Source organism: Onychostruthus taczanowskii, unplaced genomic scaffold, assembly GCF_017590055.1.
Source record: "Onychostruthus taczanowskii isolate IOZ18803 unplaced genomic scaffold, ASM1759005v1 scaffold197, whole genome shotgun sequence".
Taxonomy (NCBI): Eukaryota; Metazoa; Chordata; class Aves; order Passeriformes; family Passeridae; genus Onychostruthus; species Onychostruthus taczanowskii.
The window spans coordinates 392,099-456,805 of record NW_024499206.1 but is presented as its reverse complement, the minus strand read 5'-3'; the positions used below and the strand labels follow the sequence as shown (position 1 = coordinate 456,805).

At 48.7% G+C, this 64,707-nt stretch overlaps 3 protein-coding genes across 5 annotated transcripts in view; all 3 read left to right on the top strand.

Moving 5' to 3' along the window:
- The window catches only part of NPEPPS (aminopeptidase puromycin sensitive), a 39,429-nt gene extending 17,729 nt beyond the window's left edge, over positions 1-21,700 (top strand). The window contains 19 exon segments of the mRNA XM_041402331.1: positions 1,662-1,873; positions 3,876-4,076; positions 5,806-5,902; positions 6,018-6,051; positions 7,251-7,365; positions 7,950-8,114; positions 8,742-8,846; positions 10,038-10,098; positions 10,752-10,861; positions 12,221-12,284; positions 12,937-13,076; positions 15,661-15,795; positions 16,103-16,322; positions 16,995-17,137; positions 17,465-17,521; positions 17,801-17,908; positions 18,797-18,952; positions 19,043-19,090; positions 21,485-21,700. Coding sequence (XP_041258265.1) covers positions 1,662-1,873; positions 3,876-4,076; positions 5,806-5,902; positions 6,018-6,051; positions 7,251-7,365; positions 7,950-8,114; positions 8,742-8,846; positions 10,038-10,098; positions 10,752-10,861; positions 12,221-12,284; positions 12,937-13,076; positions 15,661-15,795; positions 16,103-16,322; positions 16,995-17,137; positions 17,465-17,521; positions 17,801-17,908; positions 18,797-18,952; positions 19,043-19,090; positions 21,485-21,631 — 2,318 coding nt within the window. The 3' untranslated portion in view covers positions 21,632-21,700.
- A 4,140-nt stretch (positions 21,701-25,840) lies between these two features.
- On the top strand, positions 25,841-55,416 carry KPNB1 (karyopherin subunit beta 1). 3 transcript variants are annotated; one of them, XM_041402317.1, is made up of 21 exons: positions 25,842-26,032; positions 30,001-30,183; positions 33,374-33,574; positions 37,066-37,218; positions 37,757-37,816; positions 37,918-38,007; positions 39,810-39,920; positions 42,547-42,648; positions 43,275-43,499; positions 44,106-44,297; positions 45,407-45,537; positions 46,868-47,015; positions 47,281-47,352; positions 49,556-49,700; positions 50,316-50,398; positions 51,481-51,588; positions 52,244-52,387; positions 52,895-53,000; positions 53,738-53,852; positions 54,463-54,624; positions 55,353-55,416. In XM_041402317.1, coding segments are annotated over exons 3-21 (2,265 nt in total). In that variant the 5' UTR covers positions 25,842-26,032; positions 30,001-30,183; positions 33,374-33,457; the 3' UTR covers positions 55,354-55,416. The 3 variants fall into 3 exon arrangements, with proteins under 3 accessions (XP_041258250.1, XP_041258251.1, XP_041258252.1); XM_041402316.1 differs by lacking the exon at positions 55,353-55,416 and having other exon boundaries at positions 25,841-26,032; positions 54,463-54,628; XM_041402318.1 differs by lacking the exons at positions 25,842-26,032; positions 30,001-30,183; positions 55,353-55,416 and adding an exon at positions 30,970-31,204 and having other exon boundaries at positions 54,463-54,628.
- Positions 55,417-60,929: 5,513 nt separating this feature from the next.
- Positions 60,930-64,707, top strand: part of TBKBP1 (TBK1 binding protein 1) — a 13,999-nt gene continuing 10,221 nt past the window's right edge. Inside the window, exon 1 of the mRNA XM_041402350.1 lies at positions 60,930-60,997. The gene's annotated coding sequence lies outside the window, so the exon portion shown is untranslated. The remainder of the gene's footprint in view (positions 60,998-64,707) is intronic.

Sequence of the window (64,707 nt, the reverse complement as noted above, 5' to 3'; positions counted from 1 at the left end):
TCCCTCCCTCCCTCCCTCCCTCCCTCTGGGGCCTTGCAATTCCTTCCTGGAATTCCCCACTCGGCTGTGGAGCCTCTGGAATTGCAGATTTGGGCTGATTTGTGCTGAAATTTGCCCCCAGCCCCCTGAGCAATGGAGCTTTCCCTGCTGCTGGGAGGCAGCAGCAGCTCCTGCCTCTGCTCTGGGCACGGGGAACTTTGGGATTAGTGCAGGATTTTCCTGGGACGGGTGGGGCCCCAAAAAGACTCGATGCTCCAGCTCTGAGCAGCCCCTTGGTTGTCAAAACTCCACTCCTTGCTTTGGATAAAGCTTCATTTCATCTGGAAATGTACTTTTTTTTTAATAATTTCACCTGGATGAGCACTAATAAGAGACTGTGTGATGATGACGATGATGATGAAGCTGGAGTGTTTGATCCTGTGGATCCTGGCCAGCTCAGCTTTCCCTTTATTTGCACTGAGACACCCAGGGCAGATCTGGATTTATTTATTTATTAATAATTTTATCAGGACAAACAGCACTAAGAGGTTGTGGGATGATGATGATGATGATGATGATGATGATGATGATGATGATAGCAGGCTGAGGGATGATGATGATGGTGATGATGGTGGTGATGAAGCTGGAGTGTTTGATCCCGTGGATCCTGGCCAGCTCAGATTCTGCACAGGACGAATCCTGAGCCTGACTCAGGGCTCTGAAGGGGCTGAGCTCCATCTTGCCTTTCAGCACCCCATCATTAACCTCCCACATCCCCAAAGGCCGGGGTTTTGCAGCCTTTGCCCCACGTTCTCTGGGAAGCTGAGCCGTGGGTCCCGCTGTGCTGGGAGCAATCCAAACCCCCGGGGCTCCTGCCCATGGGGTCCCGCTGTGTTGGGAGCAATCCAAACCCCCGGGGCTCCTGCCCATGGGGTCCCGCTGTGTTGGGAGCAATCCCAGCCCCGGGGCTCCTGCCCATGGGGTCCCGCTGTGTTGGGAGCAATCCCAGCCCCGGGGCTCCTGCCCGTGGGGTCCCGCTGTGTTGGGAGCAATCTTTTCATTTTTATTTTTGTTTTTTTTTTAATTTTATTTTTATTTTATTTTTATTTTCATTTCCTTTTATTTTCTTTTTATTTTAATTTCATTTTTATTTTCATTTTCATTTTTACTTTTATTTTCATTTTCTTTTCTTTTCATTTTCATTTTAGTTTCCTTTTATTTTAATTTCATTTTTATTTTTATTTTTATTTTTATTTTCATTTTCTTTTCATTTTCATTTTCATTTTAATTTCCTTTTATTTTCTCCTTCTTTTCTTTTTATTTTAATTTCATTTTTATTTTTATTTCCATTTTCATTTCTGACCAGGATTTATGCTGGTAACAGCAAAGACACCTTTTCTCACCTTCACCCATCCTCTCTGGGTGGACATCAAAAGCTCCCCTTGTTGTCCCTCCTGGTGAAGGGCTCAGGGCTGGGCTGCACTCCCCGGGGCTCTGCCCAGCACAAACAGATTTTTGGGGTTCTTGTGGCCGAGTTCCTGGTGCTGTGCACTCCTGCCATGGCTCTGCTAAACTTTTTAAACTTTTATTTAAAACCAGGAGGTTTTAACTTTTTAAACTTATTTAAAACCAGGAGTGAACGGAGAGCAAAAAGCTGATTCAGAGGTCAGGAGTGCAGGGAGGAAAGCAGGCCACGCTCCTCCCTCTTTTGCTGGAAATAAATTGAATTTCTGTGGTTTTTGCCACGATCTGCTGCGATTTATTCATTTCATTCTCTTTTTTCCAGGCCACTGATGCTCGCAGAGCTTTCCCTTGCTGGGATGAGCCTGCAATTAAAGCAACGTTTGATATTTCTTTGGTGGTTCCCAAAGACAGAGTAGCTTTGTCAAATATGGTAAGTTTTTAAATATTTTAATTAAATGTGCTGTTGATAATTAATAATTTGCCTTGATAACAGCCGGGAATGAAACCTGCCATAAATGGGGAGAGAAACACAAAATCTGGTGGTTTTAAAAAACTAGAATTGATTTTATGAGCTGCTTGATGAAGAGGGACTGGGGAAAAATCCTTTGTGAGTTTTCCTCTCTGGGTTTCTGTCCAGAGCTGGGATAAAAGGTGGAAGCAGAATAAACACAAACAAACACAAATGAGCATTTTTCATTTGCTGCCTGCACGTGGTTTTAGGTGATGGTACTGGAGAAGAATTGGCTTTATTTAAAAATAGGCTTTATTTATTTGTAAATAAATTATAAATAAATTTATTTCTAAATTAATAAAGCCTGGCCCTGCCACAAAGTTTTTGTGTCTGGGTTTATATCAATAATATGCTAATGTAATAAACAGAAATATAATATGAAAATAATATATCATATGCATTACATAATAATTATAATTTTATTCTCTATAAACATAGTAATATTTATAATTACACTATAACCACATTATAATTAATATTAATATTATTTATGAATATTTTATGGTAATAAAATCACACCTCCAGCTGGGATGGGGCACTTCAGCCATGAGAGAACTCCTTGAAAACCCCAAATCCCTTGAATTTTAACCACAAGGAGGGAATGGTTTCTCCAGCATGTTGGGAATTCCCACTTTGGAGCAGGCACGGTGCACCTGAGGGGTTTTATCCAAACAATGCCAGTCCTGGAGCTGGAAAGTTGCTCCTGATGGTAATTCAGGAGTTATTTTGGAGCAACTCCTGGAATGGTTTGGGATTTAACTCGTTTAGTGAGGACAAAGACATCAGCAGCAGGAGTGAAACCCATCCAGAAATCCCACGTAGAAATTCCATTTCTGGGCGTTCTTTTCAAGCCTCTCTTTCCAAAACCCTTTGTGTCATAAAAAATACAACACTGGGGTAAGAAATCCCCCTTTTGGAGCCCCAAACCCCGAATTTACAACACTGGGGTAAGAAATCCCCCTTTTGGAGCCCCAAACCCCAAATTTACAACACTGGGGTAAGAAATCCCCCTTTGGAGCCCGAACCCCGTTACTGTGCACATCAAACCCCAAATTTACAACACTGGGGTAAGAAATCCCCCTTTGGAGGCCCAAACCCCAAATTTACAACACTGGGGTAACAAATCCCCTTTTGGAGGCCCAAACCCCAAATTTACAACACTGGGATAACAAATCCCCTTTGGGAGCCCCAAACCCCATTTCTCTGTGTGTCAAACCCCAAATTTACAACCCTCGGGTAAGACAACCCCCTTTTGGAGTCCCAAACCCCAAATTTACAACACTGGGGTAAGAAATCCCCCTTTTGGAGCCCCAAACCCCGAATTTATAACACTGGGGTAACAAATCCCCTTTTGGAGGCCCAAACCCCAAATTTACAACACTGGGATAACAAATCCCCTTTGGGAGCCCCAAACCCCATTTCTCTGTGTGTCAAACCCCAAATTTACAACCCTCGGGTAAGAAAACCCCCTTTTGGAGCCCCAAACCCCAAATTTACAACACTGGGGTAAGAAATCCCCCTTTTGGAGCCCCAAACCCCGAATTTATAACACTGGGGTAACAAATCCCCTTTTGGAGCCCCAAACCCCATTTCTCTGCACCTCACACCCCAAATTTACAACCCTGGGGTAACAAATCCCCTTTTGGAGGCCCAAACCCCAAATTTACAACACTGGGATAACAAATCCCCTTTGGGAGCCCCAAACCCCATTTCTCTGTGTGTCAAACCCCAAATTTACAACCCTCGGGTAAGACAACCCCCTTTTGGAGTCCCAAACCCCAAATTTACAACACTGGGGTAAGAAATCCCCCTTTTGGAGCCCCAAACCCCGAATTTATAACACTGGGGTAACAAATCCCCTTTTGGAGCCCCAAGCCCGTTTCTCTGCACCTCACACCCCACGTCCCCTGCTGTTGCCCAGAACGTGGTGGAGCGGCGGCCGTACCCCGACGACGAGAGCCTGGTGGAGGTGAAGTTCGCGCGCTCGCCGGTCATGTCCACGTACCTGGTGGCCTTCGTGGTGGGCGAGTACGACTTCGTGGAAGCGCGCTCACAGGACGGCGTGCTGGTGCGCGTCTACACGCCCGTGGGCAAGGCCGAGCAGGGCAGGGTCGCCCTGGAGGTAAATCTGGGACGGGTTTGGGGTCTGGGCACTGCTGAAATCAGCCAGTTTTTGGGGTTTTTGGTGGGTTGTAGACATGCACAGTATCCTGGTACGCGTCTACACGCCCGTGGGCAAGGCCAAGCAGGGCAGGTTCGCCCTGGAGGTAAATCTGGGACGGGTTTGGGGTCTGGGCACTGCTGAAATCAGTGAGTTTTGGGGTTTTTTTGTGGTGTTTTGTGGTTCTTTTGGGTTTTTTTTGGGTTTCTGGTGGGTTGTAGACGCGTGCCGTGCTGGTGCGCATCTACACGCCCGTGGGCAAGGCCGAGCAGGGCAAGTTCACCCTGGAGGTAAATCTGGATCAGGTCTAGGGGATTTGGGGTCTGGGCACTGCTGAAATCAGTGAGTTTTGGGGGTTTTATGGGGTGTTTTGTGGTTCTTTTGGGTTTTTTTGGGGTTCTTTTGGGGTTTTTGGTGGGTTGTAGACACACACGGTATCCTGGTGCGCGTCTACACGCCCGTGGGCAAGGCCGAGCAGGGCAGGTTTGCCCTGGAGGTAAGGCTGGGGGTGTGGGGTCTGGGCAGTACTGAAATCAGTTAGTTTTGGGGGTTTTATGGGGTGTTTTGTGGTTCTTTTGGGTTTTTTTTGGGTTTCTGGTGGGTTGTAGATGCGTGCCGTGCTGGTGTGTGTCTACACGCCTGTGGGCAAGGTCGAGCAGGGCAGGTTCGCCCTGGAGGTAAGTCTGGGACGGGTTTGGGGTCTGGTCACCACTGAAATCAGTGAGTTTTGGGGTTTTTTTGTGGTGTTTTGTGGTTCTTTTGGGTTTTTTTGGGGTTCTTTTGGGGTTTTTGGTGGGTTGTAGACACGCGCGGTGTCCTGGTGCGCATCTACACGCCCGTGGGCAAGGCCGAGCAGGGCAAGTTCACCCTGGAGGTAAATCTGGATCAGGTCTAGGGGATTTGGGGTCTGGGCACTGCTGAAATCAGTGAGTTTTGGGGGTTTTATGGGGTGTTTTGTGGTTCTTTTGGGTTTTTTTGGGGTTCTTTTGGGGTTTTTGGTGGGTTTTAGACACGCGCATTGTCCTGGTGCGCGTCTACACGCCCGTGGGCAAGGCCGAGCAGGGCAAGTTTGCCGTGGAGGTAAATCTGGAGCAGGTCTGGGGGGTTTGGGGTCTGGTCACTACTGAAATCAGCCAGTTTGGGGTTTTTTATGTTTTTTTGAGTTTTTATGTTGGTTGTATTCCTGGTTTTTGGGTTTTTTTTTGCCAAGCAGGGCAAGTTCACCCTGGAGGTAAATCTGGGAAAGGTTTGGGGGGTTTGGGGTCTGGGCACTACTGAAATCAGCCGTTTGGGATTTTTTGTGGTTTTTTGGGTTTTTATGTTGGTTGTATTCCTGCTTTTTGGGTTTTTTTTTGCCAAGCAGTGCAAGTTCACCCCGGAGGTAAATCTGGGTCAAGCCTGGGGGGTTTGGGGTCTGGTCATTCACTGAAATCTGGCAGTTTTGATGTTTCTTTCCTAGTTTCAGTCATAAATTCTTAGTTTCATTTATAATTTTCTAAATTCAACCATAATTTCTTCGTTTCAGTCATAATTCCTTAGTTTCAATCCTAATTTCTTAACTGCAGTCACAATTTCTTTGTTTCAGTCAGAATTTCCTAGTTTCAACCATAATTCCTTAGTTTCAGTCACAATTTCCCAAGTGTTGCCCAGTTCCAGGTTAACAGAAGATTTCTTTTCTCGTTTCTTACAGGTTGCTGCTAAAACTCTGCCTTTTTATAAGGACTACTTCAATGTTCCTTACCCTCTTCCTAAAATTGATCTCATAGCTATTGCAGACTTTGCTGCTGGTAAAGTAACTCGTTTTATTGCTGAAATTGTGTTTTGTTTGAATTTTTGTATTAAAATACCTTTAGGAAGAGGTGTGGATCAATATCAATAAACCTTTGTATTTATTTTATAAAGGTGCCATGGAGAACTGGGGCCTTGTTACTTATAGGTATGATGTTAAAATACTGTCTTTCCCCCTCTTTGTTCATTAATTCTTGGAGTTAATTGGATTCATTTGAGGCAGCTCTAATTGCTGGGTGTCATCCCAAATCAGACAGAGCCAATCCTTTCGATTTTTAGTTTGGTTTGGATGATTTTGGTGGTGTTGTGGCAGCTCAGGAAGGCAAAAATCAGCCACTGGCTGAGGGTTTGAAATTGAAAAAACCTTCTTGGCCCCTTTTTTTCCCCCATAAAATCTCCTGACACAGCTGGGAGAGTTTATTTTATCTCATAGGTAAATTTGGCAGCCACAGAGTAAAGGCGTGGAGATGGGAAAATCAAAAATATTAACTCACCTTCCTTTGCAGTTTGAGTTTTTTTACTTCTTCTGATCAAGCTTTTGCACTTTTGCTTGATATTAATTTGTTTTCTGTGCTGGTGGTCAGGAGGATTTCCCTGAATTTTGAACAACTTGTAAGCTTTGGACTTTGAACCCTGAAATCATTTGGGATTTCTTCTGCTCAGCTTTGAATTTGGCCTTAAAAAAAACCAAAACAAATTCGAGCCCAGGTTTTAAATTTTTCTCTCATTATTGCAATTCTGATGAAATCTGATATTTTATTCCTAGTGGGGAAAAAACTGTAAATATATTTATCCTGGATGAGGAGAATTTTTGGGATGGAGCTGTGAAATTTTGCCCCTTTGTGCTGAGTTTGCTCTGCCCCTTTTGGGGACCTGCAGGCACCATCCTTGGGGAGCTTCTTCCCTGGAATTTCAGCATTCCAGAGCTCCCTCAGCAGGGCTGGGAGGAGAAATTGCTGTTGGCACCTCTTGGAAGAGCCAGAATTCCTTTGGGAATGCTGAGGGGGGCAGGATCTGCGCCCACCCCGGAGCACAGGGGGAGCTGAGCTTCCAAAAGTTCCCTAGGGGAGCATTTTGATAAATAAAAACTACATTTTCCTCCTTCTGCCTGGGCTTTTTTTTCCTCCACTTCTTGCATGCCATAAAATATCTCCTGCTCCAAAGCACTCCAGCAGCTCTGGAACTCACTGAGAATTTCATGGCTACAGCTACATTGAAATAGATTTTGGGTTGGTTTTTTGGGCTTTTTTTTCCTCTCTTAGGTAATTTCACCTCCTGTGGGTTGTGGTTTTTTGTCCCCCCGGGGCCGTCCCCTCCTGCTGAGCTGTGCTTTTCTCTCCACCACAGGGAGACCGCGTTGCTCATCGACCCCAAGAATTCCTGCTCCTCGTCCCGCCAGTGGGTGGCTCTGGTGGTGGGGCACGAGCTGGCCCACCAGTGGTTTGGGAACCTCGTCACCATGGTACCTCAGCCCCCCAAATCCCCCTCTTTATTTCAGTCTGCCCCCAAGGTCCCTAAACAGCAGCACCTTGTGATAGCATCATTAATTTAATATTAGGTTTATGGTAGCTAACCCTTCAAAATCCCATTTTTTATTTAAATCTGCCTCCTGTCCTGCCCAAAATCTGGGTTTCCATGCCCCTAAACAGCAGCACTGTGATAGCATAATTAACTTAATATTTAAATGGTGGTTTATGGTAGCTAACCCTTCAAAATCCCATTTTTTATTTCAATCTGCCTCCTGTCCTGCCCAAAGTCTGCGTTTGCATGCCCCTAAACAGCAGCACTGTGATAGCATCATTAATTTAATATTTAAATGGTGGTTTATGATACCTAGACCCTCCAAAATCCCTTTTTTGATTTAAAATCGCTCCGTCTTGTGCCCAAATGTGTGTCTGGGTGCCCCTGAGCAGCAGCACGCTGCGTTGCAAGGGTGGATTTTGTCCTCTATTGCCCAAATGTGTGTCTGGGTGCCCCCGAGCAGCAGCACGCTGCGTTGCAAGGGTGGATTTTGTGCTCCATCCCTGTTTTTCCGTGTCCCTGCAGGAGTGGTGGACCCACCTGTGGCTGAACGAGGGCTTTGCCTCGTGGATCGAGTACCTGTGCGTGGATCACTGCTTCCCCGAGTACGACATCTGGACCCAGTTCGTGTCTGCCGACTACACGCGAGCCCAGGAGCTCGATGCCTTAGACAACAGCCACCCCATCGAGGTCAGTCCTGCTTTTCCAGCCTTTTTCCCCCCCGTTCCCTGCGATGGAAAAGGGAATTTTGTGGTGGTGGCCGAGCCAAGCGCGGTCCGGAGCCGCTCTGCGGGTTCCGCTCTGCCTGTGCCCCAAAAAACTCCCTTGCAACCCCTAGACATCTAATTCCTGTGGATTCTAATGTTTTACAGAATATTTGGTGAAATAAGTTTTGGGAAATTACCTTATCCAGCAGGGCATTTTAATGATTTGCTCCCTGTCTTGCCCGCTGTCCCTGGATTTAATAATTGTAACAATCTTAATCCTGATTTAACAAAAGATTCGCTGTTTTTGGGAAGCCAAGGATTGAAGGAAGATCCCAAATTTATCTGTTCCAGCACCAAAACATAACTTAAACCATGCTTCACTTCCAAACCAGCCCTGACCCAGCCATATCTGGGGGATTTTCCTTGCCTGGGGGCAGAGATTCCTCTCAGACAATCCAGCAGTGGGAGAGGAGAGAAAGAATCCCTCAGACTTTCACCTCTAAAACCGACATTTCCCCTCAGATTTCCACCTCTAGAGCACTGCCGTGAGCAAAATGCCTTTTTTGGCTGCTCAGAGCCTTCTCACTGGGGGCTGTGGTGCTTCCCACAGGTCAGCGTGGGCCATCCCTCCGAGGTGGATGAAATATTTGATGCCATTTCCTACAGCAAGGGAGCCTCTGTGATCCGCATGCTGCACGACTACATTGGGGACGAGGTACAGCCATGGGAACTGGGGCTTTCCAGGGCGTTTTTTACACCTAAACTTGCTCAGGTGGAGATTTTCAGGGCGGTTTTTGCAGCTAAACTTGCTCAAGTGGAGATTTTCTGGGCATTTTTTGCAGCTAAACTTGCTCAGGTGGAGATTTCCAGGGCGTTTTTTGCAGCTAAACTTGCTCAGGTGGAGATTTCCAGGGCGTTTTTTGCAGCTAAACTTGCTCAGGTGGAGATTTTCAGGGCATTTTTTACAGCTAAACTTGCTCAGGTGGAGAGTTTCAGGGCGTTTTTTACAGCTAAAATTGCTCAGGTGGAGATTTTCAGGGCATTTTTTGCAGCTAAACTTGCTCAGGTGGAGATTTTCAGGGCGTTTTTTGCAGCTAAACTTGCTCAGGTGGAGATTTCCAGGGCGATTTTTGCAGCTAAACTTGCTCAGGTGGAGATTTCCAGGGTGTTTTTTACAGCTAAAATTGCTCAGGTGGAGATTTCCAGGGCATTTTTTACAGCTAAACTTGCTCAGGTGGAGATTTTGGGGGCTGTGGTGCTTCCCACAGGTCAGCGTGGGCCATCCCTCCGAGGTGGATGAAATATTTGATGCCATTTCCTACAGCAAGGGAGCCTCTGTGATCCGCATGCTGCACGACTACATTGGGGACGAGGTACAGCCATGGGAACTGGGGCTTTCCAGGGCGATTTTTGCAGCTAAACTTGCTCAGGTGGAGATTTTCAGGGCGTTTTTTACACCTAAACTTGCTCAGGTGGAGATTTTCAGGGCGGTTTTTGCAGCTAAACTTGCTCAAGTGGAGATTTTCTGGGCATTTTTTGCAGCTAAACTTGCTCAGGTGGAGATTTTCAGGGCATTTTTTGCAGCTAAACTTGCTCAGGTGGAGATTTTCAGGGTGTTTTTTACACCTAAACTTGCTCAAGTGGAGATTTTCAGGGCGTTTTTTGCAGCTAAACTTGCTCAGGTGGAGATTTCCAGGGCATTTTTTACAGCTAAAATTACTGGGGTTTAAAAAAAAAAAAGAAGTCTTTCTGTGTTTTGAAAATTTCTCCACTTCGAGAAACGAGATAATGGGAAATAGAGAAGGAATTCCTGATTTTAAAGATTCCTTGCCTGATCCCTGGGGATGAAAGCAGAGCAGGAGGGGGATGGGAAATCCCTGTGACATCTGCACTTGTGTGTTCCCAGGATTTCCGGAAAGGAATGAACCTGTACCTGACCAAGTTCCAGCAGAGGAATGCTGCCACAGGTAACTGGGTCACTGGGATGGCCACAAAAGGTATTTTTGGACTCAAAACTGCTGGTTTTCCACCTGAAATAATTGAAATTCCAGGAAATTCCTGCCTTGTTCCCAGTTTCATGCCCTGCATGGGAAGGATGGAGCATGCCTGGGGATTTTCTGATTTTTTCAAGGGCTGAGTTACCACTGAAAAATATCTTACAAATATTCCTTGGTTTGCCAGGAGAGCCTTCTGCAGTATTGATCCTGTGATTAAACAGGTCAAAGTCTGAGATTTTTGCTTTTAAACCTTCTATTTTTGGGTATCAGGCACAAATGTGGAGGTGGGGACATCAAAGCCCAATCAGCCAAATCCAATCTGTGGTGTTTGATCAGTGATTTTTAACATAATACATTAAAAAGCTAAAGGGAAATGTTCTCTTTTAATATTTAATGTTAATTTTGGCATCACAATGTGTATTGATTGGGCTTTTTTAGCAGTAAAGAAGCTGCTTTCCCCCTCTGTCCTTCCTGAGGAGGTTTAAATTATTTTCTTTTTTTTTTTTTTTTTTTTTTTTTGCCTGTCATCTGTTAAATTCCAACAAAACACAAGGTGGAGTAAGAACCCAACTTTCCCTGTGCTGTCCCTGATAAAACCTGATTCAAATCCTTCTCTCCTGCAGAGGATCTCTGGGAAAGCCTGGAAAAAGCCAGTGGCAAACCCATTGCTGCTGTGATGAACACGTGGACCAAACAAATGGGATTTCCCCTCATTTACGTGGAGGCTGAACAGGTGAAAGTGGAGCTGGGCCTTAATTTCAGATCAGATCTAACAATAGTCTCTGGTTTCGGGCATTGCCTTGGGTCAGGGATTATAAAATGGAATTGTGCCTTAATTTTGGATCAGACTGAACACTATTCCCTGGTCCAGGTGATTCCCGTGGCTCAGGGATTATAAAATGGAATTGTGCCTTAATTTTGGATCAGACTGAACACTATTCCCTGGTCCAGGTGATTCCCGTGGCTCAGGGATTATAAAATGGAATTGTGCCTTAATTTTGGATCAGACTGAACACTATTCCCTGGTCCAGGTGATTCCCGTGGCTCAGGGATTATAAAATGGAATTGTGCCTTAATTTTGGATCAGACTGAACACTATTCCCTGGTCCAGGTGATTCCCGTGGCTCAGGGATTATAAAATGGAATTGTGCCTTAATTTTCGATCAAATGGAACCATATTCCCTGATTTAGGGCATTGCCTTGGATCAGGAGTGATAAAATGGAATTGTACCTTAATTTTGGATCAGACTGAACACTATTCCCTGGTCCAGGTCATTCCCGTGGGTCAGGGATGATAAAATGGAATTGTACCTTAATTTTGGATCAGACTGAACACTATTCCCTGGTCCAGGTCATTCCCGTGGGTCAGGGATGATAAAATGGAATTGTACCTTAATTTTGGATCAGACTGAACACTATTCCCTGGTCCAGGTCATTCCCGTGGGTCAGGGATGATAAAATGGAATTGTGCCTTGGTTTGGACCAGCTTTAACACTATTCCCTGGTCCAGGTCATTCCCGTGGGTCAGGGATTATAAAATGGAATTGTGCCTTAATTTTGGATCAAATGGAACCATATTCCCTGATTTTGGGCATTCCCTTGGATCAGGAGTGGTAAAAATGAAATTGTGCCTTAATTTTGGATCAAATGGAACCATATTCCCTGATTTTGGGCATTCCCTTGGATCAGACATTATAAAATGGAACTGTGCCTTGGTTTTGGACCAGCTTTAACACTATTCCCTGATTTTGGGCATTCCCGTGGGTCAGGGAAGCCCCCCGTGGGCACAGCTCTGCTTCTGAGGGGCAGGAGGTGCCAAATCCCTGTGGCTTCATCCCAAAACTGCCCGCATCCCTGGAGTTTGCTGACTTTGGGAAATGTTTGTGGGGGGAGGGAATCATTCTGCTGCAATTGTGCTTATTCCACAACTGCAGGATGGGGGAGGCTCCAGGCGTTTTCTGAGGGGAAAAACCCAAATTATGCCATGGAACAGGGGGCAGTGACACACAGGGACTGCAGTTAAACGTGCTAATCGTCCCCTTTTCTCATTTTCTTGCCTTTTTACATTTTTTTAAACATTTTTTTCCCTCAGCAAGAAGATGACAAAGTGTTGAAGTTGGTCCAGAAGAAATTCTGTGCCAGTGGACCATATACTGGTAAGAGGAGAGCTGGAGAAGGAATGGCTGGGCACAGAACCACAAAACCTCCCCATTCTGAAGAGATATTCTTGGTTTTTGTTGTTTTTCATCCAAAAGCACCAATTTTGGGAGCTGATGCAGCCCCAGGCCTGTGCTCTGCCTGGATCCAGGTGGGAAAATCTGAGGAAATCCAAGTTTGGGCCTTTCCCACTTGTGGTTCCCATATCCTGCCATGGAGAGCAGCATTCCTTGGCTCAAAATTCTTCCAGAAATGTCAATTTTAGGGCCAGGGCTCTCTGAGGGGCTGGGGAGCAGCTGCTTTGTGGTGGTGCTGAAATAAATGAAATACAAACCCCTCAGGTGGGAGCCACCACGGATTCCAGCAGTGGTTCCACTCACCTTCCCTGCTTATCCAAATTAAAATGTTTGTCTTGAAGATTTTTGGGGCTTTCACCTCTAAAACTCATTTCCATACAGATTTTTTACTTCTAAAACTGCCACTTCCCCTCAGATTTTTTACCTCTAACCCCAACACATCCCCTCAGATTTTTACCCGAAGAACTTTCAGATTTTGGCCTCGTTTCCCCGTCCCCTCCAGCGCTGCGCCGGGCGCTTTTGAGCCGTTTCTCCGAGTTTTCCCCCCAGTTTCCCCTGCTCTGCTGTGTTCCAGGGGAGGATTTCCCCACGTGGATGGTGCCCATCAGCATTTGCACGAGCGAGGACCCCAGCTGTGCCAAAATGCAGGTTCTGATGGACAAAGCCGAGCTCACCGTGGTGTTGAAGGACACCAAGCCCGAGCACTGGGTCAAGGTGAGCCTGCACCTTCCTTCCCTCCTCCCCTTGTTTCCCTTTCCCCCTGGAATTTCACTTTTCCTCTGGAAAAACCTCCTTCCTTCCCCGTGCTCCTGTGGGAATTGGTTCCCATTGCTCCCCTTTCTTTCCCGTTTTCCTGCAATGTCAACTGGAATTCTTTGGGGATTCAAGCCTGGGAAAAATGTGAAGTTAAAGGCAGGGTTTGAGTTGAGATGTGGTGGTTTTTTTAGTCATTGTTATCATTATTATTGCAATTATTGTTCTTGTGGTTCTTGCATATTGCAATTATTGTTCTTATGGTTACTGTATATTGCAGTTATTGTTCTTCTGGTTATTGCATATTGCAGTTATTGTTCTTGTGGTTATTGCATATTGCAATTATTGTTCTTCTGGTTATTGCATATTGCAGTTATTGTTCTTCTGGTTATTGTGTTATTGTCTCATTACCATTATAGTAATCATTTCAATCATTATATACTTTATGCCATCTATTAAATATATTCTCTTATTATATTTATATTTAAATTCTTAACTATATATATATATGCTATAAGTCTATATGTGATATTGTTTTAATGAATATAAATGCATGCAATATATTTATATATCTAAATTATAATTTCTATATCAATATAGTATATATTAATACATAATTTAATATATTGGTTTGCTATATATAGTTTTTCTACATATGCTTTTTATATATAAAACACATATAGAGAGAGGCATATTTTAGAGAAATGTGAAGAATTATTTTAGAGAAATGTGAAGAATTATTTTAGATAAACATGAAGATTTATTTTAGAGAAATATGCATAAATGTAAAAGCCTACTTTAAATATATCACAATATAAAGATATATTTTTTGATAAGTAGATACAGATACAAAGATATTTCAGATAAATGGCTGTAAAGTTTCAGTAGATGAGTATAAATACAAATACATATTTTAGATAAATATGAATAGATACAAAGACATGTTTTACATATATATACACATATTTTACACATATATATACACACATATTTTACATATATACACACATTTTACACATATATATACACATATTTTACATGTATATACACATATTTTACATGTATATACACATATTTTACATATATATACACATATTTGACACATATATACACACATATTTTACATGTATATACACATATTTTACATATATATATATACATATTTTACACATATATATACACACACATTTTACACATATATACACATATTTTACACATATATACACATATATTTCACACATATATATACACATATTTTACATATATACACACATATTTTACATGTATACACATACATTTTACACATATATATACACATATTTTACATATATATATATACATATTTTACACATATATATACACACACATTTTACACATATATACACACATTTTACACACATGTATACACACATTTTACACATATATATATATTTTACATATATATACACATGTTACACATATATACACATATTTTACATATATATACACACATTTTATATACACACACACATTTTACACATATATATGCACATATTTTACACATATATACACACACATTTTGCACATATATATACACGTATTTTACATATATACACACATATTTTACATGTATATACACATATTTCACACATATATACACACATATTTTACATATATATACACACATTTTATATATATACACACATTTTACACATATATATACACATATTTTACATATATAAACACATATTTTACATGTATATACACACATTTTACACATATGTACACATATTTTACATGTATATACACACATTTTACACACATATATACAGATATTTTACAGACATATCCACACACACGTTTTGCAGAAGTACTCAAGTACACACAGACACAAATCCCAGTTTCTGCAGTCCCAGCCGTGAACGACGTTGTGTTTGTGCGCACGAACACCGAGCTCCGTTCAAAGGCACGCGGGCACAGCCCGAGTTCAGGCATGGAGCACGAGTGTCAGTGTGTGTGTGAGTGTGTCAGTGTGTGTGTGAGTGTGTCAGTGTGTGTGTGTGTGTGTGAGTGTGTGTCAGTGTGTGTGTGAGTGTGTGTGTGTGTGAGTGTGTCAGTGTGTGTCACTGTGTGTGAGTGTGTCACTGTGTGTGAGTGTGTCAGTGTCACTGTGTGTGTGTGTCAGTGTGTGTCAGTGTGTCACTGTGTGTGTGTGTGTCAGTGTGTGTGAGTGTGTCAGTGTCAGTGTGTCACTGTGTGTGAGTGTGTCAGTGTGAGTGTGTCAGTGTCAGTGTGTGTGAGTGTGTGTGTCAGTGTGTCAGTGTGTCAGTGTCACTGTGTGTGTGAGTGTGTGTGTGTGTGAGTGTGTCAGTGTGTGTGAGTGTGTCAGTGTGAGTGAGTGTGTCAGTGTGTGTGTGTGTCAGTGTGAGTGTGTGTGAGTGTGTCACTGTGTGTGTGAGTGTGTCAGTGTGTGTCACTGTGTGTGAGTGTGTCACTGTGTGTGAGTGTGTCACTGTGTCACTGTGTGAGTGTGAGTTCCCGGTGCTGAGCCGTGCTCTCTGTGCAGCTGAACCTGGGCACCGTGGGTTTCTACCGCACGCAGTACAGCGCGGCCATGCTGCAGAGCCTGATCCCCGCCGTGCGCGACCTGTCCCTGCCGCCCGTCGACAGGCTGGGGCTGCAGAACGACCTCTTCTCCCTGGTGAGCCCGGGAGGGGGCTGCAAACTGGGGAGGGGGCTGGGGACTGGGGCTGGAAACTGGGGAGTGGGGCTGGAAACTGGGGAGGGGGGGGAGATCATCTGGGAATGGGGGGATCCTCTGGGAATGGGGCTAAATCATCTAGGAACAGGAGAAATCTTCTGGGAATGGAGAAAATCATCTGGGAATGGGAGAATCCCATTAAAAATGGGATTAATCCCTGTATTTTCCTAACAATCACTAAAGTAAATTAATGAGCTATTAAAAAAGGGGACTAAGCTCCTTTTACCTGTGTCCTGCTGCTCCCCAGGCCCGAGCTGGCATCATCAGCACCGTGGAGGTGCTGAAGGTGATGGAAGCGTTTGTGAACGAGCCCAACTACACGGTGTGGAGCGACCTGAGCTGCAACCTGGGCATCCTGGGCACGCTGCTGTCCCACACAGACTTCCACGAGGACTTCCAGCTCTTCGTCAGGGACGTCTTCTCCCCCATCGGGGAGAGGCTGGGCTGGGACCCCCGACCTGGAGAGGGTAGGGGGCTCTGCTGGGGGGCTGGAGGGCAGCTGGCGTTTGGGGGAGCTGCTGGGGAACCCAGCCTGGGATGGGTAAACATCAGCAGGGTTTGGGGGGAATCCAGCCTGGGGTGGGTAAACATCAGCAGGGGTTTGGGGGAAAATTCTGGGAAATCCAGCCTGGGGTGGGTGAAAATCAGCAGGGTTTGGGGGGAACTGCTGGGAAATCCAGCTGTGGGGTGGGTAAACATCAGCAGGGGTTGGGGGGGAAATGCTGGGAAATCCAGCTGTGGGGTGGGTAAACATCAGCAGGGTTTGGGGGGAATCCAGCTGTGGGGTGGGTGAACATCAGCAGGGTTTGGGGGGAAATGCTGGGGAATCCAGCCTGGGGTGGTAAAAATGTTTGTCTCCCAAATAGTCCCATTTTTCTGTTCTTTCTCACTCCTTGACCCTCCTGAGGGGTCTGGTTTTGGGAAAACTGGGAAAAGCTCTTAAATAATCCCATTTATCCATTTTCTCTCACTCCTAGTCCTTCCTGAGAGGTCTGGCCTTGAGAAAACTGGGAAAAGCTCCCAGTTAATCCCATTTTTCCATTCTTTCTTACTTCTAGACCCTCCTGAGGGAGCTAGTTTTGATAAAACAGGGAAAAGCTCCCAAATAATGCCATTTTCCTGCTTTTCCTCCCTCCTAGGCCACCTGGATGCCCTGCTGAGGGGGCTGGTTCTGGGCAAGCTGGGCAAGGCCGGGCACAAGGCGACGCTGGAGGAGGCGCGGCGCCGCTTCAAGGAGCACGTGGAAGGGAAGCACGTCCTGTCTGCTGACCTGAGGAGCCCTGTAGGTGCTGGGGGGCTTTGGGGTCCCCTCAAGCTGCCCCCTGCCCCTGGCAGCTGTATTCCAAAGGGTAGGGAGTGAGGGGGAAGCAGGGTGGGAGATGGGAGCATCCCTCCTTTTGTCGTCCTGGATTTTCCCGCTTTTGGAATTGCCAGAATTCTCCTGAAATGGAGGAAAACGTCCAAGAGTTGAAGCATCTCTGCAGTGCAGAGTTAGAACCCAGGAGGGAGCAGGGCTGCTGCTTCCAGATGTGGGAATTCCAACCCAACTCCATGCAAACTGCTGCTTTTCCAGAAGTGTGATGGGTTTTTTTCCCTGGTTTTCTCCCAGGTCTACGTGACCGTGCTGAAGCACGGGGACAGCTCCACCCTGGACACCATGCTGAAGGTGGGTGCTCACCCCCCAAAACCCCTCATTTCCCCCTAAAAACCCCTCTGGGCTGGGGTTTATCCACACCCAGTCCCTGGTGCTGTGAAATTCCCTTGGGAATTTCTCCCTGTGCATAAACTGGTGAAAATCACTTTATTCCTCGGAATAAGGGCGCCGCCAGCCAGGCCAATTTGTCCCTGATCAGCTTTGCTGAGTAATTAGCAGCTCTGGCAGCCAGGAGGGCTCGTTAGGGCTGGAATTAAGGATGAATTACTGTCGGGATGTGTTTCCCCTCAGCTGCACAAGCAGGCTGACATGCAGGAGGAGAAGAACCGCATCGAGCGCGTCCTCGGGGCCATCTCCCAGCCAGAGCTGATCCAGAAAGTTCTCACCTTTGCACTTTCAGTGAGTTCCTCCCCTGGCACCTTCCTGGGTCACCTGGGCTGGGCTGAGCCTGCAGGAATCCTCCTCACGCTTGGAGCTGTGTCTTCACTTGGGCAAATTCCAAATGAAGAAAGAATTGGCTGAGCTGGGTCCAAAGGAAGAAAAATTTGGCTGAGCTGGGTCCAAATGAAGAAAAATTTGGCTGCGCTGGGTCCAAATGAAGAAAAATTTGGCTGAGTTGGGTCCATATTAAGAAGAAATTGACTGAATTTGGTCCAAATTAAGAAAAATCTGAATGAATTGGATCCAATTTAAGAAAAATCTGAGAGTAGGTTCAGAGTAACACAAATCTGAGAGCCTTGGTTCCAAGTTAACAAAAATTTGAGTGAGCTGGATCCAGATTAACAAAAATCTGAGAGAGTTGGTTCCAAATTAACAAAAAATCTGAGAAAGGTGGTTCCAAATTAAAAAACCTCTGGATGAGCTGATGCCAAATTAAGGAAATTGGGATTTGTCTGGTTGGAGGCACCTGCTCTGGGGATTTTGTGTGTTCAGAGCAGTTCATTCCCTGGTGCTTTGGAAATTAATCCCAATTTTCCTGGCACTGCTCTGCTCCCAGCACCAATCCCCAGGAAGCCAAAATGCAGTTTGACCTCTCAATTTACCACAGAGCCAAAATAATCTCTCTAAATTTTTCCTTTTTTAGTAAAAATAAGATTTTCTTGCTGGGTGTAACCTGAGGATAACTCAGGGATTTGCTTCCCCTTCAATCTTTGAGCTGCACGTTCAATTTTGGGGTAAAAGATTTGCTTTAATTGACAGATTGGGCTGTAGAAATACCAAAACCTCAGGGCAAGGAGCAGGAATTGTTGTGGAAATGCAGAATGCTGATCCCATTTCCCTCCCCAGGAAGAGGTACGTCCCCAGGACACGGTGTCAGTGATTGGAGGAGTGGCTGGGGGCAGCAAGCAGGGCAGGAAAGCTGCTTGGAAATTCGTGAGGGACAACTGGGAGGAGCTTTACAATCGATACCAAGGTGGATTCCTAATATCCAGGTTAATAAAGGTACGTGGGGCCCTGGGGAGGAGCCCTTCCCTCCCATCTGGGGCTGCACATGGTGAACTTCACTTTAATGCTGGGCTTTTCCCCCTTCAGCTCACAGTGGATGGGTTTGCAAATGACAAAATGGCTGCAGAAGTGAAGGTAAGAAGCTTTAATTAAAGAATTTATTAATTAGTCACTGATAAACTTGGGGTGTCCTGGCTGGAAGGAAAAAAAAGATCCTGGTGGGTTTTGTTGTTCTGTCCCAAAACTGCCCCTCTTGAGTTGGATAAAATATTATTGAAATGCCTTAAATCAGCGTTGTGGAAGAAATCTGGAATTTCCACTGATTTGTTCTTCACTGATTTCAATTTTGACAAAATCCAGCAGAGTTTGGCAGCAGCTTTGAGCCTCCCAAAAAAAGAAAACTTTGAAATATTCAGGATTATCCCAACCTCCATCATTGGCAGAGCTCTGAGAGTGGGTGTGGATTTCATTGTTTATTCTTTCCCCACATTTTCCCAAGAATATCTTGAAAGAAGAAACTTTAAAATAGGACTGTTAATTTGTTAATTAGCACTTTTTTTTAGTTAGGAAAGCACTCAGGAGGAATTGTTATTCCAAACATCAGCTGAGCCCTGAGCTGGCTCTGTCCTTTTTATCATTTAGTGACTTTTCTTAGTAAAGATTTAAGAGCAGAAATGATTTTACAGAGAAATTTTGCATTAGAATTTATTTTATTTTCTTTTTTTTGCAAAACACTGAGCGGGAAAACCAGCCCTGATTAACTCCCAGCTCATTTCCAAGAGAATTCCTGACCTTTGAGTGGGAATTTCCCACGTCTGAGCCTCAGTGTCACCTTGCAGAGCAGGAGCTGATCTGCCAAATCCTGGGAAAAGCTGCTTGGAGGGAGGCAGGGACAGCTCCAGGCTGGGCCAGCTCCCTGGGCCTGGAAAATGCAGAGTCACAGCAGCCCTGGTCCTGGGCTGGGGACACTGCCCTGGGCTTGGGGACACTGCCCTGAGCCACTCTGGGGACACTGCCCTGGGCTGGGGACACTGCCCTGGGCCTCTCTGGGCTGCCCTTCCTGGGCTGGGGACACTGCCCTGGGCTTGGGGACACTGCCCTGAGCCACTCTGGGGACACTGCCCTGGGCTGGGGACACTGCCCTGGGCCACTCTGGGGACACTGTCCTGGGCTGGGGACACTGCCCTGGGCTTGGGGACACTGCCCTGAGCCACTCTGGGGACACTGCCCTGGCCTGGGGACACTGCCCTGGGCTTGGGGACACTGCCCTGAGCCACTCTGGGGACACTGCCCTGGGCTGGGGACACTGCCCTGGGCCTGGGGACACTGCCCTGGGCCTGGGGACACTGCCCTGGGTCTGGGGACACTGCCCTGGCCTGGGGACACTGCCCTGGGCCTGGGGACACTGCCCTGGGCCTGGGGACATTGCTCTGGGTGTGGGGACACTGCCCTGGGCCACTCTGGGGACACTGCCCATCCAAACTGGCCCTGGGAAGAAAGCTGAGGGTGGGACCAGGGCTGTGCCCAAGGCTCTGGAGCCTTCTCCTGGGGTCTTTCTGCTCCAAATACCCCGAAATGTCCCCGGGAGCTGCTGCCTGTGGGGCTGGCTCAGCTCCTGGGGTCCCTGGCAGCAAACAGCTCCCTCGGGGACAGCCGGGGCTGTGGGGACATCCTGGAGAGGGCCGGAGCTGGGCTGGACAGCCAGCCCTCCCTGCAGGAGCTTCCCCATCCCTGCCAGTGCTTCCCATCCCTGCAGGTGCTTCCCTATCCCTGCAGGTGTTCCCATCCCTGGAAGCATTTCCCCATCCCTGCAGGTGTTTCCCCATCCATCCCTGCAGGTGCTTCCCCTCCCTGCAGGTGTTCCCATCCCTCCCTGCAGGTGTTCCCAGCCCTCCCTGCAGGTGTTTCCCTGGAAGCGTTTCCCCACCTCTGGAAGTGTTTCCCATCCCTGGAAGTGTTTCCCACCCCTGCAGATGTTTCCTCACCTCTGGAAGCATTTCCCTACCTCTGGAAGTGTTCCCCATCCCTGCAGGTGCTTCCCATCCCTGGAAGCGTTTCCCACCTCTGGAAGCGTTCCCCATCCCTGCAGGTGTTCCCCATCCCTGGAAGTGTTTCCCACCTCTGGAAGCATTTCCCTACCTCTGGAAGTGTTCCCCATCCCTGCAGATGTTCCCCATCCCTGGAAGTGTTCCCCATCCCTGGAAGTGTTTCCCACCTCTGGAAGCATTTCCCCTCCCTGCAGGTGTTTCCCCATCCCTGCAGGTGTTCCCATCCCTGGAAGCGTTTCCCACCCCTGCAGGTGTTCCCATCCCTGCAGGTGTTCCCCACCCCTGCAGATGTTCCCCACCTCTGGAGGCGTTTCCCACCGCCGCAGGTGCCCGTGCCCGTGGCCGTGCCCGAGTTTTGGGGCCGCACCCCTCACCCCCCAGCCCGTGCCCCGCGTTCCGTGCCCCGCTCCCCGGCCCGCTCCCGCTCCGCAGGGCCCGCGCTGAGCGCAGCCCCCGGGCTGTGCGGTCGCTGTCCCCGCAGGCGTTCTTCGAGAGCCACCCGGCGCCGTCGGCGGAGCGCACGGTGCAGCAGTGCTGCGAGAACATCCTGCTGAACGCGGCGTGGCTGCGGCGCGACGCCGACAGCATCCAGCACTTCCTGCAGCAGCGCCGCGCCGCGCCCGAGTGACGGGCCGGCCGCACCCGCCCGGGACGTGGCTTTCCTTTGTTTCCCCTTCCTTTGCTTGGTTCTTTCCCCCTTTTTTTTTTTTTGCCCGTGGGGACTGGACCGTGAATGTAGAGTTTAATCGGTTCCTGCTCACACACTCCAAGAATTTGGGAAAATTCTGTTCGGGAAAAAAAAAAAAAAAAAAAAAAAAGGATGCCAAAACAAAAACCCTTCCATAAAGATACAATGCACCTTCTGGAGACTGGTGCATCCCAAAGGAACCCTTTGGGCAGGTGAGGATCTCTCCCACTCTGCCTTCAGCAGACATCAGATACTTCAGGCCTCTGTGCCTGCTTTGTTGAATGCACATATGCTGGTGAATTATTTTTCCTTAATTGTAAATACGTTACTGACATTTTCAAGCAGCTATTGTGAAACAATGTTGATGGCAGTGCCTTTCTGAAAGTTAAAGGAAAAAGCCAAAACCCAACACAAAACTGGAGAAGAATCCTTTGTGAGAAAAACTTAATTTCTACCATTACAATCTAGGTCTGTGATACTCTTGCATAGTACCCTCCTTACCATAGAGTAAGGAGTGTTGTGCTGAGACTTGTCAATAAGATAATCAGCACAGGATTAACAGCAATGTTTATTCTCAGCCCCATCCTTTTTCTTTACTGTCTCAAAGGCCGCTTGGAAGTTAACAGGCCCTTTCTCTTGACAGATGTAAGTCTAAAAAGACTTAGTAAGAATCAGGGTGGGGTTTTTTCTTATAAATATGGGTTCTGAAACAACAACAACAACAAAAAAAAAAATATATCAGCGATTCTGCAGAAAGAGAGAGAGAGAAAAAAAAATACAAAAACACAAAAAAAAAAAAAGAGAGAGAAAAATCTGTAAATATGATAGTAATAAAATAGAGCATAACAAAACTGTGAAACCTCCTCCAGCCTTGTCAGTGGTTACAATATTTAACCCCCTCCCCTTCCCTGACTTTTGGACAGATGTTCTGGTTTTCACCCCCTCCCTCCCCAGAACAAAGCAGGGGTGCTCAGCTCTGAGGTCACGGGGTGAGCTTTGGGGACGTGTCCCTGACCCCTCCCCACCCCAAGGACGGCAGGGTTCCCCTTTCCCTTTTGTGTCACCTCTGAGCAACAAAAATAAACCCCAAAAAGGCCCAAAACGCCCCCGTTGTGTTTGTGCCGGGTCCCCCCGGCCGCTGTCCCTGTGCAGAGCTCGGGCTTGCTCAGGATCCTGCTGAGCCACGCTGACCCCTGAGCTTTGTGCACTTTGGTTTTCTCCCGTTTCCTCCCCGTGCAGGGGACGGGGCTGCCCTGCCCCCTCCAGAGCATCCCCTGCTCCCTCCTCCATCCCCCTGGAAATTGGGTTCTGAAGCCTTAAATCAGTGATGATGATGAAGATGAAGCTGTGCCATCGCCCCCTCCCACAGCAGCGTGGTCCTACTAACCAGCCACCCTCTAATGCACAAAGGTTGGAGTTCCAGCTTTTTATTTTTGGTTTTTCCTCCCTTTTTCCTTGTTTTCTTTAACAGGAATTCGTACTTGGTGTGGCTTAACTGTTAATTTTCTCGGAAGGTCATCAGATTTAACTTGTCAGACTGCTTCCCCTCGAGACATTTTTGTGCTATTGTTTAAAAAAAAAAAAAGATTACAAAAAAAAAACCCAAAAAAAAACCCAACAAAAAAAGTACAAAATAAAAAAAAAAAAAATCTAAAACAGTTGGCGTTAATAAAAATGTCAATGTGAAATTCATGTCCTCACCTTGTGTTCTGTTTGAAGGCTGAGAGGACCCGAAGCTGGGTTTATTGGAGCCTGAAAGGACCCAAAGCTGAGTTTAATTTAAAGCCTGAAAGGACCCAAAGCTGTGAGGGGACAGCCGAGGCCAAGGTGTCACTTGCAGGACCCTCCTGTGCCACTGGGGCTGGCTTTAGGCTGGCAGAGCCCGAGCAGAGCCTGTGTAATCCGAATAAAAACCTCCCCCAGGCCCTCCAGAACTGCCCAGGGCTGAATTCAGCAGAGAAAGGAGACCCAAAGCTGGGTTTAATTTAAAGCCTGAAAGGACCCAAAGCTGAGTTTAATTTAAAGCCTGAAAGGACCCAAAGCTGTGAGGGGACAGCCGAGGCCAAGGTGTCACTTGCAGGACCCTCCTGTGCCACTGGGGCTGGCTTTAGGCTGGCAGAGCCCGAGCAGAGCCTGTGTAATCCGAATAAAAACCTCCCCCAGGCCCTCCAGAACTGCCCAGGGCTGAATTCAGCAGAGAAAGGAAAGAAAAAAACCTAACAGTGAATAAAAAACGGTATTAAAGAGCCAAAGGTGACAGGATACGAGCGTGGAGGCACGGCCAGGGTGGGGAACACCCCGAAAATGGGAATTTCGAGGCTCTGAGCTCGCATTCCCGAGGCTGGGGCTGGCTCGGGAATTTGCCGCTGTCAGCACCAGCCTGGCCCGGGCTGAGCCGCTTCCATTCCGCTCCCTGCACTCGGACAAAACCGAAACAAGCCCGGGGGAGCCGTGTGGGCACAGAAACAAAACCCCGGCAGCGACGGGGCCGGGAGAGCTGGAGCCCCGCGCAAAGGAACTTTGGGATTGGTCTTGTCCACAGGAAATCTTCGTTTTTATAGCGGGAGACAAAGTGATGATGCTGGGGAGAGGGGCAGGACGGGGACAGGAAAGGCTGAGATGGGGCTCAGGGGGTGATTAATTAACGAGGGAATTGCGGTAATTAGCGAGGGAATTGCGGCTGCCACACCCCTGGCAGTGTCCCTGGAGCGCTCCGGACCCGTCCCTGCCCCTGGCACGGGATGAGTTTCAATCTCCTTCCCACCCAAACCATTCCAGGGTTTTGCCCACGGGATTTGGGAGCGTTCCCGGGGGCTGAGGGTCCCACTAGGGACACGGGAGGGATCCAAGGAGGGATCCAGGGATCCATCCACGCCTGGAGAGCCCCCGCTCCCCTCCCTGGCCCTTTCTGTATTCCCTGCAACCCGGATTTTAGGGAAGGATGGGCATTCCCTGTAACCTGGATATTTTTGGGGAATGATGGATACTCCCTGCAACCCGGATTTTTTAGGGAAGGATGGACGTTCCCCATAACGCGGATTTTTTCAGGGAATGCCGGATATTCCCCGGAGCCCTGGGCGCTCCCATTTCCCCAGCAATGAATAAAATCCTCCCCCGGGGCCAGCACGGGCTCTGCTGCACGGAATTCCCCCGGGAACAGCCGCACTCCGTGGGAATCTGGGCTTTGGGAAGGAGCCCTGCGGGCAGCACGGACCTGCCGGGCAGCTCCTGCTCGGCTTCCAGCCGGGAATTGTCCCGGATTGCCCCGCGGGAGGAAGCTCTGGGAGCTGCTCCTCCTCCTCTGCGTGCCCTGGGCCGGGGGATCTCCTCCCAGCCCCGGGATGCAGACAGCTGTTTGCAGCTGGAATGGGATGGCTGGGGCCAGCTGCTCCCGGGGGTTTCTCACTCCAGGGTTTCCCTGGATCACGGAATCCTGGAATGGTTTGGGTGGGAAGCCATGGAATCCCACCCAGGGCCAGGCCAGCCCCCACTGTCCCAGGCTCCAAAGCCCAGGCTCCAGACCCTGCCCTCTCCCCCCGGGCTCCTCCTCCTCCCGAATTCCCGGGGCTCCGTTCCCAGGATCCCGAATCCCCCGGGAGCGAGGGCCGGGCCCAGGGCGGTGCCCGGCTCTGCCGGTGCTCGCAGCGGCGGGCGGGGCCGGGGCCGTGTCCCGGTGATTGCCGCCCGTCCCCGCGGTCACTAATTGCCGTTACGGCCCGTTAATTGTCCCGCCGGGCTCCAGCTGTCCCGTTCTCCCTCTTTCCCTTCCCGTGCCCGCTTCCCTCGGCTGTGCCCGGTGTCACCCGGCTTGGGGACACACCGGCGTGCGGCGGGACCCCGGTGCCCGTCCCGGGGGCACTCGGAGCGCACCGGAGCCGGTGCGGGGCGGTTCTGGAAGCGCTTCCATCCCCCGGTCACCGGCACCGGCCCGGGGGAACATCCCGCTTCTTGCGGGATGCCCGTGCCGGAGCGACTCTGCAGGGCCGGGCGGACACACCCGGGCACACCGGGACACACCTCCGGCCCCGGGACACCGGACACACCCGGGCACACCGGGACACCGGCGCCGGCTCCGCTTCCCGCGGCGCGCCGAGCACGTGGCCCCTCCCAAGCCGGTTCCGGTGCCGGTGCTTGCCGCGGGCGGAGCGTGGGCGGCGGGGGAGGCCGCGGGGCGGGCGGGAACCGTGGCGGCGGGGAGGCTCCCGGGCACGCCGAGGAGCGCGCTCGGCGCCTGAGGGCCCGGGCGGTTGGGCCGCGGCTGACGCCGGTTTCCCCTCCGCAGACTGCTCGGAGCTCGAGGCGGCGCAGAAGTTCCTGGAGCAGGCGGCCATCGAGAACCTGGTGAGCGCTCGGGGCGGCCCCGGGAGCGGCGGGGCCGGCGGCGGTGGCGGGGCCGGCGCTGCCCCGAGCGCTCCGCGGCGGGGACCCCCGGCCGGGCCCGCCGGCCGCTCCCAGCGCCCGCGGGACCCCTGCTCGCTCCTAGTGCCCGCCGCACCCCCGCCCCGTCCGACTGCCCGCTCCTACCGCCCGGCCCTAGCGGCCGCGGGACCCCCGGCCCGTTCTGGCGCCCGCTCCTACGGGACCCGCTCCCAGCCTGCTGTCGGCGGGATCCCTGCCCGGCCCTGCTGCCCGGTTCTAGCGTCCGGTCCTGCTGCCTGTGGGACCCCCGGCCAGCCCTGCTGCCCCGTTGCAGTGCCCTCGGGACCCCTGTCCGGTCCTGCTGCCGGTGCACCGGGACACCGCATCCCCTGGAGCCCCCGGCCGGGCGGGATCGGAGCTTCGGGAGTCTGGGGAGGAGCTCAGGGGCGTCTGCTGGGGAGGGGAGGTTCTGCTGGGCAGGGGGACTTGCACCCCCCGAGGACCTTACATTTGAGGAAGAAAAGAAGTCTGAAAACAGAAAAGAAAGGGGGAACAAAAAGCCCAGAGCCGCGGGTGCAGTGGCCGTGCTGGAGCGGGGGTTCGAGGCTGCTGCTGCTCCAGAAGGGTTTTTGCTTAGTCAAGGTGTGGGGCTGCAGCTCTGGCTGCTCCCTGCAGCGTGGGGAGCCCTGGGGGTGCTGGCTCCCGGTGGCTCGGTGCTGTCCTTGCCACAGCCCCGTTACCACCCCCAAAACTGGCGCCTGTCACCCCGCAGCGCTTCCTGCCCTGGCGGGGAAAGGCACGGAGGTTCTGTGTGTGTGCTCTTGGGAGGAGGCTGAGCTCCCCTCGGCGTCAGCACTGATGCAGCCTTTGTGCTGAACCTCGGTTGTGAGGGAAAACCCTCTGCGTTGGTGCTTGGGGAGCCCCCAGCCGAGCCCGGAGCTCCGGGGCTCTGTGGTCTGAGGGATTTTGGGGTGCTGGGCAGGAGCTGCTCGTGGTCCTGATTTCCAGGTGCTGGGAAGAGCTGGGGGAAATGTGGATTTTCCAAGGTTTCGTTTTTCCTCTCTGCCCTGTGGGGTTACTGCAAGCTTTCATTTTTGCTTTGCTTTGTGAGAGGCAGGGCTGGGTGAGAGCAGAGCTGGGGCTGGCACCAGGGATTTGTGTGGGATGGGGACGTGGAACGGGCCAGGCTGAGTCCTGGAGGAGGATGAGGATGAAGCAGGAGGGCAGGGATGAAGCAGGAGGATGAGGATGTGGAATTCCCACCACAGGATGTGGTCCCTGGGTGGGAAGAGCCTTTCCCAGGAGAGCCCCCGGGGTTTGGGAGCATTCCCAGTTCCCTGCTGGAGCCTCCTGCTCTTCCTCACCTCCCTCCTCCTCCTCTCCACCCCTGACTTAGCCCCTTTTGGTTAATTCATCCCCTTTTGGCTGATTTCTCCCTCTACCTGAGCTGTTCAGGGACATCCCTGCAGGTGGGAGCCAGGTCAGGCACATCTGCCTTCGCTTCATCTCTCAGATCTGGGAGGTTTCTTGTCATTTTTTTTAGCTGAATTTACCCCAAAACCAATGAAAACACAAATTTTCATGCTAACTTTTGGGTGGGAAACCCAAAGATGCTTCTGCACCTGTGAATTTCAGGAGTTTCCTTGTCCAAGGTGGCAGCAACACTTCTGGGCTGTCCTGTGAACTAATTCTGGCTGCTTCCTCCCTAGTGTAAAATCAGAGTTTAAATTCAGTTTGAAATGGTTTAGTGGGGTCTGTCTGTAGGGTTTATTCTATTGCATTAAATTTAGGATATTTCTAATGCCTCACACCCATCCCTTTAAGTTTTCCCCCATTTTTTGACCCCAAATTCTTCAGTTTGAACTTTGAAGAGTTTGAGATGGAACAACTAAAATCAATTTTATTTCAAGAGCTGGACTTGAGCGTTGAAAACCTGGAGTCCAAGGCTCTGGAGTTTGTTCAACTTTTGAATGTTGGGTTAGTTCTAAAAATGGGATTTTGGTGCCCCAAAGTCTTTGTAATTTGGGATTGTTTAAGTAGTTTTTTTAAAGATGTGTTTTAAGATTTCTTAAGAGATTTTAGAAATGGGTTTATTGCAAAAAGGAAGATTTTTAGGAAAATCACATTTTTAATTGGTGTAAAAAGGTTTGGAAAGCAATGCATCTGCTCCCACTATTTTCTAGGAAGTCTTTTCTGAGCAGGCAAAAAGCTTTTGAGGAAAAATATTCAGGAAAAAATAAAACTTCTCTGCTGAGACTTGACTGCAGGGAAGCCTCTGAAATGTGAAGAAATTATAAAAAGGTTTGAAAGAAGAAAAGATTTAAAAATGAAAGGTTTTAGCAAAGGAAGTGGCACCAGTGCCAGGGGGTTTTGTGTGCACTCAGGTGTTTTTTGGGGGGGTTGATCCTCATTTTGGGGGGTTGATCCTCATTTTTAGGGGTTAATTATAATTTTGGGGAGGTTGATCCTCATTTTGAGAGGGTAATCCTCGTTTTGGGGGGTTGATCCTCATTTTTAGGGGTTAATCCTCATTTTGGGGGGTTAATCCTCATTTTGAGGGGTTAATTATAATTTTGGGGAGGTTGATCCTCATTTTGAGAGGTTAATCCTCGTTTTGGGGGGTTGATCCTCATTTTTAGGGGTTAATCCTCATTTTGGGGGGTTAATCCTCATTTTGAGGGGTTAATTATAATTTTTGGGGGGTTGATCCTCATTTTGAGAGGTTAATCCTCGTTTTGGGGGGTTGATCCTCATTTTTAGGGGTTAATCCTCATTTTGGGGGGTTAATCCTCATTTTGAGGGGTTAATTATAATTTTGGGGAGGTTGATCCTCATTTTGAGAGGTTAATCCTCGTTTTGGGGGGTTGATCCTCATTTTTAGGGGTTAATCCTCATTTTGGGGGGTTAATCCTCATTTTGAGGGGTTAATTATAATTTTTGGGGGGTTGATCCTAATTTTTAGGGGTTAATCCTTGTTTTGGGATGTTGATCCTCATTTTTAGGGGTTATTTATCATTTTGGGGGGGTTGATCCTCGTTTTGGGGGGTTAATCCTCATTTTTAGGGGTTAATCCTCGTTTTGGAGGGGTTGATCCTCATTTTGAGGGGTTAATTATCATTTTGGGGGGGTTGATCCTCGTTTTGGGGGGTTGATCCTCATTTTTAGGGGTTAATTATCATTTTTGGGGGGTTGATCCTCGTTTTTGGGGGGTTAATCCTCATTTTTAGGGGTTAATCCTCGTTTTGGGGGGTTAATCCTCATTTTGAGGGGTTAATCCTCATTTTGGGGGGTCGATCCTCGTTTTGGGGGGTTGATCCTCATTTTGAGGGGTCGATCCTCGTTTTGGGGGGTTGATCCTCATTTTGAGGGGTTATTCATCATTTTGGGGGGGTTGATCCTCACATTTTGGGGGGGTTGATCCTCGTTTTGGGGGGTTGATCCTCATTTTTAGGGGTTATTCATCATTTTGGGGGGTTGATCCTCGTTTTAGGGGGGTTAATCCTCATTTTTAGGGGTTATTCATCATTTTGGGGGGGTTGATCCTCATTTTGGGGGGTTAATCCTCGTTTTGAGGGGTTATTCATCACTGTGATCAGCAGAGAGTTCGGAGTGTCAGGAATCAGAGATTCCACCTTTTCCCAGCCCCAGTTCGGGTGTGGAATCACCAAAACCACGAGCAGGGCACTCCTCCTTAATTCCCACCCAGAAAATCCATTTTCTGCCCCATAAATCCATCGATTTAAAGGAATCCCCGGGGCAGGCAGGAGCAGGGAAGGTAAGCGGGCTCCGCTGTCGGCTCTCAGGAAATCCCACGGCCGGCAGAGGCTCGGAGCTGGCGGCGCTTCCCGTGAGGAGCTTAGCCCTAATCTGGGCACAGATCCGGCCGGGGGGGCTCGGGGGGCTCGGGCCCTGCCCTGGGGGCGCCGGGGCTGACCCCGCTGTCTCCCCAGCCGACCTTCCTGGTGGAACTGTCCAAAGTGCTGGCCAACCCCGGGAACAGCCAGGTCGCGCGCGTGGCCGCGGGGCTGCAGATCAAGAACTCGCTGACCTCCAAGGACCCCGACATCAAGGCCCAGTACCAGCAGAGATGGCTGGCCATCGACGCCAACGCCCGCAGGGAGGTCAAGAACTTCGTAAGTGCTGGGCTTCCTCCTCCTCTTGCCCCCCGTTTCCTCCTTGGCAGGGCTCGGCGGGCAGCGTCGCCCGTGGTTTTCCAATCCTCGTTTTGGGGGGTTAATCCTCATTTTTAGGGGTTATTTATCATTTTGGGGGGGTTGATCCTCGTTTTGGGGGGTTGATCCTCATTTTTAGGGGTTAATTATCATTTTTGGGGGGTTGATCCTCGTTTTTGGGGGGTTAATCCTCATTTTTAGGGGTTAATCCTCGTTTTGGGGGGTTGATCATCATTTTGGGGGGTTAATCCTCATTTTGAGGGGTTAATCCTCATTTTGGGGGGTCGATCCTCGTTTTGGGGGGTTGATCCTCATTTTGAGGGGTCGATCCTCGTTTTGGGGGGTTGATCCTCATTTTGAGGGGTTATTCATCATTTTGGGGGGGTTGATCCTCATTTTGGGGGGTTAATCCTCGTTTTGAGGGGTTATTCATCACTGTGATCAGCAGAGAGTTCGGAATGTCAGGAATCAGAGATTCCTCCTTTTCCCAGCCCCAGTTCGGCTGTGGAATCACCGAAACCACGAGCAGGGCACTCCTCCTTAATTCCCACCCAGAAAATCCATTTTCTGCCCCATAAATCCATCGATTTAAAGGAATCCCCGGGGCAGGCAGGAGCAGGGAAGGTAAGCGGGCTCCGCTGTCGGCTCTCAGGAAATCCCACGGCCGGCAGAGGCTCGGAGCTGGCGGCGCTTCCCGTGAGGAGCTTAGCCCTAATCTGGGCACAGATCCGGCCGGGGGGGCTCGGGGGGCTCGGGCCCTGCCCTGGGGGCGCCGGGGCTGACCCCGCTGTCTCCCCAGCCGACCTTCCTGGTGGAACTGTCCAAAGTGCTGGCCAACCCCGGGAACAGCCAGGTCGCGCGCGTGGCCGCGGGGCTGCAGATCAAGAACTCGCTGACCTCCAAGGACCCCGACATCAAGGCCCAGTACCAGCAGAGATGGCTGGCCATCGACGCCAACGCCCGCAGGGAGGTCAAGAACTTCGTAAGTGCTGGGCTTCCTCCTCCTCTTGCCCCCGTTTCCTCCTTGGCAGGGCTCGGCGGGCAGCGTCGCCCGTGGTTTTCCACCTGAAAGGGCTTCTCCTGGTCCCTGGAGCAGCAGCAGCTGCTCGGTTCTGGGAGTTGGTTTCATCTGGATGAGTTTTGGGGTGGAATTTGGGCAAATGTCTTCCCCCAAAAGTTGGTTGAGTGCTGGAACAGCTCCCTGCAGAATGGTGGTGATCACAAAGCTGCCAGAGCTCCGGGAATTTGGGGTTGGATTTGTTGAGTTGGATTTTGGGGTTTCCTCCAGAGGTGTTGTGGCACTGGCACAGCTCCCCGTGATCCCAAACCCTGCAGAGCTGCAGGAATGTTTGGGCAGCGCTGCCAGGGGTGCCCGGGGGGGATTTTGGGGTGTCCTGCAGGGATGGGAGCTGGGCTGGGTGATCCCTGTGGGTCCCTTCCAGCTCAGGAGGTTGTGGGGTTTGGGGAAGGGTGTGGTGGGACAGGGGAGGGTGGTTCTGAAGTGGAAGAGGGTTGGTTTGGATGAGCTGGAAGGAAGAAGTTTTGGCAGTGAGGGTGTAAAAGCCTGCAGGGATTTCCCAGAGCAGCTGGGGCTGCCCCTGGATCCCTGGCAGTGCCCCAGGCCAGGCTGGAGCCTGGGCTTTGGAGCCTGGGACAGTGGGGGCTGGCCTGGCCCTGGGTGGGATTTCAGGTCCTTCCCACCCAAACCATTCCAGGATTCCATGGTTTCCCCTGCAGCTGGGCTGGGCATTGATTTTTCTGCAGGAAATGCTTTTTGAGGAAGATTTTTCTTCCCTTTCTGAGGAAGAGCTTCCCCAAGTGCTCTCAAGTCCCCATCAACACCTTTGAACTGACTCTGAACAGCGTTCACATGAGGCCCAGGAAGTTTTAAAAGTGGAAAATGGGGAAAAAAATACAAATTCCAGATAGAAAATGAATAAAAATTCATGTGTTTTCCTGCGGATGCTTTTTGCCCTGTGCCAGCTGGAGTTCAGAGCCTGCAGGGACAGAAGTGGTGGCTCAGTGATTTGTTGTTGTTTTTTTTTTTGGCTGATGGGAGCAAAAAATGGTGCTGGGATTTGTGCAGTGCTCAGTGACTGATTCAGCTCGGCCCTGAGCTTTACATTTATTTTTTGTGTGTGTTAATTGAATCTCTGTCAATAATCCCAGAACTGTTTGGCTTGGGAGAACCTCCACTTTCCCTCTCCCAGGGTGCTCCAAGCCCAGCCCAGCCTGCCCTGCACCTTGCAGGGATCAGGGGCTGCCGCATCAGGGGTGAATTTGGGTGAGAGATGATGGGGCACCTTGGATCCTTTATTTCCATGGAATTGTACTGGCACCAGGAGCTGTCCTTGTGCTCTGGAATTGAACAGTTTGCTGCTGTTCTCAACATCAAAAATCCAGCATTTAGGTGGAAACTTGGAAAAGGAAGGCGTGGGACTGGAAATGCTGATAAAATGCATCCCAGTCCCTCCAGTTGTGAGAGGAAATGTTGATGTGTAACTGGAAATGCTGAAAAAATTAATCCTCATCTCTTTGTTTTTTAAAGAAAGTTTTATTGGTGTGTAACCAAAAATGCTGGGAAAATGCAAATCCCTTCCTCTATTTTTTGTAGAAAATATTATTGGTGTTCAAGTGGAAATTACCAAAAAAAAGCATTTCACTGTCTATTTTTTTTTAAAAGTTATTGGTGTATAACTGGGAATAGGGAAAAAAATTCATCCCGTGTCCCTCCGTTTTTTGTAGAAAGTTATTGGCGTATAACTACAGATGATGGGAAAGTGCAAACCACTGTGTTTGTTAAAGAAAATTTAATTAGCGTATAAGAGGAAAAGCTGAAAAAATCTTTCCCACTCCCTCCCATTTTTTAAGGAAAAGTTCCCAAAGTCCACCACCAAAAATCTCCCTGATCAATCCCAATACCCAACAAAATCACCCAGATGATTTTGGCCTTAAAAAATTTGCTTTTTGGGGTGAACTCAGCCCCGATTTGTTCAACCTTTCCCACGTCCCTTTACCATGGGAGACCCAGAAATCCTGGCTGGACTCCTGGCATCCGCAGCGCGGTTTTTGCAGAGGAGCCCGAGGGATTTCTGGGGAGAGCTGGGGTGGGGTCCCTGGGGTGCTCTGCTGAGCCCCCCTGGCCGTGCAGGTGCTGCAGACGCTGGGCACGGAGACGTACCGGCCCAGCTCGGCGTCGCAGTGCGTGGCCGGCATCGCCTGCGCAGAGATCCCCATGAACCAGTGGCCGGAGCTGATCCCGCAGCTGGTGGCCAACGTCACCAACCAGCACAGCACCGAGCACATGAAGGAGTCCACGCTCGAGGCCATCGGCTACATCTGCCAGGACATCGTGAGTGCGGCACCGCGGGCTCGGGGTGCGCGGCGTGGGATGGCTTGGGTTCCTTGGCTTGGGTTGGGTTTGTTGGGTTGGATTCGTTGGGTTCCTTGGGTTGGGTTCCTTGGGTTGGGTTCCTTGGGTTCATTGGGTTGGGTTCCTTGGGTTCGTTGGATTGGGTTTGTTGGGTTCGTTGGGTTGGGTTCGTTGGGTTGGGTTCCTTGGGTTCGTTGGGTTGGGTTTGTTTGGTTCGTTGGGTTGGGTTCTTTGGGTTGGGTTTTGGTTTGGTTTGCTGGGATCTTTGGGTTGGGTTTTGGTTGGGTTTGCTGGGTTCTTTGGGTTGGGTTTTGGGTTGTTTTGCTGGGTTCTTTGGGTTGGGTTTTGGTTTGGTTTGCTGGGTTCTTTGGGTTGGGTTTTGGTTTGGTTTGCTGGGTTCTGTGGGTTGGGTTTTTGGTTTGCTGGGTTCTGTGGGTTGGGTTTTGGTTTGGTTTGCTGGGTTCTTTGGGTTGGATTTTGGGTTGGAAGGGTTCCGGGGTGTGGGTCTGCAGCACGACGTCAGACGGGTTGGAGACCATGCCGGGGTTGGGTTGGGTTTGTTGGGTTGGGTTGGTTGGGGTGGGTTGGGTTTGTTGGGTTGGGTTGGTTGGGGTGGGTTGGGTTTGTTGGGTTGGGTTGGTTGGGGTGGGTTGGGTTTGTTGGGTTGGGTTGGTTGGGGTGGGTTGGGTTTGTTGGGTTGGGTTGGTTGGGGTGGGTTGGGTTTGTTGGGTTGGGTTGGTTGGGGTGGGTTGGGTTTGTTGGGTTGGGTTGGTTGGGTTGGGTTGGGTTTGTTGGGTTGGGTTTTGGTTTGGTTTGCTGGGTTCTTTGGGTTGGGTTTTGGGTTGGAAGGGTTCCGAGGTGCAGGTCTGCAGCACGACGTCGGACGGGTTGGAGACGTGCTGGGGTTGGGTTGGGTTTGTTGGGTTGGGTTGATTGGGTTGGGTTGGGTTGGATTTTGGGTTGGAGTTTTTTGGATTTTTGGGTTGGAAGGGTTCCCAGGTGTGGGTCTGTAGCGTGGCATGGGACAGGTGGTTTGGTTTGCTGGGTTCTTTGGGTTGGGTTTTGGGTTGGTTTGCTGGGTTTGTTGGGTTGGGTTTTGGTTTGGTTTGCTGGGTTCTTTGGGTTGGGTTTTGGGTTGGAAGGGTTCCGAGGTGCAGGTCTGCAGCACGACGTCGGACGGGTTGGAGACGTGCTGGGGTTGGGTTGGGTTTGTTGGGTTGGGTTGATTGGGTTGGGTTGGGTTGGATTTTGGGTTGGAGTTTTTTGGATTTTTGGGTTGGAAGGGTTCCCAGGTGTGGGTCTGTAGCGTGGCATGGGACAGGTCGGAGACGTGCCAGGATTGGGTTGGGTTTGTTTGGTTGGGTTGGGTTTGCTGGGTTCTTAGGGTTGGGTTTTGGGTTGGAGTTTTTTGGATTCTTTGGGTTGGAGTTTTTTGCATTTTGGGTTGGATTCTTTGGGTTGCATTTTGGGTTGGGTTGGTTCTTGGGTTGAAGTTTTTTGGATTCTTTGTCTTGGATTCTTTGGGATGGGGTTTTTGGGTTGAAGTTTTTTGGATTTGTTGGGTTTAGGATTGCATTCTTTAGGTTGGTCTGTTTTGGTTGGATTTTGGACTGGGGCTTTTAAGTTGGATTTTTTTGTTTTTGAAGGATTCCCAGGAGACTTTTATGGTCTTGGGCTTTCCCAGTCTTAAGGAATTCCTGATTTCCTGGAGATTTTTATGACCCTGGAGGGAATTCCCTGACTTCCAGGAGAATTTTATGATCCTGGAGGGCTTTCCTGACCTCAGTTCCTAACTTCCAGGAGACTTGAAAATTATCCTGGAGAACTCTCCTGACCTCAAGGATTCCCAGGAAACTTTGATGCTCCTGGAGAGCTTTCCCAGCCTTAAGGAATTCCTGATTTCCAGGAGATTTTTAGGGCTCGGGAGGGATTCCCTGATTTCCAGGAGATTTTTAGGGCTCTGGAGGGATTCCCTGATTTCCAGGAGACTTTTCCCCCTGCTGGCAGCTCCAGGCAGGTTCCTGGAAGGCCTGGCCTCCTTTCCCACCCCAATCCAGGTCACCGTTCCTGAAGGGAATTCGGAGGCTCCGTGTCCCCGCGGGGCTGAGGGAAAAGCTCAGCTCAGCTCCTCATCCCAGAGAAACTGGGACCAGCCCTGGATCCTCCCGAATTCCCTCTGCCAGGGCAGCCCTGCTGGGGCTGGGCCAGGAGATCTGCCTTTGGAGGGAATATTTCACTTTTTGAGGGAACATTTCACTTTTTGAGGGAACGTTCCCCTTTATATGGGAATATTTCACTTTTTGAGGGAATATTTTGCTTTTTGAGGGAATATTTCGCTTTTTTAGGGAATATTTCGCTTTTTGAGGGAATATTTCACTTTTTGAGGGAATATTTCGCTTTTTGAGGGAATATTTCACTTTTTGAGGGAATATTTTGCTTTTTGAGGGAATATTTTGCTCTTTGAGGCAACTTCCATAAAATGTCCCTTGCATTTACCAGGAATTTGCAAAATTTGCTGTGAATTTCTTGGGAAACTCTGACCTGCCACTGAAAAATGGGAGCTGCTTTTTTGGGATTTGATTCCCTGCTGGAATCTCAGTGCAGAGATGCAGGAGCAGAAATCCTGTGTTTGTGGCTTTTATCTGGATTTTGTTTTCAAGGGCTTGGTTTCACTGAGGAGAAGAACAAAATAAAAGGAAATCTGGTTGTGACAAATCCCCGGAATTCTGGAGGATTTTTCCTCCTTTTTTTGTGGATTTTTTGGCCGAATTTGCTCATTGAAATATTTATATTTAAAATCCCTCCTTGGAGTTTAACAGAAGTGACAGAGTTTGGGAATCTCAGATCCATCAGCTGGGTGTACCATGGATTAAAATTGAGTTTTTAGTGCTTGTTCACAACTTCATTCTTCAAACCTTGGGGGTTTCACAGTTATTTAATATTTAATATTTAATATTTAATATTTAAAGATTTAATTGTTTAACATTTTCTGGCCTTGCTGCAGGTTCAGGCACTGCAATTTCTGTTCTGTGTGTGAAAAAAATGGGAAAACTTACAACTCCAAGTCTCTGCCCAATCCATAAATTATTTGGAAATCAACATTTTTTTATCTTTTTATGAATGAAGACAAATCCTGGAGTTTGTGTGTTCATATCTGCTGCAGTGGGATTTATTTGGCATTTTTCACTGGGTTTTCTGGAGGATTTGTGCTCAGTTCAGGCTTCTCCTTCCCATCCCAGGTGCTGCAGGAATTCCTTGGATTTCCTGGTTTGTCCTGAAATTTTCCAGGACTTTTATTTGTAGATTCTGGCCAAAAAATCCCTTTTTATCTGTAGATCCTACTGCTTGAAAACATGGAAAAATCTATTTAAATATTCTTTTTAATCTATTTAAATCATAAATAAAACTTAAAAATCTATTTAAATCATACATAACCTTATCCAGATTTTTTTTTTAATTTTTTTTTTCAGGATCCAGAGCAGCTCCAGGACAAATCCAATGAAATCCTGACTGCCATAATCCAGGGAATGAGAAAGGAGGAGCCCAGCAACAATGTGAAGCTTGCAGCTACCAACGCACTCCTGAACTCTTTGGAATTCACCAAAGCAAACTTCGACAAAGAGGTGAGGAAAAGCCAGAAAAAACCCCAAAATCCCAAAATCTGGGGGTGGGCCTGCAGGGGAGCTGCTGATCCACGGTCAGTGATGAGGGTTCATGCACCACGCTGAGTTTTGATGGATAAATCCTGTGCAGTCTGAGACTTGGATCAGGGAGGGCAGCTGGCACCTCTTATTCCTTTTTTCCCTTTTATTTCCTTTTTTTCCCTCTTTTTTTTCTTAAGAAATTGCTGAAATAATTCAGGCACCAGCAGGATTTTAATTCTGAAGTTCTGCTGTGTCTTTTTTGGACAGCCTTGAAATGGAAGTTTTGGATTCCCAGTTTGGGGGGAAAAAACACTTCAATTTTGGGGAAGAAAAAACCCACTCCAATTCTGGGGGGAAAATATTCCCATTTTGGTAAAAAATGGTTTAAAATGGAGCAGGGAGTGGTGCCCTGTGCCTGTGCTGGTCCAGACTGAATTCACCCTCCCTGGGAAGCCTTTGCAAGCTTCAATTCTTCTTTAAACTCCTTTTAATATCCTTTTATTTCTCTTTTTCTCAGTCTGAAAGGCACTTTATTATGCAAGTAGTCTGTGAAGCCACACAGTGTCCAGACACAAGGGTGAGTAAATTGAGAATTCCCTTCCTGGGGAGTCTCTGCCTGCCAAAAATACATCAAAAATAAGAAAGTGGTGTGAAACTGGGCGTTTTTCTGTGCCCCAGGTACGAGTGGCTGCCTTACAGAACCTGGTGAAGATAATGTCCCTTTATTACCAATATATGGAGACCTACATGGGGCCTGCCCTCTTTGCTGTGAGTGGTTCAGATTTCATTTAAAAACAATTTTATTGTTATTTATAAAGTCATTTATTCGTTTATAATTAATATGTAATAGTGTATTAATATGTCTACATTAAAGTAATATATTCCTATAACAATATTTATATATTTGTAAGTTAATATTATATGTTAATGATGTGTAAGTAATATATTAAATAGGTTAACATAGAAAAATTATTCCTTTATAATAGATAAATGAAATTTATTTCTAATTCTCACATTTGTGCCTCTGATTTCCCCCTGTTTGTATTTATTTTTCTCATATTTTTAGCTTTTCTCCCTATGTTTTTATTGGAATTTATTTCTCTCTATTTATGGTAATAATTATTTATCAGGTTTTCCTCTTCTTGTATTTCCCCCCATTTGTACTTTTATTTTCAGGTTTATTTCTGATTTCTCCCCACTTGAATTTATGTTTTGCACTTTTTTTGGCTGATCTCCCTGTGTTTATACTGATATTTATTTTCCTGATTTTCCTCTATTTATATTTATATTTCTGTGGTTTCCCCCATTTTTCTTTCTCATATTTATTTCTCTGCTCTCTCTCTATTTCCATTGGTATTTCTCACGTTTATTTCTGTGATTTTCCTTTGTTTCTATTTGTATTTCTCATATCTATTTCTCATATTTATTTCTATGCTTTTCCCTTACTTATATTTGTATTTTTTGTATTTATTTCTCTGTTTTTCCCCTACTTATATTTGTATTTTTTGTTCTCTGCTTTTCCCTTACTTATATTTGTATTTTTTGTATTTATTTCTCTGATTTTCACTTATTTATATTTGTATTTTTTGTAGTTATTTCTCTGCTCTTCCCTTACTTATATTTGTATTTTTTGTATTTATTTCTCTGTTTTTCCCCTACTTATATTTGTATTTTTTGTTCTCTGCTTTTCCCTTACTTATATTTGTATTTTTTGTATTTATTTCTATGCTTTTCCCTTACTTATATTTGTATTTTTTGTATTTATTTCTCTGTTTTTCCCCTACTTATATTTGTATTTTTTGTTCTCTGCTTTTCCCTTACTTATATTTGTATTTTTTGTATTTATTTCTCTGATTTTCACTTATTTATATTTGTATTTTTTGTAGTTATTTCTCTGCTCTTCCCTTACTTATATTTGTATTTTTTGTATTCTCTGATTTTCCCTTACTCATATTTGTATTTTTTGTATTTATTTCTCTGATTTTCCCTTACTTATATTTGTATTTTTTGTATTCTCTGATTTTCCCTTACTCATTTTTGTATTTTTTGTATTTATTTCTCTGATTTTCCCTTACTCATATTTGTATTTTTTGTATTTATTTTTCTGATTTTCCCATATTTATATTTGTATTTTTTGTATTTATTTCTCTGATTTTCCCTTACTTATATTTGTATTTTTTGTATTTATTTCTCTGATTTTCCCTTACTCATATTTGTATTTTTTGTATTTATTTCTCTGATTTTCCCTTACTTATATTTCTCATATTTGTTCCTCTGCTCTCTCTGTATTATATTGCTATTTCTCACATTTATTTCCCAAATCTCCCTCAATTTCCATTTCCCATTTTCATTTCTCCGAATGCCACCTCTTTAAAAACTTCCATTCCTGATTTTCCTTTGGGAAATCCCACTCCCTAAAAAAATCCCTAAACCCCATCCTTGGGATCCCAGATGGGACAGAGCCCCAGTCTGAGGCGCTCAGACGGGGGACACGAGGTGGTTTGTGCTTTCCCCCGGGATGGGCCGGGTGGTCCCGGGGGTCCCTCCCTGAACCCCCTGTGTGCCCGCAGATCACCATCGAGGCCATGAAGAGCGACATCGACGAGGTGGCGCTGCAGGGCATCGAGTTCTGGTCCAACGTGTGCGACGAGGAGATGGACCTGGCCATCGAGGCCTCCGAGGTGGGCTGGCCTGGCAGCACTCCTGCCCCTGGGCACCCTGGGGGTGGCACTCCTGCCTGGGCACCCTGGGATTGGCATTCCTGCCTGGGCATCCCTGGAATGCTGCCATTCCTGGCTTTGGCCATCCCTGGCAATTCCTGGCTTTGGTCATTCTGGGAATGCTGCCATTCCTGCCCCTGGGCACCCTGGGATTGGCATTCCTGGCTCTGAGCGCCCTGGGATTGGCATTCCTGGCTCTGAGCGCCCTGGGATTTCTGGGGCTTTCCTGGATCCATTTCTGGGCTCTGGGGGTCTCACGGTGACAGCGTGGGCTCTGGGGGTCTCACGGTGGCAGGGTGGGCTCTGGGGCTTTCCTGGATCCATTTCTGGGCTCTGGGGGTCTCACGGTGACAGCGTGGGCTCTGGGGGTCTCACGGTGGCAGGGTGGGCTCTGGGGCTTTCCTGGATCCATTTCTGGGCTCTGGGCTCCCTGGGATTGGCACTCCTGGCTTTGGGCACTGGAGGGGTGGCACTCCTGGCTCTGGGCTCCCTGGGATTGGCATTCCTGCCTGGGCACCCTGGGATTGGCATTCCTGGCTCTGGGCACCCTGGCGATGGTGCCATTCCTGGCTTTGGGCACCCTAGGGGTGCCATTCCTGGCTCTGGGCACCCTAGGGGTGGCACTCCTGGCTCTGGGCATCCTGGGGGTGCCATTCCTGCCTGGGCACCCTGGGGGTGGTGCCATTACTGCCTGGGCACCCTGGGGGTGGCATTCCTGCCCAGGCACCCTGGGGATGGCATTCCTGCCTGGGCACCCTGGGAGTGCCATTCCTAATGGCTCTGGGCACCCTGGGATTGGCATTCCTGCCTGGGCACCCTGGGGGTGGCATTCCTGGCTTTGGGCACCCTGGGAATGCCATTCCTGGCATTGGCTATCCCTGGAATGCTGCCATTCCTGGCTTTGGGCACCCTAGGGGTGCCATTCCTGGCTCTGAGCACCCTGGGGGTGGTGCCATTACTGCCTGGGCACCCTGGGGGTGGCATTCCTGCCCAGGCACCCTGGGGATGGCATTCCTGCCTGGGCACCCTGGGGATGGCATTCCTACCTGGGCACCCTGGGGGTGGCATTCCTGGCTTTGGGCACCCTGGGAATGCCATTCCTGGCATTGGCTATCCCTGGAATGCTGCCATTCCTGGCTTTGGCCATCCCTGGCAATTCCTGGCTTTGGCCATTCCTGGAATGCTGCCATTCCTGGCTTTGGCCGTCCCTGGCAATTCCTGGCTTTGGCCATTCTGGGAATGCTGCCATTCCTGCCTTGGGCACCCCGGGAGCTCCCCCTGCCCTTCCAGGGAAATGGGGCAATTCCTGGCTGGTTTTGGCCTCACAGCCCCAAGTGAAAAGTCCTCGGAGAGATTTTGGCTCCTCCTTCTGGGAGCTTTTAGTTCTTCATTTGGAATTTTGCTCTGGGCACCCCGGGAGTTCCCCCTGCTCTTCCAGGGAAATGGGGCAATTCCTGGCTGGTTTTGGGCTCACAGCCCCAAGTGAAAAGTCCTCGGAGAGATTTTGGCTCCTCCTTCTGGGAGCTTTTAGTTCTTCATTTGGAATTTTGAGCTCCTCCTTTGGGAGGAGTTTTTACTCCTCGCTTGGTGCTGGCCCAGGTTCTGCTCCCCCAGGTAAATTGGGGATTTTTAGCTGGCTCTGCATTTGGAATTCCTGTTAATCCCAAAATCCTGGGGTGGTTTGGGTTGGAAGGACCTTAAATCCCATCCATTCCCAGCCATGGGCAGGGACACCTCCCACCATCCCAGCTGGATCCCAGCCCTCTCCAGCCTCGTGTCATTTGTTCAGATAACCCAATTTTGCCTTTCTTACTCCCTATTTCCCCCTGAATCCACATGCAGCTCCTATCACAGGGCTCTCCCATGTTTTTTTCTGGAAATACTCCATGGGGTTAATGAAATAATGTCCAAAATTTTGGGGTCTGCCACGGCCGTGATGGGGTTTTTCTTCCAAAAGATGGTTCATGTTCCATAAAAATCTATGATTTATGAGTCAAACCTAGAATCCTAGATGAAATAAAAGTAATTATCCTGTGGAATGGCTGGGGCTGGAGAGGAATTTGGGGAATTTGTTCTGCATGCAGATGCTGTTTGCAGAAATTATCTGTGGAGATCAATAACAGCTGAAACTTTGAAGGGCTCTGCATGAATCACATCCATTTTTTAAAAGCAGCTAAATCTGTATTTATGCTTGCATTCCCAAAAAGTAAAAAAATCAAGGATAAAAGGACAGGCAGCAGCAGTGGGGTGTGGTTTATTTGCTCCCAACCTTTTGCTCCTTCACCTCGGGGTCACTTGGTAATTACACCTGACAGCCAAGTGAAAATGGGGATGATTGTGCCCTGTGAGGAGGCACGAGGAATTAAAGTGGATTTTGGAATATTTAAAGTGGGTTTTGGAATATTTAACTCGGTGCAAAGTGCCCTTGAGGTAACTCAGAGTTCCTGTTGGGGATGAGCAGGGGGTAAGAGGGAATTTATGTCTCCTGGGGTTGATCATTCAGCCTCTTAATGCTGAAAAAAATTATATAGAAACAGATAAAAATACTGATGAAAGTGAACTTTTCACCTCTTTTTCTTCTCTCCAGGCAGCAGAGCAAGGACGGCCCCCAGAGCACACCAGCAAGTTCTATGCCAAGGGGGCACTGCAATATTTGGTCCCTATTCTAACCCAGACCTTAACAAAACAGGTGAGTGCCACATTCCCTGAGGGAACTGCAGCCCAGGAGCTCTTCCTGCCCCCCTGGCTCCTTTGGGAATGGGGGTTTGGATTCCTCTGGTCCCTTTGGGATCCCAAAAGTGCCTCAGGAGGTGTGGCCCCTGGTCTGTGATGAGCTTTCATGCACCACTCTGAGCCAGTGATGCAGCAGTTTTTGGGCTGAGACTGGGACTTGCCTCCTTTTCCCCGCATCGCATCCCAGGATTGGTGGTTTCCAGAGGGATTTGGTGATTCCCTGTACTCCTGTTTGGAATATTTGGGATTTTAACCCACTGTTCCATAGCCCCTGCCTCATGTGGGCTCCAGTCCTTGGGGTTTTTGAGGCCTGGGTTCATTTACCCCCTGTTAAACACTTGCAGGGATTTATTGGAGCTGTGCTTCCCAAGATTTGTGGTTTCCAGTCAGAATATGCTCTCGTAACTGCTATGGTTGTCCTTGGTCCCAAGCTGTAAAAAGAATTATTTTATCTCCCTGCTCCATGAAGAGACCTTACCAGCCCTGAACACGAATCTCACACCCACACACCAAAGCAGCACAAAATAGGAAAAAACCCAAAAGTCCAAATTCGGGCCATCAGCCGGGGACGTTCCTTTGCAGGACGAGAACGACGACGACGACGACTGGAACCCCTGCAAGGCAGCGGGGGTGTGCCTGATGCTGCTGGCCACGTGCTGCGAGGACGACATCGTCCCCCACGTGCTGCCCTTCATCAAGGAGCACATCAAGAACCCCGACTGGAGGTACCGCGACGCGGCCGTCATGGCCTTCGGCTGCATCCTGGAGGGGCCCGAGCCCAACCAGCTCAAACCTTTAGTCATACAGGTCCGTTTTGGGCAGGGCTTTGCGCAAAAAACCTTGTGGTTTCTTGGGGGGGTGTTTGGTTTGAGTGAGGTTTTTGTTTGAGGAAAATCAGGAGGGTGTAGTCTGGTTTTGGAGGTCAAAATCTCTTGTTTAGGGGCTGCTAGAGCTAAAAATCTTGTGGTTATTTGGAGGAGAATGTCTGGTTTCTATATGCTCTTATTTAAAAGAAAATCAGAAGGATGTCACCTGTTTTGGAGGCTTTTAGAGCCCAAAATCCTGGGGTTAATTGGAGGAGAGCATCTCAAATTCAAATCCTGTATTTGATCCGTAACCTGGCACCCACATTATGTTACCTCAAATCTGCTTTGGGGCTCTGGTAGGAAAGAATATGGGGAGAAATGCATTTGAAGGAGTGAAAATTATAATATTTATTGAATGTAGAAGCTGCCTTCACTTTGGGCATGCTGAGTAAAACCATCCTTGGTGAAGGTGTTTGGCAAAGGGGTTACGTTAGGGAATAGAACCATTAATACAAAATAAAACAAAATACATCCTAAACAAACCACAGCACTGGGACAAATGCACGATTTAGTTTTTCCTCCCCTGGTTTCTCCTGGCTGCTCGCAGGCCATGCCAACGTTGATAGAGCTGATGAAGGACCCCAGCGTGGTGGTCAGGGACACGACAGCCTGGACTGTGGGCAGGATCTGCGAGATGCTGCCCGAGGCCGCCATCAACGACATCTACCTGGCCCCGCTGCTGCAGTGCCTGATGGAGGGGCTGAGCGCCGAGCCCAGGGTGGCCACCAACGTCTGCTGGGTGAGGAGCCCCCCGGGCCCGCAGGAATTCCGATCCACGGGGAAAAGCGGCTCCCGGTGGGGTCTGGAGGGGTTTTGGTGTCGCCGAGGCCGAGCGTTCTGCCAGCAGCACCTCTGAGTTGTGTTGACCCTTCGGTGCTCGGCCGTGAGTTCGGGGGGCACTTCAGGGGCTGGGAGCTCAGCCCTGCTCCTGGCGGCTTGGGCAGGTGCCTGGGGCTTCTTCCAGGAGGGAATTTTCCTTAATATCCAGCCGGGACATCCCTTGAGGTTGTTTGGTCTTGTCCAACCGAATCTCCCATGTTTTCCCCTCATGGATCTCACCCATTTCCCCTCACATTTCCCCCATTTTCCCCTCACGGACCTCACCTGTTTCCCCTCACATTTCCCCCATTTTCCCCTCATGGATCTCACCCGTTTCCCCTCGCATTTCCCCCATTTTCCCCTCATGGACCTCACCTGTTTCCCCTCACTTTTCCCCTCATGGACCTCACCCGTTTCCCCTCACTTTTCCCCTCATGGACCTCACCCGTTTCCCCTCACATTTTCCCCATTTTCCCCTCATGGATCTCACCGGTTTCCCCTCGCATTTCCCCCACTTTCCCCTCACACTTTCCCCTCGTGGATCTCCCCCATTCTCCCTCACGGATCTCCCCCATTTTCCCCTCACGCTTTCCCATCACGGATCTCCCCCATTTTCCCTCACGGATCTCCCCCATTTTCCCCTCACAAATCTGCCCTGTTTCCCCCTCACAGATCTCCCACATTATCCCCTCATATCTCTCCCACTTATCCTAAACCAGGCCTGGCTTCCACCTGGCTCCACCCTCCTGTTGGGGTCTTATTAAATATAAATTAAAATATATAAATGAAATCTAAATGTATAAAACTAGACCAGTTTGTATATTTATAGTGTTCATTACATAATTTTCTGTATTTATATTGGTTGATATATATTATTGAGGTATTTTTTGTTTTTTCAGTTGTTATTTTTGGTTTGGGGTTTTCTTTTTTTTAACTTTTTTTTTTTTTGGAAGAAAAACTGATGGAATCTGAATTTCTGGATATGTGAGGGTGGAAAACCAATGGATATTTTGATATTTTGTGTTCCAGGCCTTCTCCAGCCTTGCTGAAGCTGCCTATGAAGCTGCAGATGTGGCTGATGATCAGGAAGAGCCAGCAACCTACTGCTTATCCTCCTCCTTTGAGCTGATAGTGCAGAAACTGCTGGAGACTGCAGACAGGTAAAACCTCTCCAAAAAGCCTTTTCTCATTTATTTCCCACTCCACGCTCTCTGTTCTTGGCAGCTGAGATTTGGTGTTGGATTAAAACGTGGCTTTATTTGGTATTAAAAAAACCCCTAGAGGAATAGAGGATGCAAATCCCAGGAAAACAGCTCTTCCCACTGAACAATTTCTCACAATTTTGTCCATGTCTGGATTTAGGAAGTCCAGGAGTGTCCCTTCCCCCTTGTCCTTTGACTTTCCCCCATTTTCCCTCACATTTTCCCCTCACATTTCCCCCATTTTCCCCTCACATTTCCCCCATTTCCCCTCATATTTTCCCCTCATGTTTCCCCCATTTTCCCCTCACATTTCCCCCATTTCCCGTCATATTTTCCCCTCACATCTCCCCCATTTTCCCCTCACATTTTCCCCTCATGTTTCCCCCATTTCCCCCTCACATTTTCCCCTCATGTTTCCCCCATTTCCCCCTCACATCTGCCCCATTTTCCCCTCACATCTGCCCCATTTTGCCTCAAATCTCCAGTTTAACTCCACATTTTTAAGACTGCCCTTTTTGTGCAGTCACAAGACAGCCCCGTTGGCTGCAGGGCGCTGGATAATCAGGAATTGCAGCAGGACATAATCAGGGATCCCTGTTTGTTCCTTTCCTGATGGTTTTTGTGTGGGTTCCATCCCTCCCATCAGCTCCAGGTGCTCCCAGAACAGCCAGGGACCAACTTAATCTCCCATTCCCATTCCAGATGAAACACAAATAGATGAGATGTTTTGCTCTCAAATGCAGCGAAAAGGCTAAAATTCAGATTTTATGGTGGCTCGAAGGTCACATAAACCTGACAGCTCCAGGTTCCATTCCTGGATCAGCTCCATGGTCTGATGGAGCTGGTTTTGCTGCTGATTCTCCTTAAAAACCTTGTCCCAGTTCAAAATTTGAACTCCTTCCCTGTCTTCATTTACATCCAGCCAGGAGCGGAGTGTCTGGCTCATGGCTCTGGAGCCCATCAATCATCCCAGGTGCCTGAATCCCAAATTTCACACCCTCAGGGTGTCAGGGGAGGGGCTCTGAAGTGCTGCTCACCTGACACAAATCCTGAGCCTCCTTCTGTCCCTCTCCTTGTTGTGGGAGCTACTGAAAATCATTTAAAAAACTGAAAATCGTTAAAAAGAAAACTGCCAGAAGCGGCTTCACAAATTCCCTTTATTTCAAGGCTTTTCAAGTGGCTCCTGCTTGTCACAGCACTCAAATGGAGCTGTTGCTGGTTTACTAAAATTAAAAAAAAACCTGTTTCCAAGCACTTGGAGCTGCAAATCTTCCTCCTTCTGTTGCAGACCTGATGGACACCAGAATAACTTGAGGAGTTCTGCCTATGAATCCCTGATGGAAATAGTGAAAAACAGTGCCAAGGACTGTTATCCTGCTGTCCAAAAAACCACCCTGGTCATCATGGAGAGGCTCCAGCAAGTGCTGCAAATGGAGGTGGGTAAATCTTGATATAAAATTAAAAATTTAAATTTAAAACTCGATCCCTGGGAGTGTCCAAATCCAGGGATGGTGGGAGGTGTCCCTGCCCATTTGGGATGTAAGGTCCTAAACCACTCAGGGATTCTATATTCAGCTTCTTCACAGTCCCTCTGCTCTGAAATCTGAAAAGAACAAATATTTAAAGTACATCCTGGCTCTCCCTGGAGCTGCCAGGATCCCAGGCAGCCTCTTCACACGTGGGATTTTGTTCTTGTTGCAGTCTCACATCCAGAGCACCTCTGACAGAATCCAGTTCAACGACCTCCAGTCCCTTCTCTGTGCTACTCTCCAGGTAAATTCTCTCTCCTGGCTTTCTTGTGGGAATAAAGTGATTTTCGAGGTGTCTTTGTGCCCCTGAAGCTGCAACCTCAGTTCCTGGTGCTGATAATTGAATAAATAAGGGTGGATTTTGGGTCCCAGCTGACACGTGGGAGGTGATGCAAGGTTCAGAAGTCTCTAAGTTGTGCTCTAGTGACAAAATTCAGGGCAGTATGACTCAAAGAATGCTGTTGGGGATTTTGTAAAAGACTCTGTGCTGTCAGATTGGTTCTTGGGCTGGCTACAGCCTCAACAATCCCACAGACAACAAAAAAAAATTCCCTCAAGGCTTTGATTCCCTCATCTGCCTCTCGTGCTTGGTGCTCCAAATGGCAGCAATTAAAATGTTCCGAGTGTCCTCAGAATTCCCAATTAAACATCTGCTGATGAGCAGGAGCCACCAGTGCAGTGTTTACTGTTGCAAACACCACTCAGAAAAGGGATTTTTTCCCCCAAAAATCAGCTCAGAGCAACCCAGGTGGTCTCCAGGTTGATTTGAGAAATCCTTCATTTCATCCTCAAAAGCTTTGCGGTTGTTCTCACTCTCCAGTTTTAGGACAAAGTAATGAAAAATTGGAATCATCTGTCCTTAGAAAGAGTTTTTATGGAGAATTTTCACCCTGGAATCTCACAGGATGGGCACTGATCTCTGCCTAGGGAGTGTAATCCAGGTGGAATTAAGATGCCAGATTTATTTTCTAAATGTGTTTTCTTACTATCCCAGAACCTGAACCTGAATTTTTTACCCGGTTGCAGCAAATGCTTAAAAACCACTAAGTGAAACTCAGCAGAGGGACTTTTTTCAGTATTTTCAGTATTTTCAGGTTATTATTTTATTTTTTTGTTGTTGTTTTGCTGGAAATGCAATTATGAACATCCAGCAGAAGAAAAAACATTTGTTAATATTGAAAATTAAGTGAGAAAGTCCCATCCCGGGAAGGAACAACTTGGTTTAGTGGGATGTGTTCCTGTCCATGGAATTTGGGGATTTTTAGCTCCCTTCCCACCCAAACTGTCCTGTAATTCCATAAATCGAGTCTTAATTATATAAACAGCCAAAGTCCATCTTTGTGGAGTGAAAACTTAAACTTTAAATCATTACTTTCTTCTGGAAATAAAGGATTTTTTTTTTATTATTATTATTTTCCTGGAAACGGTGAAAATTTAATTACTTCCAGCATTTCTAAACTTTAATTCAGAAGCCAAACTCAGGTTCAACCCCTACAAGCTCAGCTGCGACAGAAAAAAAAAAAAAAAAGATTTCATTATTATGGTTTTTTTAGTGGGCTAAATTTGGGCTGGTCGCTTTTAATTCCAGCTTACAAATGGCAAAGCTTTGAGAACAGCCCATGCAGCAGGAAAGGGAAATTCAGCTGGAAAATCTGAATGCAGCCAAATGAGCAGGACTTTACAGCCACAAAAGCAGATTTTTTTGGCAGTAAAAGGGTTCAAACAGCAGCTCTTTCATCCTTATCAAAGCTCTCGGGGCTGTGGGAATGCTTTATCTGTAGGATAAGCAGTGATTTTTGCCCTTTTTCCACGGTTTTTCCCTCAGAATGTGCTGAGGAAGGTGCAGCTCCCTGGGCTGTGGGAATGCTGAGATGTGCAGTGATTTTTTTTCCCGTTTCCCGTGATTTTTCCCTCAGAAGGTGCAGCACTACCACCCAGGGGAATGCTCTACCTGTGGGCTGAATGGTGATTTTTGCCCATTTTCCATGATTTTTCCCTCAAACAGAGCAGACCCGGGGCTGTAAGAGTGCTTTACCTGTAGGATAAGCAGTGATTTTTGCCCATTTTCCACGGTTTTTCCCTCAGAACGTGCTGCGGAAGGTGCAACACCCAGGGCTGTGGGAATGCTGTACCTGTGGGCTGAATGGTGATTTTTGCCCATTTTCCATGATTTTTCCCTCAAACAGAGCAGACCCGGGGCTGTAAGAGTGCTTTACCTGTAGGATAAGCAGTGATTTTTGCCCATTTTCCACGGTTTTTCCCTCAGAACGTGCTGCGGAAGGTGCAGCACCCTGGGCTGTAGGAGGGCTTTACCTGTGGGCTCAATGGTGATTTTTGCCCGTTTTCCATGATTTTTCCCTCAGAAGGAGCAGAGCCAGGGCTGTAGGAGTGCTTTACCTGTAGGACAAGCAGTGATTTTTGCCCTTTTTCCACGGTTTTTCCCTCAGAACGTGCTGCGGAAGGTGCAGCACCAGGACGCGCTGCAGATCTCGGACGTGGTGATGGCGTCGCTGCTCAGAATGTTCCAGAGCACGGCCGGCTCCGGGGGGGTGCAGGAGGACGCCCTGATGGCCGTCAGCACCCTGGTGGAAGGTCAGGAATGGGCTTGGATCCGGGAATTTTGGGCAAAGTGGTGAGAAATGTAATTTGTGGTGCGGGGAAGGTGGGGGTGCTCCGTCCATGGAAGGGTCTGAGGCTGGAGCAGCCTGGCATGGTGGAAGGCGGCACTTTGAGGTCCCCTCCAACCCAAGAAACCCTGGGATTCTGGAATCCAAACCACCTTAGAGCAGGGAATTTTAGTTTCTTGTATTTTCCTACTATTTCCAAGGAAAAATGTGTGTAAGGCAGTAAAGGAGGGCTGGGGGTGTTCACATGGCTGAAGTGCCAAGGCCAGCTTGGACAGGGCTTGGCATAGTGGAAGGTGTCACTTAAAGGTTCTTTTTATCCCAGGAAACCCTGGGATTCCAAACTCTAAACCACCTCGGAATGTGGAATTGTGCTCTGCTCTATTTTCTTATTATTTCCAGTAAGAATTTGGGAATTTGTCCAGGCCAGGAGGACCTGGGTGATTTCACGGCTCTCAGTTGTCCAGTGGAGAGTTGGTTTTCACTGGGTTTGGGTGGAATTTGGGGGATATCTAATTTGTTGTTCATGGCAAGTGACACAAATTGGGATTTCCCTTCTCACTGGAATGTTCTCCCTGCACAGTCCTGGGTGGAGAATTCCTGAAGTACATGGATGCCTTCAAGCCTTTCCTTGGGATTGGGCTGAAAAACTACGCTGAGTACCAGGTGTGGATCCCATTTCTCCCTTTTCCAGGGAAATGGTGGCTGCCCCATCCCTGGAATTTTCCAGGGCCAGGTTGGCTGAGTTTTGGGATAGTGAAAGGTGTCCCTGCCCATCCAGTGGGGTCACTTCCAACCCAAACAATCCCGGGATTCTCAAATCCAAACCACCTTGGAGCATGGAATTTTGGTTTCTTATGTTTTCTTAGTTACTTCCAAGGAAAATTGTGGATAAGGCAGCAAATTCCCCCTGGAATGTCAAATCCTGGTGCCCTCCAGGGGAGTTTGGAGGTTTTTTTCCCCAGCCCAGATCCTGGCTGGGATTTCTCCTTGGAATATCAAATCCTGATGGCCTCCCTGGGAGTTCTGGAGTTCTTTTTCCGGCCAAAAACCTGTCTGGGATTTCCTCTTTGAAACTGATTCTTAGGGATGTTTTTCCAACCCAAATCCCTGCCACTCCTGGATGTGCTGGGGATTTAATCACCCTCCCATCCTAATGGAGCATCAGGATGACCCCAAATTCCTGGGGGACGACCCCAAATCCCCAGGGGACGATCGCAAATCCCTGGGGATGATCCCAAATCTCAGGGATGATCCCAAATCCCCGGAGCTGATCCCAAATCCTGGGGCTGATCCCAGATCCCGGGGCTGATCCCAGATCCTGGGGCTGATCCCAGATCCCGGGGCTGATCCCAGATCCTGGGGCTGATCCCAGATCCCGGGGCTGATCCCAGATCCTGGGGCTGATCCCAGATCCCGGGGCTGATCCCAGATCCTGGGGCTGATCCCAGATCCCGGGGCTGATCCCAGATCCTGGGGCTGATCCCAGATCCCGGGGCTGATCCCAGATCCTGGGGCTGATCCCAGATCCCGGGGCTGATCCCAGATCCTGGGGCTGATCCCAGATCCCGGGGCTGATCCCAGATCCTGGGGCTGATCCCAGATCCCGGGGCTGATCCCAGATCCTGGGGCTGATCCCAGATCCCGGGGCTGATCCCAAATCCCAGGGCTGATCCCAAATCCCCAGGGGATGATCCCAAATCCCAGGGCTGATCCCAGATCCCAGGGCTGATCCTGCTGCCTTGCAGGTCTGCCTGTCAGCAGTGGGGCTGGTGGGGGACCTGTGCCGAGCCCTGCAGTCCAACATCCTCCCCTTCTGCGACGAGGTGATGCAGCTGCTCCTGGAGAACCTGGGGGTGAGTGGGAGATTCCCGAGTAACAGTTGGATGCTCATTCTTCCCAGGGGAGTGGGAGGTGGGAGAAGCCCGGGAAAAGTGGGAGGGATTCTCCGGGAATGTCTCCTGTTGGGCGGCGGGGGCAAGGGCTTTGGGTTCTGGGGAATGCCTCCTTTATCAGCTCGCTGGATTCCTGAATAAATTCCTGCTTCAATTCCCGAGTTCCTCCCGAATTCCTTCCTCTCTCCCACTCTCCATCTCTCCCACTCTCTCTCCCTGAATTCTTTCCTGAATTCCTTCTGAATCTCTTCCTGAATTCTTGAATTCATTCCTTCCTTCCTGGATTCCTTCCAAATCCTCTTCCTTCCTTCCAAATTCCTCCCTCCCTTCCTCCCTTCCCGTTGAATTCCTTCCGAATTCTGAATTCCTTTCTTCCTTCTGAATTCCTCCCTCCCTTTTCCTTCCTCCCTCTCCCACATTCCTGGACATTTCCAGACATTTTCCAACCCCTGGCTGTACTTGCTCCAACATTTTACCCCCCTTCCACTGGAGAAACATTCCGAAACACCCCACACAACAGGGGGTTGTGTGGGGGGTGCAGCTTGAGGCCATTCCCTCTTTCCCTTTCCCCCTTCCCGCGCTGATCCAGGACCTTTTTGGGATGTTTTTTCCCCAGAACGAGAACGTGCACAGGTCGGTGAAGCCGCAGATCCTCTCGGTGTTCGGGGACATCGCGCTGGCCATCGGGGGCGAGTTCAAGAAGTACCTGGACGTGGTGCTCAACACCCTCCAGCAGGCATCCCAGGCCCAGGTGGACAAGGTGAGCTGTCCCCAGCCCCAGGGGATATTCCCAGGGTCTCACCTTGGTGCCTGCAGGGGCTGCACAGAGTTAAAGGAATAAAGCAGGGATTTATTAAAAGGCTTCAAGGATACTCTTGGGCAGTACAAGAGCCTGGCTAAGGTTACGCCCAAGATGGACTCAGAGAGAGGAGTTTTCACACTTTTGTAACTTTGGGTCCATTTCCATGTGGGGGTTAATTGTCCAATTCCAGCTGCAGGTTGTGCAGTCCAATCCTCGCACATTGCTCCCCTCAGTTTGCTGTGGTTCACACTTTTTGGGCCTTTTTGTTGTTCATGCTTTGTGGGCCTGAAGCCGCAGCGGTGCCCTTGGTTCTTGGGCTGGAAAAGGATTGTTGTGTGTGGCTGAGCTGTGAGGAGAACTTGCTAGCACTCTGTGAAGCTCAGAGTCACACACTAAGGCAGCACAGGATCTGGAGAGCGCGAGAGCTGAAGCTGAGGGCTCACTGTGTCCTGTGTGTGTCCCCAGTCCGACTACGACATGGTGGATTACCTGAACGAGCTGCGGGAGGGCTGCCTGGAGGCCTACACTGGCATCATCCAGGGGCTCAAGGGAGACCAGGAGAACGTGCACCGTGAGTGGCATCCCTGGGGATCCCCCCTGGGAGCCATCCTGAAAGCCAGCCCCCTCCAGGAGGAATCCTGGGTGTTCCCAAATGTCCCATGCAAACCTCCCCGGGCCTCCTGTCACATCCTTGTCACGTCCCTGCTCCTTCCCTTCCTTTGAAATCATCCAGTGTCACCTCCAAACCACATCCCCCAGTGTCACATCCACCTGGGTTTGGACATTTATAACCCTTCCAGTGGAGAAATATTCCCAAATATCCCATACAGACCTCCCCGGGCCTCCTTTTGGGCTTGTCACATCCTTGTCACATCCCTGCTCCTTCCCTTCCTTTGAAATCATCCAGTGTCACCTCCAAACCACATCTCCTTTTTTGTCCTTACTCCCCTGAATCCCTTTTCCCCTATGAATTCCCTTTTTTCCCTGAATTCCCTCTTTTCCCCTTAGATCCCTGAATTCCCTTTTCTCCTGTTAATTCCCTCAATTCCTTTTTTCCCCTGAATCCCCTTTCCCCCTCTTCATTCCCAGTGCCACGTCCCCACATTCCTGGGACATTTCCAGGGATCCACGAGCTCCCCCTGAGCCTCCTTTAGGTTTTCTCACATCCCTGCTGCCACAAACCCTCGGGGCAGGAAACGGCACAAATCCCAAACAATCCCCAGCAATGCGGGATCCCTTCCCCTCCCGGCTGTTCCTTGGGAGCATCCCAAGCATTCCCAGAGCTCCCAGCAGGCCTTTTCCCCGCAGCTGACGTGATGCTGGTGCAGCCCAGGGTGGAATTTATCCTGTCCTACATCGACCACATCGCGGGGGACGAGGATCACACGGACGGCGTGGTGGCCTGCGCCGCCGGCCTCATCGGGTGAGGGCTCCCCACCCCGCTGCTCCCAGGAGAAATCCTGCCCTCTGCCCCTTCCTCCCTGCCTGCCTGAGGATTTGGGGTCAGTTTTGGGGCTGGAGTTTGGTGTTCGGCTCCAGGTGTGAAGGGATTTCGCAGGGGAGGGAATCGTCACAGAAATCCCAGATTTAGGATTTTTTCAAGAGTTCAGAACCCAAAAAAACCCTCATCCTTAGGGAAAAGAGGATATCAGGTTGAAATCCTGGAATGTGCCCTTTTTCCCTGCCTCTCTGAAGGCTTTAGTGTCAGTTTTGGGGTTGGACTTTGGGTGTTTGGCTCCAGGTGTGAAGTGATTCTGAAGGGGAGAAAATCATCACAAAAATCCCAGATTTAGGATTTTCCCAGGAGTTCAGAACCAAAACCCCCTCATCCTTCGGGAACAGAGAAAGCCAGGTTGAGGTGTTTTCATTTCTCCTGCTGAATTTAAGGAGAATTATGGAGAAACCAACCTTTAGACAAGAACTAGAGCATTCTTTAATTTCATTTCTAATCACAATTTTCCCAAAATCAGCCCCTGGACCAGCATTTCGTACCACTCACATGGGTTTTTTCCCAATATTTGTTTTGTTCCCAGGGATTTGTGTACAGCTTTTGGGAAGGATGTTCTGAAATTAGTAGAAGCCAGACCCATGATCCACGAACTGCTAACGGAAGGGAGGAGATCCAAGACGAACAAAACGAAAACCCTGGCGACCTGGGCCACGAAGGAGCTGAGGAAGCTCAAGAACCAAGCTTGGTGAGGCCTCATCCCCGTTTTTTCCCTCCTAAAAAACCATGGAATGGGCTCAGCTGAGCCTGGGGAGAGTCTCAGTCCCAAGCTGTGTTTTCCACGGGGTTGTTTTCCTGGGTTTTGGGGGGAAAAAAGCCCCATTTTGGGTTTTTGTTTCTCTTTCCATCCCACAAAGTCGATTTTTCTCAATTTTAAAGTTGGAAAAGTCTCCAAGATTGAATCCAACCCAATTTTTTTCCCCCACTTTTTTTTTTTTCTCTCCTGATTTGAGGTGTTTAGGTTTTGAGTTTTTTTGTTGTAATCCTGGAATTGTTAATTTTGGGAAAATCTCCCACAATGGAGCCCAAGCCAAGAGCCACATCCCCTCATTTTTAAACACTTCCAGGGCTTTATTCCCCTGAATTCCTTTTTTTTTTTTTCCCCTAAATTCTCTTTTCTCCCCTTTTCCCCCCCCTGAATTCTATTTTTTCTATGATTATCTGAATTCCCCTTTTCCCCCTGAATTCCCTTTAATGCCCTTCTTCCCTTTCATTCCCTTTTTCCCTGATTTCCCCTTTTTTTCCCTTAATTCCCTGAGTTCCCTTTTTCCTCCTGAATTCCCTTTTTTCTCTGAATTCTTTTTCCCCCATTTTCCCCTCAATTCCTTTTCCCCCTCCGAATTCCCCAAATCCCTTTTCCCCCCTCCAAATCCCATTTTTTTCCCCCTCAATCCCTTTTTTCCTCCCCTTTTCCAGATCTGTTACCATTGGGACGACACCTGAGGACCCCCACTGGATAAAAAACCAACAACAACACCAAGAAAAAAAAAGGAAAAATCTCCAATCTCCTACAAAACCCCCCGAAAACCCCGGGAGTGAGGACGTGTGCGGAATGTTTGGGAGTGAGAGGATGCTGAGGATGAGTGAGTGAGGCTCGGAACAAAAATCCCAACCTTTGGTGACCCCCGGCATCCAGGAGGGAATTCTGTGCCCCAAAAGTTCCAAAAAAAAACGGGGGGAAAAAGCAAAATTCCCACCAGCCCAAGAGCGGCTGAGCTCGGAGGAGAAAATGAGGGAAAAACGGGGAAAATTGGGATGAAAGTGAGGTTTTGGCTGCTGGAGAGAGAGAGAGAAAGCTGGAAAACTGGGAATTCCCCAGGGAATTTCCCAGGGATTTGGGAATTTCCCAGGGGTTTGGGATTTTCCCAGGGGTTTGGGAATCTCCGGGATGAGGCAAATCCCAAAGGAGAGAGAAGGAATTTCAAGAGGAGTGAGTGTGTGTGAGTGAGGTCATTTCCACATTCTCAACTTCCCAAAAAAAAAAAAAAAAAAAAAAAAAAATTCATTGCAGTTTCTCTTTTTTTTTAAAAAAAATCTAAAATATACAGAATTTAAGGGTTCAGCTGTTGCATTTCATAACTGAGGTTCAGGCAGTAAGAGATGGGGAAAAAATGTAGAAAAGAGGGGGGAAAAAAAAAAAAGACAAAAAAATGGAATTTAAGGAAAGTCGCTTTTTTTAGGGATTTTATTTTTAGGGAATGCTGAATGTTTGGAGCTCTTGGCTTGTCCTGCTCAGCAACAAAAGCGCCTTTCCTTCCTTAAATATTCAACTGTGAATGTAGAAATGGGGGAAAAACACAAGTTTTGGGTTGCAGGGAATAGAAAAATCCATTTGTCCAGCGAGTTTCAGGCTTCAAAAATTCCAAAAAAAATCAAAACTGTCAGGAAAAAAAATTCAAAATCAGATTTTTTTTAAAAGTGCTGCAAATTGGGAAAAGAGATCTCCTGACTTGGACTGTAGCAGAATCAAAATTGTGCCAAAGAGTTCAAAAAGAGGTGAAAAAAAAAAAAAAGAAATAAATAAAAACATGCACAAAAAGAAGGAAAAAAAAATTTAAAATTGAGGTGATGTTTGGAGAGGAAATTGGATGTGAAGAAAAACACAAAAAACGGGATTAAAAGTTGTTTCTTTGGAATCATTTGGGATTTTTTTTTTTGCTTTTTCGGGGCTCGATTCGGATCAGGCTCGATGTGGTTTTTGGTCTCTTGCTGCACTTGGAAAAACACGAGATAAAAAATAAAAAAGAGGAAAAAAAAAAGGAAAAAAAAAAAGAAATTTATATAAAATATATAAATATATAACTTGAGTTGAGCTGACAACGCCGGCGCTTGTAAAAGGTTTCTATTTTTCCACTGCAGTTGAAGATGAATAAAATGGTGTCAAACATTCCCCAATATTTTCCTTTTTTTTTTTTTTTTTTGGGATACTCTTGGCTCTTTTCCAGAGGGAAACCCAGGAAAAAAATTGGGATTTTTGATTGGATTTTGGGGGTTTTTTTCCCAGTAATCCACCAGGAGTTTTTTCTTTGCCGCTTCCCCGGTTTCTCGCCGCGTCGGGAGCGGAATTTTTCCTCTGGAAAAATAAAAAAGGGGGGAAAATAATTTAAAAAAAAAGATTTTTTTCTTTCTTAGGAGCTTCAGGGTTTGGAGATTTGGAGTTTTCACTTTGTTTGCAGCTCTGTGAGGTGTCGGGGGAGCTCCTGGGAGGGGCAGCAGGAAAAGGCAGGATTTGCTCCTCAGCCTATTTTCATTTCATTTTTACTTTTAGTTTTCCTTTCATTTTGTCCATTTTTCCCTTTAATTTTCTTTTTTTTTCTTTTATTTTTCATATTTTTAAATTTTTTTTCTTCGTATTTTTATCTTTTATTTTTCCAGTTTTCTCTTATTTTTCCTTTTTTCTTTCAATTTTTTTTTTTCTTTCCTTTTTCTTCTAATTTTCATCTATTTTTCTCTTAATTCTTTTTTCTTGATTTTTTTTTCCCAGATTTTTTCCTTTAATTTCCTTTTAATTTTTCTTGGTTTTTTTTTCCCTGTTCCTAGTTTTCCTTTATTTTTCTTTTTAATTTTTCTTGGTTTTTTTTTCCCTGTTCCTAGTTTTCCTTTAAATTTTTTTGGTTTTCCTTTCCATTTTTATTTTCCTTTTTCCTTTATTTTTTCCACCTTTTTTCATTTCACTTCCATTTCTTTTATTTTTTTTAATTTTTCTTCGATTTATTTTAATCTTTCCCATTTTTCACTTTATCCCCATTTCTCTTCATTTTTCCCATTTTTCTTACTCCTCTTTTCTCCATTTTCCTTTTTTTTTCCCCATTTTTCTTTTTATCCCTTTTTCTTTTTTTTTCCATTTCTTCTCATTTTTTTTCCATTTCTTCTAATTTTTTTTCCATTTCTTCTAATATTTTTTACATTTCTTCTTTTTTTTACATTTCTTCTAATTTTTTTTCCATTTCTTCTCTTTTTTTTTTCCATTTCTTCTCTTTTTTTTTTCCATTTCTTCTCTTTTTTTTTTCCATTTCTTCTCTTTTTTTTTTCCATTTCTTCTCTTTTTTTTTTCCATTTCTTCTCTTTTTTTTTTCCATTTCTTCTCTTTTTTTTTTCCATTTCTTCTCTTTTTTTTTTCCATTTCTTCTCTTTTTTTTTTCCATTTCTTCTCTTTTTTTTTTCCATTTCTTCTCTTTTTTTTTTCCATTTCTTCTCTTTTTTTTTTCCATTTCTTCTCTTTTTTTTTTCCATTTCTTCTCTTTTTTTTTTCCATTTCTTCTCTTTTTTTTTTCCATTTCTTCTCTTTTTTTTTTCCATTTCTTCTCTTTTTTTTTTCCATTTCTTCTCTTTTTTTTTTCCATTTCTTCTCTTTTTTTTTTCCATTTCTTCTCTTTTTTTTTTCCATTTCTTCTCTTTTTTTTTTCCATTTCTTCTCTTTTTTTTTTCCATTTCTTCTCTTTTTTTTTTCCATTTCTTCTCTTTTTTTTTTCCATTTCTTCTCTTTTTTTTTTCCATTTCTTCTCTTTTTTTTTTCCATTTCTTCTCTTTTTTTTTTCCATTTCTTCTCTTTTTTTTTTCCATTTCTTCTCTTTTTTTTTTCCATTTCTTCTCTTTTTTTTTTCCATTTCTTCTCTTTTTTTTTTCCATTTCTTCTCTTTTTTTTTTCCATTTCTTCTCTTTTTTTTTTATTTCTTCTCATTTTTTTTCCATTTCTTCTAATATTTTTTCCATTTCTTCTATTTTTTTCCATTTCTTCTCATTTTTTCCATTTCTTCTATTTTTTTCCATTTCTTCTCATTTTTTCCATTTCTTCTCATTTTTTCCATTTCTTCTAATTTTTTTATTTCTTCTATTTTTTTTCCATTTCTTCTCATTTTTTCCCATTTCTTCTATTTCTTCTCATTTTTTCCCATTTCTTTTAATTTTTTTTCCATTTCTTTTTTTTTCCATTTCTTCTCTTTTTTTCCATTTCTTTTTTTTTTTTTATTTCTTCTCATTTTTCCCATTTCTTCTATTTTTTCCTTTTCTTCATCCATTCCCTTTTCCCCCAATATTCTCCATTTTTCTTCCTGTTTCCCCTTCCCCTTTTCCCCATCTCCCCCGACCCTTTCCACTCCTTTTCCCACACATTCCCTGTGTTTTCCTGTCCTTTTTGGTTTCCCCCCCGGCGCCGCTGGCTCGTACAGGGTCTCAGACGTGAATGTGCCTTCAGCTCTGCGCGGGCAGACCCGCAGAAACCGCCCAAAACGGCCCAAAATCCCAAACCTGGCGGCCACGCCTTTCCCTTCCTTCCCTGGCCGGGCGCCCGTTCCAGAGGGGGGACAAAAGCAGAGGAAAGGCGAGGAAAAAATTAGAAATGTGAGAAATTTAATTAAAAAAAACAAAAAAAAGCCGCTCCTGGGCGGGAGGAGCCGGGGCCGGGCCCGGTCCTGGTCCTGATTCTGGGCCCGGTTCTGGTCCTGGTCCCGGTCTGGTTCTGGTCCTGGTTCAGGGGCTGGTTCTGGGTCCAGTTCTGGTCCTGGTCCCAGTTCTGATCCTGGGCCCGGTTCTGGTCCTGGTCCTGGTCTGGTTCTGGTTCTGGTCCTGGTTCTGATCCTGGTCCCAGTTCTGATTTTGGGCCCGGTTCTGGTTCCAGTTCTGGTTCTGGTCCTGGTCTAGTTCTGGTCCTGGTCCCAGTTCTGGTTCTGGGCCCGGTTCTGATCCTGGTCCCAGTTCTGATTTTGGGCCCGGTTCTGGTCCTGGTCCCGGTCTCGTTCTGATCCTGGTTCTGGGCCCGGTTCTCGTTTTGGTCCCGGTTCTGGTTCCTGTTCTGGTTCTGGTTCTGGGCCCGGTCCTGATCTCGGTTCTGGTCCCGGGCCCGGTCCCGGCTGAGGCAGTGCAGAATAAACACTGAGAGTAGTGCAAAAAACGGCTCTGAACTCTTTTTTTAGAGTTTTTTTTTGCTTTTTTAAGGTTTTTTAGGGGTTTTTGGGGGGTTTTGAGGGCCTTTTTTTGTTTGTTTTTTTTCTGGCTTTCTGAAGGGTGTTTTGGGGCCTTTTTGGGGCCCTTTTTGGGGGGTTTGGGGGCTTTTCTCAGCGGTTTTGAGGGGTTTGTTTTTTGAGGGGTTTGTTCTCTTTCTAAGGGGCTTTTTTTGGTTATTGGGAACCTTTTTTGGGTGGTTTTTGCCTTCTTGGAAGTTTTTTTGGTGGGGTTTTCTTGGGGTTTTTGGGCTTTGGAGGGGTGGGGGCTTTTGGAAGGGTTTTGGGACCTTTTTTGGGGGTGGGCTGGGGGCTTTGCATCCTTTAGGCCTTTCCTGGGGGGGGGTTAGAGGGCTTTTTGTGGTGGTTTTGGGGTTTTTTGGAGGCCTTTTTGGGCTGCATCACAAGGAATTCGGTGGAGCCAGAGATCCCAAATTCCTGGGGATCCCACATTCCCAGAGATCCCAGACTCCTGAAGATTTCGGAATCCCAGCTGGAGATCCCAAATTCCTGGGGATCCCGCATTCCCAGAGATCCCAGACTCCTGGAGATTTCCAAATCCTGGCTGGAGATCCCAAATTCCTGAAGATTCGGCTCCGTCAGCAGCTCGAGGCCCCGATCCCACCCTGGGGATGAATCCTCATCCCCCACAGCCCCACCCTCATTAATTAACCAATCCATCAAACCTATCAATTAATCAAATAATATAAATATTATAAATAACCCCCCCGGGGCGCTCCTCCAGCTGCACAAAAACCCTGGGAAAACCCCGGGCAGGATCCGTTTACTCCCCTCCCAAAGCAGACGTTAAAAACCCGCTTTTATTTTGATTTTCCCTATTGATTTTATTTATTTTATTTTATTTTATTTTTTTCCTGCTGCTTCCTTTCCCGGGAGCCTCTGCCAGGCTCCGGCCCCCGCTCGGAGACGCCGTGGGAGGGGAGTGCCGAGCTGGCGTTTCCTCTCCGGGGGAGCCGGAGGTGACAGCGCTGTGTCACCAGAGCCATCTGTGCCACCACCCCGCCCGGGGACACGTTCCCGCATCGTTCCCGGGATTATCCCCGGGATCTGCAGCTCCCGGCTTTGCCCAGGGCTGGCCTACGGTCTCCACCCGCTAAAAGAGTAGGAAAAGCTGATTTTCTTTGGGAAAGGTGGAAAAAAACGAGCGGATTTTGGAGCCTCGGAGGTGACAGCGCTGTGTCACCAGCTGCCAGCGGTGCCACCACCCCGGCCCGGGGACAGCCCGTCATTCCCAGGCTCATTCCCACGATCATTCCCAGGCTCATTCCCAGGATCAGCAGCTCCCAACGCTGATGTGCTGAGCTCCACCTAAAAGAGGAGGAAAAGCTGATTTTCTTTGGGAAAGGTGGAAAAAAACGAGCGGATTTTGGAGCCTCGGAGGTGACAGCGCTGTGTCACCAGCTGCCAGCGGTGCCACCACCCCGGCCCGGGGACAGCCCGTCATTCCCAGGCTCATTCCCACGATCATTCCCACGATCATTCCCAGGCTCATTCCCAGGCTCATTCCCAGGCTCATTCCCAGGATCATTACTCCCAACGCTGATGTGCTGAGCTCCCACCTAAAAGAGAAGGAAAAGCTGATTTTCTTTGGGAAAGGTGGAAAAAAACGAGCGGATTTTGGAGCCTCGGAGGTGACACCAGCCGCCCGTGCCACCACCCCGGCCCGGGGACAGCCCGTCATTCCCAGGCTCATTCCCAGGATCAGCAGCTCCCAACGCTGATGTGCTGAGCTCCACCTAAAAGAGGAGGAAAAGCTGATTTTCTTTGGAAAAGGTGCTAAAAATGAGCCACGAGCGGATTTTGGAGCCTCGGAGGTGACACCAGCCGCCCGTGCCACCACCCCGGCCGGGGACAGCCCGTTATTCCCGGGATTATTCCTGGGATCAGCAGCTCCCCCCGCGGATTCATCCAGGAGCCTTTTCCTGGGTCCGGGCTGATGCTCTGAGCTCCCACTCCGAGGGAAAAGCTGATTTTCCTTGGAAAAGGAGGGGAAAACAAACCACGGGTGGGTTTTGGAGCCTCGGACGTGCTGCGGTGGCCTCGGGACTTTTCCCAGGCTCTGTCACCCGCTGCTTCCCACCCGGAGGGGACAGGACACCCCGGAGCCGGTGCCACCCTCTGGAATGTGACTCTCCAGCTGGGGAATCCCGGCTTTGCCGTTTTTCTCTTGGTGGCCGAGGTGGTTTTGAATCTTGTGCCAGGCCCTGGAAAGTGATGTCCCCATCCCTGTCCCCAATCCCTGTCCTCATCCCTGTCCCAATCCCTGTCCCCAATCCCTGTCCCAGTCCCTGTCCCCAATCCCTGTCCTCATCCCTGTCCCCATCCCTGTCCCAGTCCCTGTCCTCATCCCTGTCCCCGTCCCTGTCCCCACCCCTGTCCTCATCCCTGTCCCCATCCCTGTCCCCATCCCAGTCCCTGTCCTCCGGGGAGGGAGGATTTTCCCGTTTTCCCAACATTTCCATGGAGCCCGGCCGCAGGGGCAGCTCCGGAGCCACAGCCCGTTATTCCCGGGATTATTCCTGGGATCAGCAGCTCCCCCCGCGGATTCATCCAGGAGCCTTTTCCTGGGTCCGGGCTGATGCTCTGAGCTCCCACTCCGAGGGAAAAGCTGATTTTCCTTGGAAAAGGAGGGGAAAACAAACCACGGGTGGGTTTTGGAGCCTCGGACGTGCTGCGGTGGCCTCGGGACTTTTCCCAGGCTCTGTCACCCGCTGCTTCCCACCCGGAGGGGACAGGACACCCCGGAGCCGGTGCCACCCTCTGGAATGTGACTCTCCAGCTGGGGAATCCCGGCTTTGCCGTTTTTCTCTTGGTGGCCGAGGTGGTTTTGAATCTTGTGCCAGGCCCTGGAAAGTGATGTTCCCATCCCAGTCCCAGTCCCTGTCCCCATCCCTGTCCCAATCCCTGTCCCCATCCCTGTCCCAATCCCTGTCCCCGTCCCTGTCCCCATCCCTGTCCCAATCCCTGTCCCCATCCCTGTCCCAGTCCCTGTCCTCATCCCTGTCCCCGTCCCTGTCCCCACCCCTGTCCTCATCCCTGTCCCCATCCCTGTCCCCATCCCAGTCCCTGTCCTCCGGGGAGGGAGGATTTTCCCGTTTTCCCAACATTTCCATGGAGCCCGGCCGCAGGGGCAGCTCCGGAGCCATTCCCATCCCTTCAGCCCCTGCGCCCCAAATGTCCGGGGGACTGCAACCCCCCTGGCCAGGGGGGGTTCCCTCTGCCCATCCCAAACATTCCAGAGGGTGTCCAAGGGATCCCCCCCAGCCCTGGGAACTTCCCTGAGGCTGCCCTCGGCTTCAAACTTCCCAGGAAATGTTGGGAAGAGGGAAAAAAGGACACGGGGCACAGAGGGGGGTTCCCCTTTTCCCCCGAGGGGGCTCCATGGCAAACCCAGCCTTGGGAATCCCCTGGGATTCCCAAATCCCCGGGAATGGCTCAGGTGAGACAATTCCAGCGGCTCGGACCTGTCCTGCCTCCCTCTGCTCCTCCGCGACCCCGCCACAGCTCGGGGGTGGCTCCGCGGTTCGTCCCCAAGGCCCAGGGACCTCCTGTGCCCCTCGGGGGGTCCCTGCATCCATCAGGGATGGTTTTCCTTTCCAAATTAACTTCCGACCTGGCGGAAATCCTTCATTTGCACTTCAGAGCGCCTCGCAGCCAATCCCGGCCGGAGCGGCAGCGGCCGCTGGGGTTTTTTTGGGGCCCGGTTTGCGGCAGATCCCGTGCTGCGGATCCCCGCGGGTGCCACTGCTGTCCCACCCCAAGGTGACATTCCAGGGGCTCTTTGCCGTCCCAGGCTGGAGATTCCAACGGGAACGGCCGCGAAGCCTCGGCGCCCCCCTGGCACCGGCCTCCCAAAATATTCCCGGCCTCGCGGTGCGGTTTTAGCTCCCGGGGGAATCTCCTGGAATCTCCGCATCCCTGGGTGGTGCCCCCCAATGCCAGGGGTCTGCCCGTGCCCCCAGCTCAGGTGCTGGGTCCCCTCCAGGCTCCAGGAATTGGGAATGCCGTGGGCGCTCCCCGTTTGAAGAGTTTGAAGCTTTGAGTCTCCTGCGGGGACCAAAACCCCGAGCTGGATTTTCCAGCGGTTCCTTTCGCCCCGTGGTGACAGAGCCGTGCTCGGGACCAGGATTTCCCGGTGCTGACATCTCCAGCTCGCCTTTGGGGCCGGGTCCCCTCAGTGCCCACCCCTGGGGCTGCTCTTCCAGCGCCCTTGGAGGGTTGGGGTCCCGCAGACCCCCCTGGCCCCATCCCTGGGGCTCTGCTCCCCATTCCCGGCCGCTCTGCTGGGGTGGCAGGAATCTTGTGCCAAGGGGCCACCCAGAGCCGAGGACGTGTCCGTGCGTGGGTCTGTCCGTGCGTGGGTCTGTCCAGGCTCTGTCCTTGGGCACCGGGCTGGCCGTGAGCCCCCCCCGGGGGTCTGCAGGGGTCTGTCCGTGCCGTGGGTCCGTCCGTGCCATTCCAGGCTCTGTCCTGGGATCTGTGGGCCCTGGGGATGGCAGTGACCCCCCCGGGGGTCTGCAGGGGTCTGTCCTCAGGCCCTGGGGATGGCCGTGACCCCCCCGGGGGTCTGCCCAGGGTCTGTCCTCAGGCCCTGGGGATGGCCGTGACCCCCCCGGGGGTCTGCAGGGGTCTGTCCTCAGGCTCTGGGGATGGCAGTGACCCCCCCCGGAGGTCTGCAGGGGTCTGTCCTCAGGCCCTGGGGATGGCCGTGACCCCCCCGGGGGTCTGTCTGTGCCGTGGGTCCATCCGTGCCATTCCGGGCTCTGTCCTCGGCCACCAGGCTGGTGGCAGTGACCCCCCACCCCCCCCCC

Excerpts from the sequence above, each read along its gene's own strand:
- KPNB1 (XM_041402316.1), top strand. The coding sequence starts at position 33,458 with ATGAACCAGTGGCCGGAGCTGATCCCGCAGCTGGTGGCCAACGTCACC. Across the intron at positions 47,016-47,280 it reads AGCAAGTGCTGCAAATGGAG|TCTCACATCCAGAGCACCTC; the intron begins GTGGGTAAATCT and ends TTCTTGTTGCAG. Across the intron at positions 47,353-49,555 it reads TTCTCTGTGCTACTCTCCAG|AACGTGCTGCGGAAGGTGCA; the intron begins GTAAATTCTCTC and ends TTTTTCCCTCAG.